General features: G+C 44.8%; 1 protein-coding gene across 1 annotated transcript; it reads left to right on the top strand.

Annotated features, from left to right (window-relative positions):
• The first annotated feature begins 14,913 nt into the window (after positions 1–14,913).
• LOC138672030 (gastricsin-like) lies at positions 14,914–32,121 on the top strand. Its single transcript, XM_069760113.1, has 9 exons — positions 14,914–14,995; positions 16,833–16,989; positions 17,082–17,199; positions 18,838–18,956; positions 20,391–20,590; positions 23,089–23,196; positions 29,556–29,703; positions 31,561–31,659; positions 31,790–32,121. The coding sequence occupies exons 1-9, from the start codon at positions 14,916–14,918 to the stop codon at positions 31,940–31,942; spliced, it is 1,182 nt and encodes a 393-aa protein (XP_069616214.1). The 5' UTR covers positions 14,914–14,915; the 3' UTR covers positions 31,943–32,121.
• Positions 32,122–72,089: the final 39,968 nt, after the last annotated feature.

Below are 72,089 nucleotides of genomic sequence, written 5' to 3' on the forward strand. Positions count from 1 at the left end.
TAATGAAGCCCCATCCTCCAAGGATCCGGAACTCTATGACTGTGCCCTGCCTGCGCGGGGCCTGGTGGGTGGTACGGTCCTTGCGGGCCCGATCCTTCACTTCAACGTCCTGCCGGTAATGGGCCTCCCGCTGGGCCTGACGTTGTTCCTCCGACTCCTTCCACTGCTGATCCAGCCGGGCCTGGTATTGCTCCCAGCTAAGGGCCTCGACCAACTCACCCTCCTGTGTCTGCACTCCGGGAAACTCCATAATGTTCGTCCCCGGGCTCACCCAGCGGCACACGGTACGCTCAGCGTAGACCTCGCCTGGCATGGTAAGCGGCGAGATCGGGGCCTTCAGGAAGTGCTCCATGCCCGTGGGTTGGTGCCAATGGGGGGAGACGTTGGAGTCTATGGGTCCCAGGGAGAGGGGGCGCTGCGACGGGCCCGACTAACAGGTCCTTCGCCGGCGGGACGGGGTCAGCAGACTCACCGATCGAGGCGACTTCTTCCCCTTCAGTCGGCTCCGGTGACAGCAGAGGATCCAGGATCAGGGGCTCCTCCGCCGACGTCTCCTGGCACGGGGTCTTAGGCTCCAGTCGCCACTGGAGCAGCTGCTCCATGAGATCCTCCATCTCATTCTGCAGGAGACCGGTCCCACTGGTGGAGATTTGGCTGTTGGGCTCGTCCGGGTAGCTGGGGGAGCCCTCCGCTTCAACCCCGCAGTCTGGGTCTGAGCTGCTGGCCATGGCATCCTCCACGTGGGTCGCCTCCTGGTCTCTTTCCCGCTCTCTTCTTCGTGGGCGGTTGCGTTTCTTGTTCCTCCGCCCCCCATTGAGGATCAGGAGGCGGATCTCTGCTCCTGACGGACACGTCCTCACGGTGCAGAAATATTTAGACTGGGCGGCCATTACTTTTCGCGCTCTCCAGTTTACTCACGCCCACTTCCACGCCCTTCTTCTTCTCCTGCGCCCCTCGTGGTGCTATAATGGCGGCAGTTTTGGCGGGAATCTTGCGGCAGATAGCAATACACAGTCCTTGCAATAAATCAGTTCAACACGTTTCAATCACAGTTCCAAGGCACACATAACCTGCTTCTCAGGCTTAAGTCCTGTTCGTGACGCCAAGTTGGAGCGCCCCCAGACACAGGGCCACGACGTTTCGGTACCGGGCCTCTCTGGTTCGGTTCTGAGGCTGTCACGGTGGCTAGGCCCGGTCCGCGACCCTGCTAAGGGGCGTCCAATGAAGGTGGTAGTACAGTCTGTCAGGAGTTCGTGACGCCACCTGTGGTGTTCGGTCAGGGTGACCGACGCTGCTGTAGGGTCCGCTGGGGTGATGGAATGGCAGCTGGATGGTATACCTTCCCACAGGTGAAGTATGTCCCCAGGGCTTCCCAGTAGGGTGGATGGTGATGGTGTGAGGTGCAGGCAATAATGAGGACACAGGGTTGCAGTCTCTTTACCTTTTACTGAAGGCTTCGGTACCCTCAGTCCAGAGCACGTTCAACCGGGCTATCAGAGACCGGCCGGTCCGATGGGCACATCCAGAGTTTCCCTCGCAGATGGAAATCGTTGCCTACCATTAGCGCCAGTGTGTTGTAGTCCTACCCTGCTGAGCATTCGGAATAGTCCTCACAACTGCTGTTCTCTTTCGTTCGTTCTCTACAGCTTTCTCTCTCTTTCTTTGGTTCCAGATGTTGCTAGTTTCTAACGTCCCCCAGATATGTTATGGCTAGGACGCCACCCATTTGACGGGAAGGCTTGGAGGTCTTCCGGGACCCTAGAGACGCCCCTCTCCCAATGTTGCCCCCTTTGTCTTCATAGGCGTAGAAGGTAGACAGCCAACCTATAATTGACTGTCCAGCGGAATTTGAAGTAATGCGTGAAGTCAGTTACTCCTACGGTGATCCAGCCACCGACTACGCGCCTCAGTAAGATGTTGCCTTCCTCTCTCGGCACGACTCTTACTGGCTCTCCTTTGTGCTGATCTCGTTTACACTGTTCCACAATATTCTTCCCCTCTTGTCTCTTCCTTAGGATACCGCCGCAAGGTGTGCAGGCGCGGTTCCGTAAAGTTCTGTTCTGTCGCTAGGCACCTGCCAGGTTCCCACGCCTGACAGGGACCCCCCTGTGTCTTCTCCCCGCAACACCCCCTGCCACGGGATGTTGCCTGGTTCCAATCCAGTCAGCTTCTGACTAACTTCCTCCCCAGCCCCTAGTTTTACCAGTGTGAGGAGTGGCCCAATAAATGAAGCCTTTTTCTCCCCCTAGTGGCCGGAGTGTGAAGTGTAATGTGTTCTGGTGATACCTGGTCAGGAGAACTCTTTAGTGCCATCGGACGTACCGCTACTCGCCTTGGGGCCATACTGCAACGACCAGGTCTCTGGGGCGCTGCACTATAACTACTCCCACTCAGGCAGGAACAATAATTATCAACGCTGCCGTTGCTACGACTCCCAAATACCCAGAACAAGGTATGCCGCCACCAGCTTCGATTAACCCCTTTACCTTCAAGGGTGGTTTGCACATTAATGACCGGGCCAATTTTTTCAATTCTGACCACTGTCCATTTATGAGGTTATAACTCTGGAACGCTTCAACTGATCCCTGTGATTGTGACATTGTTTTCTTGTGACATATTGTACTTCATGATAGTGGTAAAATTTCTTTGATATTACCTGCATTTACTTGTGAAAAAAAACGGAAATTTGGCGAAAATTTTGAAAATTTTGCAATATTCCAACTTTGAATTTTTATGCAATTAAATCACAGAGATATGTCACACAAAATACTTAATAAGTAACATTTCCCACATGTCTACTTTACATCAGCACAATTTTGGAACCAAATTTTTTTTTTGTTAGGGAGTTATAAGGGTTAAAAGTTGACCAGCAATTTCTCATTTTTACAACACCATTTTTTTTAGGGACCACATCTCATTTGAAGTCATTTTGAGGTGTCTATATGATAGAAAATAACCAAGTGTGACACCATTCTAAAAACTGAACCCCTCAAGGTGCTCAAAACCACATTCAAGAAGTTTATTAACCCTTCAGGTGTTTCACAGGAATTTTTGGAATGTTTAAATAAAAATGAACATTTTTTTTCACAAAAAATTTACTTCAGCTCCAATTTGTTTTATTTTACCAAGGGTAACAGGAGAAAATGGACCCCAAAAGTTGTTGCACAATTTGTCCTGAGTACGCCGATACCCCATATGTGGGGGTAAACCACTGTTTGGGTGCATGGCAGAGCTCGGAAGCGAAGGAGCGCCATTTGACTTTTCAATGCAAAATTGACAGGAATTGAGATGGGACGCCATGTTGCGTTTGGAGAGCCCCTGATGTGCCTAAACATTGAACCCCCCACAAGTGACACCATTTTGGAAAGTAGACCCCCTCAGGAACTTATCTAGATGTGTTGTGAGAGCTTTGAACCCCAAGTGTTTCACTACAGTTTATAACGCAGAGCCGGGTGAAGAATAGAAACTTATAAACTGCAGCCTTGTGACATCACTAAAGGGGTTGAGTTAACATCACCCTCCCTTCTCCTCAGCTGTACAGTCTTCTCCAATAATTCTTATAATTCTTGTATTTTCGTTCCCGAACATGTCAGAATCATAACACACCCAGCATTCATCTTATTTTAAAATTGGTTTTCTAATGCGACCAAATTTGGGCTCGTTGGGATGCCCGGTTCCAGAGAAATCCGTACTCTGTACCCGTTGGAATTAGAAGCTCGCGCTTACAGTGGCTGACAGATCCGCCGATGGAGATTCGCAACATGGACTTATGAGATTCGCAACATGGACTTATTATTTTCCTAGCCCAAATCGGTGGCCCAATATCTTACTATAACAGAACTAAGGACCTCATGTCTTGAGAGAGATATCAGACCAGTTTTAGCTGGTACAATTGTCTATTGCAGCTACAGCGGTTGCAAAAATTCCTTTTGTGGGAGGAAATGATTAAGTTGCCCAGATCCTGGAATTTGCAGCTAGAAGCAATAAAACCTCTTCTACACACACATTCCGGGAAGCAGAAACATACAGAGAAGGTTTTTTTTTTTTTAGCCCACAGCTTGTGGGGGTGTTTGCAGGGTTTTAGATTTTGTGTGTCTGATGTAATGATGTGTTAGGCTGGCACCGCAGACATCTGGTGGAGGGCTCCGCGCTGCCAGCTCATTACAGTGCCATTTTATACCCAGCATGGGGGAGATCTGGGTCACATCTAGTTGGCGGGGTGACGTGCTCGAAAAAAGGCGGTGACAAGAATAGAAGAGCGTGAGACCCAATCCCAGGATGGTGAGTGTCTGGGCATGGTGTTGCTATGAGGGTGTTGATGTGACCATTGGGGACCCTGTTATATTTCATAATCCAATCTGCACCTCTGTCTCTTCCCCAATATTCATTGGCGGCATCTGTATTTGGGAGCAAGGATTTTCGGGGCAAGGTTTTTTAAAAAATTGACTTTCCCTCTAAGACAGGTCCTGAGGGTGCTTAACCCTTAAGCTGGATTCACAGTACGTTTTAAAAGTCCGTTAGATGGACTGTGTAACACCGCAGCATAACGCGGTGTAACGCAGTCCATAACGCTGCCATAAAGCTCTATTTCGGGCGCATCACAAGCGCACGCCCAAAATGGGCGTGCGCTAGCGATGTGCCGTCATTGAGTGACAGACCCTGGGATGCGGGCTGCAGCGTTTCCGGGTCCGACACCGCTAGCGCAGAGAGAGCATCTGCTAGCTCTACCTGCGTTAGCGATATGACATGTCGGCACTTGCGTTAACGAAGCCCGTTTAACGCATGTGTTAAACAGGCTGCTTTAACCCAATGTGAACCTGAAGATGAAGCCCAAAAGCCCGCTTACTGTTCCCTCATCTGGGACCCAGCAGAGATGAAACCCACACACAGGGACATGTGATCGCTGCAGCCAATCACTGACTACAGCGGTCACAAATAATGTGCGCGCATTACAGCCGAAGCCTGTAATTAGCGCAATAGTGATGTCAATGTACAGTGCGAATAGTAGGAGATGAAATAGTTATTTTTTTTATTATTTAAAGGGGTTTTTCCCTTCCAAAAAACTTTTACCTATATGAAAAAATCTCAAAAAACAAATTGAGCTTTACTTCTCTCCCTGCGTCGAGTCTGCGCCTCTGTCTTGTTTGTGATCACTTGCAGTGCTAATGTCACATCAACAGCGCTACAGCCAGTAACTGAGGTCAGCTGGTGTAGACCGCACAAACTGCTGAGCTCAGTGATTGGCTGCAGCACTATCAAAGTGACATTACCGCTACATTACACCATTCAATGTGGAACCAGCTGCTGTGCCTGATGACCTACAACACGAAATCATTCAGCTGCAAAACAATGATGAGATGAAAGCTAGGTACAATAACCTCCCATTGCTTGAGTTTTATAAACTTTATGTGAACAATGATGATTTTACCACTGTGGGGAGACATGCATTGAAATATGCATCTGTGTTCGGAACAACGTATTGGGCATTGCATCTGTGTTCGGAACAACGTATTGCTGTGAACAGTTATTTTTCAAAACTTTCCATCGCAAAGTTTTGCAAACTAAGAAAACCAGTTGCGAGTAGCAACATCATCAGTACCTCTCAACATCGCACACACCTCACCAAAGAGAAGTCATTCCAGCCATCACCTTACGTGGGAGTTATTTAAAGGGAACCTGTCACCTGAATTTGGCGGGACAGGTTTGCGGTCATATGGGCGGGGTTTTCGGGTGTTTGATTCACCCTTTCCTTACCCACTGGCTGCATGCTGGCCGCAATATTGGGTTGAAGTTCATGCTGTGTCCTCTGTAGTACACGCCTGCGCAAGGCAATCTTGCCTTGCACAGGCGTGTACTACGGAGGACAGAGAATGAACTTCAATCGAATATTGCGGCCAGCATGCAGCCAGCGGGTAAGGAAAGGGTGAATCAAACACCCGAAAACCCCGCCCATATGACCGCAAACCTGTCCCGCCAAATTCAGGTGACAGGTTCCCTTTAAATGTTTGAATAAATATAGGTGGCTAATGTTTAAGTTAATAATTTTATATGGCCCCTGAACGCTATTAAAAAAAAACAAATGGCCCTTAGCAGAAAAAAGGTTTCCCACCCCTGGGCTACAATTATATGGGAAGTTGGGATCGAGCTGTGCTTAAAACTGCCATACAATGATGAGTGCTATGCTCAGTCAGAAAGACTGTGTGTACAAATATCAAAGACTGACCATCACTTAGAAACCGAAAAGCAAGTGTCAACACCTGGCCAATTCATGTGTGCCCAACAGCCAACAAAAGAAGGTCGCCTTATCATTGTTTGGTGGGCACACATGAATTGGCCAATTTATCTGCGAAGTATCGTCATTTTATCTATTTTCATATATCAATTTCATATAGTCCATATTTGCATACTATAATGTTAGAGTGTAGCTTTAATTTGTTAGTTACATATCGATGTGTCTCTCTTAGCTTGCATCTGTTCACACCTGTTTTTTCTGTTTTGGAAGTGATGGTCAGTCTTTGATATTTGTATACATTGGCTTCGTGACTGAGTACTCCACTCATCAGCCTATGGTGTTCTTAATCATCGCACGATCCTGCCTACCCATATAATTGTGGGCTATTAACCCAGGAGAGATATCATATTCGGTTATGTTCCCTACAAAGGAGGTTGCCTTATCATTGGCTGCCGGGCACACATGAATTGGTCAATTTATGTGGTATTTTAACTATTTTTCTAGAGCAGAACTGCAATTCCAATTTCAAATATTCTATGTTTGCATACTATAACGTAACAAAGTGCAGCTTAATTTGTCCAACTCAAGAAACTTCCAAGAAAAGACGGGGCGGCAAAGCAACTGAGAAAACAGACTATTAATGATTCTCCTATGCATTAAAAATTACTGCAGCTGAAAAATAAAAGATAACAGAATATCACAGTAACAAATACCAAAAGCCCCCTGGTTCAGGGCCACACTACCAGGTGTAGCCATAATCAGGGGTTCCAAAGGCCTCCCCCCTCACCTCCCTAAGTCACATTCCCCATCCTCTCCCCACCCCCCAAACAAGTGTAAGATGCATAAGTGATGTAGTCATGGGCGAGTTGCTGTTCCCACTTGCTTTGGTATGCTACAGACAACCTGTGTTCCAGTCCGGGTCTGCTGCTGTGTGCGAGATGCATCACACTTGTTTCAGGGCTGCAGGCTTCTTCTGACTCCAGGAATCCATCTTCTGTAACCAGGGCAGCAATGAATCCAGGAGACACGAGGTTCATAAAAACAACCAAACTTTTGTTTGGAGAATGGCAGTATTTACAGGCAGGTATAGAGGATAATGCGCAACGGATTGTCATCTTTCCCACATATATAAAATATTCCCTTTATTATCTCTTCTAGTTATAGGGGATCTTCTCCCTTTTTAGCAGTATATCTGGATTTCATGTCATTTTGCCTCTAAAAGTTTGAGTCCAGTTTTTCCTGTAGCATCGCGGAAGGACTGTGCCTCTGGGCCCCCAACGTCTATCTCAAGGTTCCCAAGCCAGCAAAGAGAACTCGTGCAGAGGGGTTCTCTGGCAATCCACTGCCCCGATGTTCTGGGCTCGCACTGTCCCTGGCAGCCCCGTCCTGAGCCTGTCACATCTCACTGCTCAGCACCCACTGGCCCTGTCACTTCCTGTCTTGACACTGACTTTCAATTTCCCCTCCAAAACTGGGCCAGCCATTACAGTTAGCCCTGTCTAAGCTAACTGCTGCCCCAGTGAGTGTCGCACTTTCATAAATAAACATCAAATACATTGAACCCTTTAGAGAGTGTCAGGGAGCAGAACATCAGCCCCACCACTCCTACACAAGGACCAAACTAGAGATAACGTCCACCCAGATTGTAGAGCATAAATTTCAACACCCAAACATACCAGTCCACCGGGTACTAATAGCATTGGAAATCACTTGATCCATCCAATCCCGAGGGTACCATATACAAAAGTTTGGCGGAGTGGGTTATTCCGAAGGCCAGACAGTTATAGAAGAAGGGATCAAATCAGCGAGCCCACAGATACTCGCACCATCTCAGTCATTTTAGCAGAGGTTAAAGGAGAGTAACGTCACTTGGATTGCTGCGGCAGGGGAGGCTACCCATCTACCAAGAGTCAGTTAGGAATAGGTGTGGGATCCACGCCGAGGAATTTAAAAAGAGCAGACACGTCTTTGTGATTTTTGAGATAGAAGATGGAGCTTCAGGCACAGTGAAGAATATCCTCGTAGGAGTTGTAATGGAGCCTGCATAAAACATCTCTTGGAATATTGGGGTCAAGAGGGCTCTTTCTGGCTACTTGGTGCCCTCTGTTGATGACATAAAATGTATCTGAAGATCTGTGTGAAATTTCTCAAACCCTTATTTTCTTGATCGTGAAGCAGTTTAAGTTTTGTACCTGAGAGTTTTATAGTCTCGTGTTTTTGGAGTCTGTCAGAAAGGGCCTTAGAGACGTTTTCTGTTGTTGTCCTGGAGGAGGGCAGATTAATGTCTCCCCGTAAAGCATCCATGGACTGTAATTGATGATGTAGTTCTAGTAAAAGGCCACTAGATAGCGGCAGAGAACTTTCAGATTAAGATCAGGTAGCTAAAATGAACACTCAGTCAAAATTATTTAGGGTATGTGCCCATGAACAGGAATGGCTCAGTGTTTGTTCAGAATTTGACGCAGGTGAAATCTGCACAAAATCTGCATCTGAGGTCACTGGCAGGTCACCTGCATTTTTTATGTGTTTTTCCACATGCGTTTTTGATGCGTTTTTTCATTGCATGCGGTTTTTTTTTGTCACTTGAAATAAACCTAATTGAAAGTTGGCTTCTGGGAAGGAAAAAAAAGGTGATTTCCTGTTTGGAGATATATTGGGGCATGTTTCCACAGTCAGTAAACGCTGCGGGTTGGATGCTGCATACAGCCGCAGCGTCCAATCTGCAGCGTCCAGCTGTTACAGCATAGTGGATGTGATTTCAAGAAATCCCATGCCCACTATGTGTGCACCGATGCCCGTCAGGCAGGGGCGGACTGGGCCGGGTGGCAGGAATGCATATGCCCCCCGGGCCGGTGCCTGAGCAGCTGGACAGGGCCGCTGGAGGACCGGCAGCGATTTTAATACATAGTGCATTCCGCCAGCCGGCCCTTTAAATCTTGTAAAGACAGGTCCTGTGTGCGCGCGCGCATTGCCGGCGCTGAGAAGCGCCGCAGCGGCCGTGCTAGTGCACGAGCACGGCCGCGTTCCTAGGTCCTGCGCGCGCTCGTCTGCTGCCTGTGCCAGCGCGGGCACGCAGGAGATCAGACCACGCGCGCGCATTGAAAGATTTGAAATGTCCGGCGCGCATAGGGCGCCTCCACCTAACTGTGTGTGTGTCTGACGCTGGCCGGCCTGCACCAGCGTCAGAGAAAACTGCTCACCAACCTGGCTGGGATCCTCTTCACCGCCGACGCTGGACAGGACCAGACCAGACCCACCTCAGCCCTTCATCCTCCCGAGTCCCGCCCGACCTCACCAGGGACCTGGGTGAGTCCCAAGATGAATTTTTTTAATGTATATACAGCAGTTGCACCTATATAATGTGTATAGACTGCTATATATACATTATATAGGTGATACTGCTGTGTATAATCACTATACTACCTATATAATGTATGTATAGCAATCTATATCTTATATAGGTGACAGCTACTGATGCATATATACCTTATATAGGTAACACTGGGGTGTGTTTATGTGTATATATATATATATATATATATATATGTACATGTATACACAACAGCAGTATCATCTATATAACATATATACATCAGTAGCAGTATTGCCTATATAACATATAGACTGCTATACGTAAATTATATAGGTGGTATAGTGATTATATACAGCAGTTGCACCTATATAATGTGTATAGACTGCTATATATACAATATATAGGTGATACTACAACTATACACATCAGTCGCAGCATCAACTATATATTGTATATACAGTAGTTTCAATGTGATATATATTCAGCAGTCGCGGTGTCTCTTATGTGATGTATGCATCATAACATAGTATAATGCTGTCTTAAAAATATATATATATATAATTGTCTAAGGGTCACTTCCGTCTGTCCTTCCTTCTTTCTTTCTGTCACGGTTATTCATTCGCTGATTGGTCTCGCCAGCTGCCTGTCATAGCTGCCGCGACCAATCAGCGACGGCCACAGTCTGGGAAAAAATGGCCGCTCCTTCCTCCCCGCAGTCAGTGCCCGGCGTTCGCATAGTCCCCTCCGGTCAGCGCTCACACAGGGTTAATGGCAGCGTTGACCGCGGTGTAACGCACTCGGTTAACGCTGCTATTAACCCTGTGTGACCACCTTTTTACTATTCATGCTGCCTGTGCAGCATGAATAGTAAAAATATCTAATGTTAAAAATAATAAAAAAATAAAAAATAGTTATACTCACCCTCCGGTGGCCCCCCCGGATCAGGAACCGGCCTTTTCCGCTCCGCGCAACGCCCCGGTGACCGCTCCATGCATTGCGGTCTCGCGAGATGATGACGTACGTTCTCGCGAGACCGCAATGCAATCTTCAGACCGGACCGCGCGCCAAGCATCGGGGAACAGACGCTTCGATCCAGAGGCTCCAGGAGGTGAGTATGTAACTATTTTTTATTTTAATTCTTTTTTTTTTAACAGGGATATGGTGCATACTACGTGACTGGGCAATATACTACGTGGCTGGACAATATACTACGTGACTGGCTAATATACTACGTGATTGTGCTGTATACTACGTGACTGGACAATATACTACGTGACTGGCCAATATACTAAGTGATTGTGCTGTATACTACGTGACTGGACAATATACTACGTGACTGGCCAATATACTACGTGACTGGGCAATATACTACGTGGCTGGGCAATATACTACGTCACTGGGCAATATACTACGTCACGGGGCAATATACTACGTGGCTCTGTGCTGTATACTATGTGGCTGGGCAATATACTACGTGGCTCTGTGCTGTATACTACGTGGCTCTGTGCTGTATACTACGTGGCTCTGTGCTGTATACTACGTGGCTCTGTGCTGTATACTACGTGGCTCTGTGCTGTATACTACGTGGCTCTGTGCTGTATACTACGTGGCTCTGTGCTGTATACTACATGGCTCTGCGTAGCTGGGCAATATACTACGTGAACTACGTGACTGGGCAGTATACTACGTGGCTCTGTGCTGTATACTACGTGGCTCTGTGCTGTATACTCCGTGGCTCTGCGTAGCTGGGCAATATACTACGTGAACTACGTGGCTGGGCAATATACTACGTGGCTAAAGAGCACCATGTAAATGGACCTGTGGTCGATCATGCGCACTTCGGCGCCATTCACATGTGGCTCTTCAAATAACGCCTTTAAGAGGAGTGTTGAAGGGCAGGACAAAGTATAGCAAAATTCACTGATTGGGGGTGGGGAGTGTTTGAGTATGTGGACTGGTGGGGTTTTTTGTGGCAGGACTGCTTTTTTGTCCCTGTCCGGCCCTGTGTGTGTGATTATACAGTGGGATTGTGCGTGTGTGCACTATATATACAGTGGGGCTGTGCGTGTGTCAATTATACATTGGGACTGTGCGTGTGTTATATATATATATATATATATATATATATATCTCACATGTTTGCCGTCACAGGACAACCTGTTCCCGGCGCAGGCATCGGAGAATCCTCACAGCGCATAGTGCGCACGATATGAGGATTCACACATAGTGACTGTAGACACGTAGCTTAAGATCCGACAACCCCTTTAAGGATGGGCCGCTACTCATGGGCCACTGCTGTGTACTTGCCCCCCAGGCTAAAATTTGCCAGTCAGCCCCTGCCGTCAGGTGGCACATCTTTCCAGACAGCGGCATGTCAATTTATGTAGCAGAGACGCTTTGTCTCCACTGCATAAATTACCTTTTTAGATGCAGTAAAAACGCGTTATCTTCCTAATCACATGTGTATTAAGTGCAGGAACGCAGCTTACTACGCATATGTACTAATTTAAATAATGGTGAATCTTGTGACACAGCCAGAAGTACATGACACAGGAAGTGGAGGAAAGCACAGAGAGAGGTCCCCTCCTTTTTTAACAAATGATAAAAAAAATCCCCCTATATTTGTTAACCAGCCAGAGTAAAGCAGACTTCTGAGACTGGTATTTCAGGCTGGTAAGGATCCATGAACCTTACCAGCCTGGTAATACGAGGCTGCAGCAGTCTGCTTACCTTGGCTGGTTAGCAAAAATAGTGGGATGCCCAACAAAAAAAATTGCATGTGGCCCCCTATATTTGTTAACATGCCAGAGTAAAGCAGACTACTGGGACTGGTATTTCAGGCTGGTAAGGATCCAATATCCATGAACCATACCAGCCTGGTAATACCAGGCTGCAGCAGTCTGCTTACCTTGGATGGTTAGCAAAATAATGGGATCCCCTCCAAAAAAATTAGTGTGGGGTCCACCTATTTTTGTTAACCAGCCAAATAAAAAGCAGACAGCTGCGGCCTGGTATTCTTAGGCTGGTGGGGCCCATGGATTTTGGCCCTCACCAGCCTAAAAATAGCAGACTGCAGCCCCCCACAATAATAATAATAATAATAATCTTTATTTTTATATAGCGCTAACATATTCCGCAGCGCTTTACAGTTTTGCACAAAGATGTGCCAATTGTGGCACTTAACCCGGCTCTTCCGACTTGCCCTGTAGTGGTGGCAAGTGGGGTTTATATTTGTGGGGTTGATGTCACCTTTGTATTGTCAGGTGACATCAAGCCCACGGCTTAGCAATGGAGAAGTGTCTATAAGACATCTATCCATTACTAATCCTATAGTTACATGGTAAATAAACATACAGACAACCAGAATAAAGTATTTTAATTTAAATAATGACACAGACTCCTTTAATAGATCTTAATTAAACCATACTTACTGTATTGCCTATTCAACCAATGCCCTTGTCTCCTGGAAGAGAATTAAAATAAAAAAGCAACAATATTCTTATCTATCCGCTGAGAAGATATAAATACATTCCCACGATAAGTCCAGCTCTGCTACATCTTGGATGCCTTTGGCTGAAAGGTGGCATTATGCCACTATGCAGCCTGACATCTAGAACACAGCTGAGTTTGAAGATGATGACTGGAGATAACTCGGTCCACGGCGGTCACGTGCACTGCAGTTCTCGCGATCAGCTGATCGTGAGAACTTGGCTAGTGACCAGAGATACCCCGTCCCTGGCGGTCACGTCCACTGCAGTTCTCGCAATCTGCTCAGCTGATCGTGAAACTGCAGTGTACGTGTACTTTCAGAATAGAACAAGGTACACATATTTAAATTAGTAAATGTGCGTAGTAAGCTGCGTTCCCGCACTTAATATGCATGTGACTAGGAAGATAATGCGGCTTTACCGCATCTAATGAAAGTGAATGGGTAATTTACACAGCAGAGACTGAGCATCTCCGCTGCATAAATTGACATTTTGCTGTCTGGAAAGACGTGCCGCATGTCCATCTCCGCAGGGAAGCCGCAGGTGTCTCAGCACGCATAGTGGGTATGGGATTTCTTGAAATCCCATCCACTACGCTGTAACATCTGGCCGCTGCGGGTTGGACGCTGTAGATGTAAACAGCATCCAGCCCGCAGCGTTTACTGACTGTGGGAACATACCCTAAGGTATTTTCAGCATTCAAGCTGACCAATCAGGCCTATTTAAAGGGACTTCACCAGCTTTTGCCTTTCAAGTCTTGAAGAAAACCCTCACAGAAGAGTTGCAAGGGTAACCCCAAAGACTGATAAACAGGATGATGGGAAACTGCAGGATCCCCGGAGTTAGGATATGTGTACGGCCTCTCTAACAATGTGCTGGGAAGAGGTGAGCACCGAGCTACACAACCCCCTGCTGGAATACAGTGCAGAGACTGGAACTCCCGCTGTCCAACAGAGCGAGGTCAGCTCCAACTGTGCAGGCTCTGGCATGGACGTCCACACAGGCCTGCGCCCTGTCAGACTTCAGAAGGACAGGGAGCCTCCCCAATGAGAACGCCAAGGAGACCCACCTTGTCTGAGTTCTCCGCCACCGGCCAGCCTCTCACCGCCAGCAGTGGATCACAAGGCAAGAGTCATCTCCTTATCCTGGGGCAGCAGTGGTCCACAGGAGAGGCCGCGGCTTTAGTACATCATGTAAGCCTCAACACGATGCAGCGTTAAAGTTCCTCAAAAGTGGGCTATAGTGTTGAGGATGGAGCACCTGCCCATCCAGATTGCGGAGATTTAAGTTTTTGGCCTTGGATCTCTCCTGGTCACTCTAACCTCCTATCCCTACACTGTAAAATCCTAAAATGACACTGGTTGAATGGCCCTCATCTTTTATAGTCCAAGTGATAATCTAGCTCAGCTAATCGCAGTGTACTATGTGATGTGAAAGCTGTAAGGCACTTTGGGGAAGGCCATACCTGACGCAATTATTCTGCTCTCTGTCTTCAGCAGTGTGTGAAATAGCCTTTTTTGCAATCCTTACAAATCTAATCACAAAGTGTTCAAATTCATGGGTATCTGTGAATTTGAGACCCTTCAATTTGAAGTCAACCCTCAGCAGATCGAGCCGCTCACCTCTGCTAAGCACCCATTACAATTGTGCTTCAACTTTTCGAAGTAAGTTATGAAGGTATGGACTGAAGTTGTGTTATGAACCTGTGTTTGGTTTTCTTTGTTTTTACATGGTTCTTATCTGTATGACTTTATAATACAAATTTTGATCTGGTACAAAACTTGGAAATAACTGATAAGAAAGAAGGAGGCAGGGGAAAATTATTATCACTGAATTGTCTTTGTCGATATAAAAGGCAGAATGTGAATTCTCTTACTCACACATGGTTGAGCTGAAAGGCATCAACATGAAGTTGGTAATTCTTTTATGCTTTTTCCTCCATCTCTCTGAGGCACAAGTAAGGTGAGTATGTTGATAAAAAGATGTCAAATAATGATGAATACTATACGCAAAGATTAGGACATTTAGTAAAATATGTAAAAATATTGTATCTCAAAATGGAAACAAATAATTGAATTTCATTGAACTTCAGCATATTTCGTAATTTTACAACATGGACAAAAGTATTCGTACAGCAGACTTATTCATTACATTCATATTTTTAACCAGTTTTTTTTTATCCAGTCCCCTTTAAAATCAAGTATGTAGCTGCAATCTGCCCTTACAAGCTTTTATAAAAGAATGGGTCATTCTAAAGAGCTCACTGAATTTGAGTATGGTTCTGTAATAAGATGTCACTGTTGTAACAAGTTAGTTCATGAAATCTCTTACCTCCTAAATATTTCACTATCAACTACGAGTGGTAGAACTGGAAAGAAAAAGCATATAGGCACAAGAGCAACTCCGCCATGGAGTGGAAATCATGTAAAGTTATCAAGGGGGTTGCCAAGTGCTGTGGCACATAATGTATAAAAGTTGCCAACGTTCTGCCTACTCAATTACTGCAGAATTGCAAACCTATGGAATTAACATCAGCACAAGAACTGTGTGTCAAGAACTACGTCACATGGGGTGCCATTGTTGAGCAGATGAGTGCCTTACATAACCAAGCATAATGCCAAGGTTTGGACTGAGAGGTGCAAACACGCCGCCAATGGATTCTAGAGCAATGGAAATGTGTTCTGTGGAGTGACAAATCACAATTCTCTACCTACCATTTGTGCCCACTGCAAAGTTTTGTGAAGGAGGAATAATGCTATGGGGGAGTTGAGTTTCAGTGGTTGGTAGGCTCCTTAATTCCAGGGAAGGCATACTTAATTCCAGCATACAAGGGAATTTTATATAATAATAGTATACTTCAATCTGTGAGAACAGATTAAGGAAGGCTCTTTTCTATTCTAGCATGGCTGTGCCATAATATACAAATCCTGGTTTATAAAGGCGTGGTTGTGTGAGGTTGTTGACTGGTTCACACAAAGCCCTCAACTCAACTCCATCGAACACATTTGGAATGAACTAGAATTGAGATTGAAAACTAGGTCCTCTCATCCAACATCACAAATTGTCTTCTGGATGAATGGGCAGAAATTCCCATAAACACACTCCAAAATGTTGTAGAAAGCCTTCCCAGAAGAGTGCAAGTTGGGTGGCCATGGATTTTCAATTGGATTTCAGAAGCTTTTATAGGTGTAATGTGTAGTTGTCCCAATACCTTTGCTCATAAAGTGTAGCTTGTACTGATCCTATTAAAAATCAAAATAACAGCAGCAATCACTTGTAGTTCATTGGCTGCACAGAGCTAGTCCTTACAACAGGGACTGTAATCTAATGTAGGAATAGCTAATAGTGATGAACGAATATACTCGTTACTCGAGATTTCCCGAGCACGCTTGGGTGACTTCCCCAGTATTTTTTAGTGCTCAGAGATTTAGTTTTCTTTCCCTCAGCTGAATGATTTATATCTGTTAGCCAGCTTGATTACATGTGGGGATTTCCTAGCAACCAGGCAACCCCCACATGTACTTTTGCTGGCTAACAGATGTAAATCATTCAGCTGAGGGAAGGAAAACTAAATCTCCGAGCACTTAGAAATACTCGGAGGACACCCAAGCATGCTTGGGAAATCTCGAGTAACGAGTATATTCGCTCATCACTAATAGCTAACACTGCCTTTACAATGTAGTAGATCGCATCAGGGTCATGTCTATCAATACGTTTGCCATCTCTTTTCAAGAATTCCCTTTAATAACAAAAAAGCAATTTGGATAAGATGACACCAATATATCTTTTTCTCTTTAAGGGTCCCATTGAAGAGACTGAAATCCATAAGGGAAACAATGAGGGACAAAGGAATCCTGGAGGATTTCATGAAAACTCATATTAAAGAACCAGCTCTAAAATACAATCTAAATAGTCTAAACAACTATGGTGTGGCCTATGAACCTATGTATTTGAATGTATGTACTTCTTAGTGCAAGTGCTTAGAATAGCTTCTCGATTACTATGTTAACATTGATTGAATATGTGTAATTCATATTTTTTTTCATAGAACTATTATTTTGGCGAGATCAGCATTGGAACACCACCTCAGAACTTCCTAGTTGCCTTTGATACTGGTTCTTCAAATCTATGGGTCGCGTCTACATACTGTCAAAGTCCAGCATGCAGTAGGTTGCATTTCATAAAGTAATGTAACGGTAGAGTGTGTACAAGTATTGTATACAGTGTTAATCGAACATGTTTGGAATCAACACTGTGTTGTCAAATTGCGAAGGACTTTCCATGGGTAGGATGACCAGCAGATGAAGACGTCTATCAGCCAGGAGAGGTGCATGTCCAAGTTCTTTTGACACAGCAATGCATAACATCCTCCTTACTCAACAGTGCCCCCCTCCTCAGACTGATAGAAGCACTATCTGATACAGGAGGAGCAGGAAATTGTGACTACGGCTGACGGTGTTTCTCATCCTTGCTCCTTAGTCCTCTTCTCTTCCAGACATTGTGCAATGTCAGAATGTCTTGTACGCCGCAGTATAAATCTTGACGCTGGCTACCACCCTATACAGAACGGGATTGCTCAGTAAAGGACATGACAATACACAAGAGTCTGGGTAATATATAGTGATGGAGAGCTCTGCTGCTGTCACAGTTGTCAGCCAGTAGGAGCACAATGAGGACTAAATTCCACTGGTTCAACTGACAACTAATGTACAACATTTGGGTACCTTAAAGTGAAGCTGTCAGCAAATATTTACATATGGAAGTAGTGGTATGACTGTACAATTTTTTGTGGAGATCTAATACATCAGTCATGAGAAATCTGTACCGTCAAGCAGGGCCAGACTGGCCATTTGGCAATTCTGGCAAATGCCAGAAGGGCCGGTCTGGTTGTGGGCTGCCTTGTGTGCTACGTTGTTAACAGAATCAATGTTCTCAAGACACCCATACTGTTAACAGTTGTGACGGAGCACAAAGCCGGTCACTCCGTCACTTACCTCAGCATGCCATGGTATAATTAGAAATATTGGACTTGTAGTAAATCTTCCTTTCCTCCATCCAGAGTAATATTAGTAATATAACCCATCTGGTTCTTGGGGACAGGGACACCATGGGCCTGTGTGATTACAAATGCCAGGGCTGAATTTCATCCCCAGTCCGTACCTGCCTTCAAGGCACTTTTCACTCGGATGTGCATATTTTGGTGGATACAATAGATTTCTAGGGCAGTTTCCCTAGAGCACCAAAATATCTTGTACTGGCCTCAGGTTTTTTTGATTTATTAAATTATTTTTTGTTTCTAAAAGAAACAAGTCTTTCGGCTTATAGCTAATAGGTTACACTAGATGGACTATGTATTAGGCTGTGTGCGCATGTTGAGTTTTTGCTGTGTTTTTTCAGTCTAGATTTGTCTCAAAACCCTGAAGAGTTTCCATATACCAACAAAGTGAATGAGAATCTTGAAGTCTCAAGCACCAGTTGCTTATTTGTGACTTGCAGATTTAGTGCAGATTTCTCCAATACTAATGAGTGGGAATAAATCTGCACCAAAATGCAAGTAAAAACTCCGCAAAAATGTGCCTTTTTTCCTCTACGTCTTTCTTGTGAACAGATGCAGAAATGGTGCACAAATTTGTGCGTCAAATACTTAACATGTGCACGAGCCCTTACAGTCAGTCTGACTGTTTTACCAAAATCAATACAAATGTCAGGGTAATATAAAATGAGTATGCAATATTGTTATTATTTCTGATTTATATTTATATCAGATTTCTATTTCTTACACTAAACGTATTTTTAATATGTAGCCAATCACCCACTCTTCAATCCGGGACAGTCATCTACATATAGTACCAATAACCAACAGTTTGCAATGTCCTATGGCAGCGGCAGCATGACTGGAGTGTTAGGGTATGACACCGTCACTGTGAGTATTAATAAATTAAATCAAAGTGTTAGGACTTTTGTTAGATGCATATTGTTATTAAGACATTCTGGGGATTCAAATCATATTTGCCTGCTTCCCACAGATATGAAAATGGGGCCCCTGTAAATGTCTAAAAGATGTGGGTCCCACTGCTGGAACTCGCATCTGTCTTAAGAACAGGGACAGATTGTGCACAATGGGGAACAGTGAGGTGGCCACACAAGCATGGCTCTCTCCATTCATTCATATGGAAACAAGCATCTAATGGACACTTATGGCATACCTTATAGATATTCAGTACTTATTAACCTATGGTTGACACTCCAAGCAAAAAATAGTCATGTGCAGGTGGAAGGGGCTCAAATTTCCAACTCACAACCTTTCAGCACTTACGATGTTCATCATATAGCACGTTTTATTGTCTGCTCTCATCAGGGGGTCCCTGATGAAGGCAGACGCCGAAACGCGCGTCGGGGTGGGTGCATCCAAGGGACAAAGTCCACGTGCACCAGGTAATTACGAGAAGTTTTATTCACTATTTACAGCGTTCTATCTAATACCTATATCATGTCACTTGACAATTGTTATAGATAGCTGTGGTTACTTAGCCTCTTGCAATTTTGGCACATGCACTTTTACTCCTCTATTTCAATCCTCCTCTATATACCAGCACATATTTACTATTTCTTATTGCCTTACCCTTGCAACATCTATACACTACATATAGCAGTATACTGATATCATCAGACCATCTATTGTAATTTAGCACATAGACACTTTATCTTTTATTTTTGTACAACATTAATCTTACTGCTTTTAGTGACATAACTTGCAATCCTCTTTGTCACTTGTGGTGTGTACTCTTTCTTCCTGGTATTTTTTTCCCCACCCCTACCTCACTTGTTGATCTATACACTATAAATAAAAAAATCTCTTCATAATCATTGCACCCTGTATATTCAGTGATTCTCTTTGTTCTTCTGTTTATTTACCGATATGTCCTACGTATTGTCCATTGGTACACATGTGGCGGCATTAGTACACTATTTTGAGTAACATTGTTTTATGGCCATATCTTTCATGTCTACCCTGTCTACACATATCTACCCTGCCTCTGAGGTTTTCCATTTACTATTCCTATAACAGAGTATATTGACACGGATTTTAATACATGTGCTTAAAATGGATAACATAGGTCAACAATACAATCGGTGGGGATCTGACAGCCTAAAACCCCACCGATCTGCTGTTTTCAGCTCCAGCACTCGCCAATTTTAAACAGTGAATGGAGCCATTACTGAGGCCTGCACCTCAGCTCCTATTCAATATCATAAGAGGAAAACCCCTTTAATACTAACATTTATTTGATTTTAGAACTTACTTATGGTAGGACACTTCAAGGGTGAATCAATTTTTATTTATTGTATCTTCTAGGTACAAGGTCTGTCTATTCAAAATCAAGAATTTGGTTTGAGTGTCACAGAGCCAAGCAGCTTCTTTTATTATGCCAAATTTGATGGGATTTTTGGAATGGCGTACCAATCAATGTCTGCCGGAGATGCTACAACTGGTGTACAGGGGCTCATACAACAAAATCTTATTCCACAACCTGTGTTCAGTTTCTATCTCACTGGGTAAGCACCAAAAACAGGTTGACAACAATCTTGACAAAAATATAAGTTTTGTCTTCCTTGTCAAGTTAAATTATCCTCCAACTCCTTATTGCTGTCAGCAGATCTTCCAAAATTGGCACCCTTCTCCACACCTATTTAGCAGATATTGTGCCCTTGTACCTATCCTTTCACTTGTAACCTGTATAGAGTATTTCCTTGGAAATGGCAAAAGCCGCATTATGGAGCACAGCATATATGAATGCTGCTTACTATAATGAGAAGTGCAGGCAGTTCAAACTGGAAGAAACCTCAACTGGCCTTGTTATAATAGGGCACTGTCACTAACGGTGACAAGCTGGAAGGTTCCCCCACTAAAGGACTACTGAACTGTAGCCTAAGCCATCCAGAACTGAACTCTCTCTTGGACAAGCAGGAGTCTTACATGGGTGAAACATGAAGTGCATGTGCGACAAATTTACTTGAGCCTTTTTCCAGTTTCTGAATGACTCAAATGGGTTGTCCAAGATTTCTATATTGATGACCTGTCTTTAGGATAGGTCATCCGCATCATATTGGTGACGTCTGACACCTGGCACCCTCAATAACCACCCACTGCTGCCGGATGTAAACAGTGTGCAGCGTTGGTGTACTGCACCTCAGCTGATAGCTGATCAGCTTTACTGATCTTACAAAAAAAGGGCTAAATATACATATAGTATCTGACACAATGAAGTCATTGTCTGTCACTTCTACTAAATGAGAAATCTTGTGAATATCATACCCTGAAACCTGGAGGCTCCATTTAGTGGGGCTCACAAAATATCTACGAATTAAAGGCAACTGTAATTTACCAGAAATGAAAAATAGATGATGGAAAGTTTAATCTATTAATATTTAATGAAAATTTATAAATTCATGTTTTCACTGTAGGCAAATATTTGGTTACATAGAATATAAAGCAAGAACATGCAAAACATAGGACTGGGTACTGGGTTCCTGGATCAGATCTCACCATGGACAATATTTACAAAGGAATTTGTGTGTTCTCCCCGCGTTTGAGGGGGTTTACTCTGGCAGACTGGCCCATCATGAAATCGGTGGATCCTCCGGTGGGCCCCTAATTGGCAGACTCTGTCTTCTCAGCATACAACACATACACTGCATGCCTGATTTAAGCTCCGCTCCTCCCCATCCATCAGAAGAAGTAAAAAAAAGTTGAGCACACCCATATATTCCTCACGGGATGTTGGCTCCTGCATTGCCTGTTATATAGTTAGCTTGGAGCGGTAGGGATCAGAGGATGAGTAGGTCCAGATTGCAGCGTCAGAGAACCATGCATCGGGTAGGTCTCCTGTCTCTCATTTCCACGGAAGCTTAGAGAAGGATGGAAGAGTGGGTAGGAGGGGTGGTTAGGCTTAACACAGCCATTCTCTTACATTGCAGTCACTTCCCTGTGCCCAAAGCCTTACAGCACTAGGCACCGTCCACCACCTACAAAGGTGAGACAATAGTTTACAGAGAAATATGAATAAGAAAGAAAGGTTCAAGGGCGAAAATAGGAAGCGGTGATGTAGATCTGCCTTATAAGCCTACAGAAGGATTACTACTGGAGAAATCAGATAGGGAGGAGAGCATTCACTTTAGCTAAATAGCTTGAAAAGAACCCTATGAATTTGCATAACTCTAGAAGCTGAGTCTTGTTTTGTTATTTATTTTGTGTCCCTGAGCCTATGGAGTAATTAGCTTTGATACACGACAATCCCTTTAAATGATATTATGCTTCCTCAGTGGATGGCAGTGAAAAAAACCAAGCCTTTATGCAAACTCAAAAATAAAAAAAAAGATAAGGATCTAGATAGCTATAAACAATATACTGCATCCTGAAGGTCTAAAAATTATCAAGTATAGCTATAGATCACATTGGCGCTCAGAGTTTTTTTTTGTGTGTTGTTACAGGAACAAAAAAATTGAACTCTTAAAAGAAATGGATCTGTCACATGACACAAATGGTCATGAGCTCATGGTCATGTCAAAGAATCTGTGAAAAAAAATTGGACCGCACTCGCATGATATCTGAGTTCTCTCTGATTTTCATGGAGTGACATAATGGAGGTGTTGGAGAAACTTTTTTTTCTCTCTCCACCTCCAAGAAAATAGGATCCCACTAAGATCAAACTCTGATCAGTGTCTAATTAACATAATCAGACTGGTTTTCTCAAATAAAGAAAAAATGGTCTGGACCTGCCCTAACAAGTACTAACACATGAATGTGAATCTAGTCTGAGCATTGAACTTTAGAGTGCGCCCCTAGAGTTATTTCTGCTGGTGGGCTCTAGGTACCATAATCTGACATCTCCTCAGGCTACTATGGTATCCTCGAACACACCAAAGCCATACTGACAGGGGATTTAGATTGTAAGCCCTGATGAGGACAGTGATGGTAACGTCTGAGAACCTCTGTGAAATTAATAGTGCAAAACAAGTGAGTAGATATATAACTGTGTGCTCTATCTTACTAGGCAATCTGGAGAAGTGATCTTTGGGGGAGTGGACAGCAGCCTGTATTCTGGGCAGATCACTTGGGCTCCAGTGACTGAGCAGATTTACTGGCAGATCGCTATTGATGCGTGAGTATTACAAGAAATGTGTCCTAGCTTAGATTTACATAACCCAAATAGATTGTGATTAGTCTCACGTCAACCGTAAATGGAAATATTGCATTGGATTTTAGTGTTCCCAATATTTTTTGAGCAGTGTAGTTTATATATATATATATATATATATATATATATATGTATATATATAATCTACACTGCTCGAAAAAAATAAAGGGATCACTAAAATCCCATATCCTAGATATCACTGAATGAAATATTCCAGCTGTAAATCTTTATTCATTACATAGTGGAATGTGTTGAGAACAATAGAACCTAAAAATTATCAACGTAAATCACAACTAACATCCCACGGAGGTCTGGAGTTGGAATGATGCTCAAAATCAAAGTGGAAAATGAAGTTACAGGCTGATCCAACTTCAGTGGAAATGCCTCAAGACAAGGAAATGATGCCCAGTAATGTGTGTGGCCTTCAAGTGCCTGTATGACCTCCCCACAATGCCTGGGCATGCTCCTGATGAGGCGGCGGATGGTCTCCTGAGGGATCTCCTCCCAGACCTGAACTAAAGCATCCGCCAACTCCTGGACAGTCTGTGGTGCAACGTGACGTTGGTGGATGGTGCGAGACATGATGTCCCAGATATATTCAATCGGATTCAGGTCTCGGGAACAGGCAGGCCAGCCCATAGCTTCAATGCCGTCATCTTGCAGGAACTGCTGTCACACTCCAGCCAAATGAGGTCTGGCATTGTCCTGCATTAGGAGGAACCCAGGGCCAACTGCCCCAACATATGGTCTCACAAGGGGTCTGAGGATCTAATTTGGGTACCTAATGGCAGTCAGGCTACCCCTGGCGAGCACATGGAGGGCTGTGCAGCCCTCCAAAGAAATGTCACCCCACACCATTACTGACCCACTGCCAAACCGGTCATGCTGAAGGATGTTGCAGGCAGCAGATTGCTCTCCACGGCATCTCCATCTGTCACATGTGCTCATTGTGAACTTGCTTTCATCTGTAAAGAGCACAGGGTGCCAGTGGCTAATTTGCCAATCCTGGTATTCTATGGCAAATGCCAAGCATCCTGCATGGTGTTGGGCTGTGAGGACAACCCCCATCTGTGGACGTTGGGCATTCAGACCATCCTCATGGAGTCGGGTTCTAACCATTTGTGCAGACACATGCACATTTGTGGCCTGCTGGAAGTCATTTTGCAGGGCTCTGGCAGTGCTCCTCCTGTTCCTCCTTGCACAAAGGTGGAGGTAGCGGTCCTGCTGCTGGGTTGTTGCCCTCCTACGGCCCCCTCCACGTCTCCTGGTGTACAGGCCTGTCTCCTGGTAGCGCCTCCAGCCTCTGAACACTACGCTGACAGACACAGCAAACTTTCTTGCCACAGCTAGCATTGATGTGCCATGCTGGATGAGCTGCACTATCTGAGCCACTTGTGTGGGTTGTAGAGTCCGTCTCATGCTACCACAAGTGTGAAAGCACAACCAACATTCAAAAGTGACCAAAACATCAGCCAGAAAGCATTGGTACTGAGATGTGGTCTGTGGTCCCCACCTGCAGAACCACTCCTTTATTGAGTGTGTCTTGATAATTGCCAATAATTTCCATCTCTTGTCTATTCCATTTGCACAACAGCATGTGAAATTGATTGTCAAACAGTGTTGCTTCCTAAGTGAACAATTTCATTTCACAGAAGTTTGATTTACTTGTCGTTATATTCTGTTGTTTAAGTGTTCCCTTCGTTTTTTTGAGCAGTGTATATACAGTATATGTATATATATATATATATAACAGTACAGACCAAAACTTTGGACACACCTTCTCATTTAAAGATTTTTCTGTATTTTCATGACTATGAAAATTGTAAATTCACACTGAAGGCATCAAAACTATGAATTAACACATAAAGAATTATATACTTAACAAAAAAGTGTGAAACAGCTAAAAATATGTCTTATATTCTAGGTTCTTCAAAGTAGTCACCTTTTGCTATATACAGCCAATCAAAACCCAAAAGTCATTATCTCGGTAAATTAGAATACTTTTATAACACCAGCATGAAAAAATTAGTTTAAAATCCGAAATGTTGGCCTACTGAAATGTATGTTCAGTAAATGCACTCAATTCTTGGTTGGGGCTTCTTTGACATCAATTACTGCATCAATGCAGCGTGGCATGGAAGTCATCAGTCTGTGGCATGCTGAGGTGTTATGGAAGCCCAGGTTGCTTTGATAGCATCATTCAGCTTGTGTGCATTGTTGTGTCTGGTGTCTCTCATCTTCCTCTTCACAATACCCCATAGAGTCTCTATGGGGTTAAGGTCAGGCGAATTTGCTGGCCAATCAAGCACAGTGACACTGTTGGCAATGTGGACAGGCACCAAGTCCTGCTGGAGAATTAAACTTCCATCTCCTAAAAGCTTGTCAGCAGAGGGAGTCATGAAGTGCTCTAAAATTTCCTGGTAGATGGCTGTGCTGACTTTGGACAATGGACCTACACCAGCAGTTGATATGGCTCCCGAAACCATCATTGATTGTGGATACTTCACACTAGACCTTGGAAATCAAGGTCCCAGAGTCTGGAGGAAGAGTGGAGAGACAGACAATCCAAACTGCTTGAGGTGTAGTGTGAAGTATCCACAATCAGTGATGGATTGGGAAGCCATGTCATCTGCTGGCATAAGTACACTGTGTTTTATCAAGACCAAAGTCAGCACAGCCGTCTACCAGGAAATTTTAAAGCACTTCATGCTTCCCTCTGCCCACAAGCTTTTTGGAGATGGAAATTTCATTCTCCAGCAGGACTTGGCGCCTGTCCACACTGCCAAAAGAACCAATTCCTGGCTTAAAAACAACAGTGTCACTGTGCTTGATTGGCCAGCAAACTCGCCTGACCTTAACCCCATAGAGAATCTATGGGGTATTGTTAAGAGGAAGATGAGAGACACCAGATACAACAGAGCAGATGAGCTGAATGCTGCTATCAAATCAACCTGGGCTTCTATAACACCTCAGCAGTGTCACAGGCCGATCGCCTCCATGCCACGCTGCATTGGTGCAGTAACTGATGCAAAAGGAGCCTTAACCAAGTATTGAGTGCATTTACTAAACATACATTTCAGTAAGCCAACATTTCAGATTTTAAAATAATTTTTTTCAAGCTGGTGTTATAAAGTATTCTAATTTGCTGAGATAATGACTTTTGGCTTTTCTTTGGCTGTAAGCCATAATCATCAACATTAAAAGAAATAAACACTTAAAATAGATCACTCTGTTTGCAATGATTCTATGTAATATATGAGTTTCACTTTTTTTTTTTATAAAATTCAAAATAGTTCATGTTTTCACAATAATGTACACTCTGCACACCATCTTGACTGAAAAAAACAGAAATGTAGTAATTTTTGCAAATTTAATAGAAAAGAAAAACTGAAATATCACATGGTCATAAGAATTCTGACCGTTTGCTCAGAAACTCATATTTAAGTCACATGCTGTCCATTTCCTTGTGATCCTCATTAAGATGGTTCTACTCCTTCATTGGAGTCCAGTTGTGTTTATTTAAACTGATAGGACTTGATTTGGAAAGGTACACACCTGTCTTTGTAAGACCTCATAGCTCACAGTGCATGTCAGACCAAATGAGAATCATGATGTCAAAGGAACTGGCCAAGGAGCTCAGAGACAGAATTGTGGAAAGGCACAGATCTAGCCAAGATTACGACAGAATTTCTGCAGTACTCAAGGTTCCTAAGAGCACAGTGGCCTCCATAATGCTTAAGTGGAAGAAGTTTGGAACCACCAGAAGTCTTCCTCGACCTAGCTGTCCAGCCAAACTGAGCAATAGTGGGAGAAGAGCCTTGGTGAGAGAGGTAAAGAAGAACCTCAAGATCACTGTGGCTGAGCTCCAGAGATGCAGTAGAGAGACGGGAGGAAGTTCCACAAAGTCAACTATCAATGCAGCCCTCCAGCAGTTGCGCCTATATGGCAGAGTGGCCCGACGGAAGCCTCTCCCCAGTGCAAGACATATGAAATCCCGCACAGAGTTTGCTAAAAAAAAAACACATGAAGGACTCCCAGACTATGAGAAATAAGATTCTCAGGTCTGATGAGACGAAGAAAGACCTTTTTGGTAATAATTCTGAGCGGTATGTGTGAAGAAAACCAGGCACTGCTCATCACCTGCCCAATACAATCCCAACAGTGAAACATGGTGGTGGCCGCATCATGCTATGGGGGTGTTTTTCAACTGCAGGGAAAGGATAACTGGTTGTCATTGAAGGAAACATGAATGAGGCCAAGTACTGAGATATTCTGGATGAAAACCTTTTCCAGAGTGCTCTGGACCTCAGACTTGGCCGAAGGTTCACCTTCCAACAAGACAATGACCCTAAGCACACAGCTAAAATAACAAAGGAGTGGCTTTAGAACAACTCTGTGACCATTCTTGACTGGCCCAGCCAGATCCCTGACCTAAACCCAATTGAGCATCTCTGGAGAGACCTGAAAATGGCTGTCCACCAACGTTCACCATCCAACCTGACGGAACTGGCGAGGATCTGCAAGGAAGAATGGCAGAGGATTCCAAATCCAGGTGTGAAAGACTTGTTGCATCATTCCCAAGAAGACTCATGGCTGTACTAGCTCAAAAGGGTGCTTCTACTCAATACTGAGCAACGGGTCTGAATACTTATGACCATGTGATATTTCAGTTTTTCTTTTTTAATACATTTGCAAAAATTTCTATATTTCTGTTTTCTTTTCAGTCAAGATGGGGTGCAGAGTGTACATTAATGAGAAAAAAAAATAACTTTTTTGAATTTACCAAATGGCTGCAATGAAACAAAGAGAGAAAAATTTAAAGGGGGTCTGAATACTTTCCGTACCCACTGTATATAAAGCATCATAAATACAACACATCGTTAAATTATGACCTATTGATTACATATTATATATTATGGTGAAGAGTTTTCTAATTTTCCACGTCCAATTTAAAAATAGTCTTTAAATGTTGTAGTTGTTGTTTTTGCACTGGCCACTGAGTATCACGTCTTTAAATGTTGTAGTTGTTGTTTTTGCACTGGCCACTGAGTATCACACATGTTCAGTATTTGGTCAGTATTTTACATCAGTATTTGTAAGCCAAAACCAGGAGAGGAACAATCAGAGGGAAACTCTAATAGAAACATGTGCACCACTTCTGTATTTATCACCCACTAATGGTTTTGGGTTACAAATACTGGGGTAAAAAACTGAACATGGGAACATGTGAACGTGGTCTAAGTCAGCTCCCTGGTCCATAGAGCTTACTTCTCAGTAGCCATCTCATTAACATGATGGACAGGAATACAATGAATTCAGATGTTGATGATGGATCCTATATTAATAGGTGATGGTCACAGCACACCTCCTTCATCCCTGCATAGTTACTTTTTCATAGGTTATAGAACAGGCCCAGTAATCTCTTCCACAGATGTTATTCACTCATTTAGAGACCATGGCTTCCCAGAGTCCATGTAAACATATGGATGCTGTCAAAAATGCTGTTAAATAAACATAGTTTAAACCTTTATTTAGGGAAAATATGAAAGTGATGCATTCTCTTTAAAATATGGCATTATATTTGCATATTCTCTGCAATTGTCCATCTATTTCCTTCCTTATATCGTCTGCTTTGTTTGACAGAGGTATAATCTATAACATTCCACTTCAATTTCTACATCCTGTTTTCAGATATTATGTTGTCATTCAGACTTACATTGATTGAGTCAAGAAACTGACAGGGTTCTACCCCTCAGGGTGTCTGGGATGCAGTTAATGACAGCTCGGGCGTCAGTACTTTGATTGACAGTATGACCATTCAGTCTGGTTCAGGGGTGTGCTGAGCTGTTGGTGTGTTAATTGACAGCTCAACTAGCCAATCTGTGACTGGTAGGCGTCGGCAGTCTCAGGTGTTCACTATCCCGGGTAATGGCCATGCCCACTTTACTGAACAGCTTTTCCCAGACCACTGCCAGACGTACATTCATCTTGTGAGGTTTGTGCTGTGCTCTCTGTGCCTTGAGTTCTATATGCTTGATCTGTTGCCTGACCTTGGACTTCGTACTGACCATCCGCCTGTTTAACCCCTTCAGCTCTGATCCGCTGTCCTCCCGGTACTCTGACCTCGGAATGTTATCTGACTACACTTTTGTCTCTTCCCTCTGTTTATGATGTACCCTCCTGGCTACTGACCTTGGATTCCCTGAGGACTCTGACTCACAGCTTAGCCATGAGAAGTGACTAGCGTCACAGAAACATGATTTTTGTTTTATAACTGCAATCTATATTTGCTTTTAATGTGACCTTTCATCCATTGTCTCCAGGTTCTCTGTTAATGGCCAGGCCAGTGGTTGGTGCAGCCAGGGTTGCCAGGGTATTGTGGATACAGGGACTCCTCTTCTTACCATTCCTCAACAATACCTTGGGGATCTATTACAATATATTGGTGCCCAGGAAGGGCAAAATGGAGAGGTAATAATGTTTCTATATTTCCTGAAGGGAATCTGTCATGTTTTAACTTATGAGCATAGTGTTATGGCTGTATAGGTGCTTTTCTCCCAATAAAAATTCCACCTCTTTTGTAAAGATCTTATGCACTGCTCATGAAAAATCTAGTGTAGAAGCCATACAGTGAAGGGAATACTTATTTGATCCCTTGCTGGTTTTGTAAGTTTGCCCACTGAGATTTTAAGGGTAGGTAAATTTTAACATTGAGAGATAAAATATCAAAAATAAAATCCAGAAAATCACATTGTATAAATTATTATATAAATGTATTTGCATTTTGCAGTGAGAAATAAGTATTTGATCCCCTACCAACTATTAATAGCTCCTAATAAACTCGTTAACTGCATTAAAGGCAGCTGTATTACATAGTCACCTTTATAAAAGACTCCTGTTCACAGACTCAATTAATAATTCAGACTCTAATCTCTACAACATGGGCAAGACCAAAGAGCTTTATAAGGATGTCAGGGACAAGATCATAGACCTGCACAAAACTAGAATGGGCTACAAAACCATAAGTAAGACGCTGGGTGAGATGGAGACAACTGTTGGTGCAATAGTAAGAAAATATAAAATGACTGTCAATCGACATCGATCTGGAGCACCATGCAAAATCTCAAGTTGTTGGGTTTCCTTGATCATGAGGAAGGTGAAAGATCAGCCTAAAACTACAGAGGGGGAACTTGTTAATGATCTCAATGTACCTGGGACCACAGTCACCAAGAAAGCCATTGATAACACATTACACCATCAAGGTTTAAAATCCTGCAGTGCCCGCCAGGTCCCCCTGCCCAAGAAGGCACATGTGCAGGCCATCTGAAGTTTGCCAATAAACACCTGGATGATTCTGAGAGTGATTGGGAGAAGGTGCTGTGGTTAGAGGAGACAAAAATTTAGGTCTTTGGCATTAACTCAACTCACCGTGTTTGGAGGAAGAGAAATGCTAAGGGCAGAGTACTACTTCACCACATCAATGGGAGAATGGATGGAGCCATGTACCGTAAAATCCTGAGTGACAACCTCCTTCCCTCCACCAGGACATTAATAATAGGTCATAGCTGGGTCTTCCAGCAAGACAATGACCCAAAACATACAGTCAAGGCAACGAAGGAGTGCCTCAAAAAGAAGCACATTAAGGCTATGGAATGGCCTAGCCAGTCTCCAGACCTTAATCCCATAGAAAACTTATGGAGAGAGTTGAAGCTCCGAATTGCCAAGTGATAGCCTCAAAATCTTAATGATTTAGAGAGTATCTGCAAAGAGGAGTGGACCAAAATTCCTCCTGACGTGCGCAAACCACCAAGTATTGAGTCTTGTTTGCCAGAGGGATCAAATCCTTATTTCTCACTGCAAAATTAAAATACATTCATATAATTTATACAATGTGATTTTCTGGATTTTATTTTTAATATGCTATCTCTCAATATTAAAATTAACCTACTCTTAAAATTATAGACTGTTCATGTCATTGTCAGTGGACAAACTTACAAAATCAGCAAAGGATCAAATAATTATTTCCTTCACTGTATGTAAAACAGGCTGGAGGTGCATTGTGAGGGTGTCAGTGCCTTTGGACTGTTACTTCCAAGTGCATTACCACACCCCCAGTGCACCTACAGTTTTATTAGCATATAAGTTCTATGCTAGATTTCTCGTGCCTGGAAAATTGGATCTCTACCAAAAGGTATCATTTTTATAAGGAAAATGCATCTACTGTATATAGTAATACCACTACTTTCATATTAAACATGCTGACAGGTTCCCTTTTAGCTATCCAAGAAGTAAAATGATTGTCCTCATACTTTCCATTTCTCTGCACAGTACTATGTAAACTGCAACAATGTACAGAGTCTGCCACCAATCAGTTTTACGATCAGTGGAGTCCAATTTTCCATTCCTCCTTCCGGATACATCCTACAGGTATCACAAGTTCTCCTTCAATATGCCAGTAATTAACCTGTTTGTCCTCATCATATAATTTAGATATAAATTTGTGAAAATAACATGTAACTGTCCCTGTGGAAGCATCACGTCTCCTTGTATGTTTCAGATCAATGGATACTGTGTTGTTGGATTTGAGTCCACATACCTGCCTTCTAGAAACGGGCAACCTCTTTGGATTCTGGGAGATGTGTTTCTTCGGCAGTACTATTCTATTTATGACTTTGGAAATAACCAGGTTGGCTTTGCTGCCATGGCTTAGATAACCTCTTGCTCTAAGTTTCTAAACCTTGAGGTAATGTAAAATACAAGTAATTTGTAACCAAATTGTGAAAAAAGGATCGTAATTGGTTGTTAAATAGTAGCTATCCCCTGAAAGAAGCAGCGAAAACATGAAATGTTCAGATGGAATATGGGAGAATAAACACTACTATTGACATTACTATATTGGTTCTGAATTTCATTTCAACATGGACTCCAGATGAGTGTCACATGACTATATAATATATTGTTCATAAAGTCACAAATGATTGTAATGAGAACCTCATAACAGACATCAGCATGAATTATCCCTGGTGCACATACTATAGAGGCAGTCATGTTATGGTTTATCATAAGCTGGGAAGCCACACTGAATTGTTGCCTCAGCTCATTTGTTCATTACGACTGGGTTGACATCTTTGTTGGAAGCACATGCTGCACTAATTTTTTCAAGTAAAATGATGGACATCATGATGAAATTTGACAGACCCCATTATGGGTCCATTCAGTCCATTTGGAGCCAATGGTGTCTGTCATGTGACAGAATTCATTCCTGGAATGAATTCCGTTTTTTTTCTAGAATAACAGAATTCATAATACAAGTGTGAACACAGCCTAACATTGACAAACAAAGGGGAAGGAAACACAGGTCTACAAAAAAATATTTTTTCATTGCAGGTGACTTTGTACTTTTCTGAATCATCTTTTTTGTCCTGATTTCAAAAATATAGTATATATATACATAGTTTTTCAGTAGCACGTATAGTTTAGTTTCCATGGAGCAGCATCATTATTATAAAGGTATAGGAAATATACTGGCAACATTAAGAAAACAGTAATTTCACATGCAATATAGAAATCAATATATGAGCAGAAATTAAAAGTGCTTGACATTAGGCTACTTTCACACTAGCGTTAACTGCAATCCGTCACAATGCGTCGTTTTGCAGAAAAAACGCATCCTGCAAAAGTGCTTGCAGGATGCGTTTTTTCCCCATAGACTTGTATTGACGACGCATTGCAACGAATTGCCACACGTCGCATCCGTCGTGCGACGGATGTGTCGTGCTTTGGCGGACCGTCGGGAGCAAAAAACGCAACATGTAACGTTTTTTGCTCCTGACGGACCGCTTTTTCCGACCGCGCATGCGCGCGCATGCGCGGCCGGAACTCCGCCCCCACCTCCCCGCACCTCACAATGGGGCAGCGGATGCGCCCGGAGAAATGCATCCGCTGCCTCTGTTGTGCAGTGCGTTAAATGCTAGCGTCGGAATCTCTGCCCGACGCATTGCGACGGGGTGATTCCGACGCTAGTGTGAAAGTAGCCTTAGACTGTCGTTGATACGATGTTTCAGGGTTGTCCCTATATAACATCCTACAGTAATCTGCCATCATTGAGTCATTCCAAAAACTCTGGTATGGTGTTCCATAACTTTAATGTCCTGGTGAAACCGCTCGCCTTGCTCTTCGCTTACATCCCCAAGATATTGAGGGAAGAAATCTAAACGTGAATGCAAAAAGTGCATTTTCAGAGACACGTGACATCCAAGACACTGGTATGCATTTAGCAGTTCCTCAATACCTTCAACATATTCTGGAGATTTTTTTTCCTAATTAATTTTCACAGATCCACTTGAAGCTTTTTCATGATCTCAATTCCTTATTCCTCATCATTTAGAGTTCATTCAAACACATCATCTCTCATAAGCTCTCTGATCTGAGGACTAACAAATACCCCTTCCTTCAGTTTTGCTGGTGAAATGCTGGAGAATTCCTGTGAAATGTACTGGAACCCTTGTGAATTTGTGTTTGCCATGGCTTTCACTAAATTTTTAATCAATCCCAACTTTATATGTAGTGGAAGAAGAAAGATTTTTGTTGGAGCAACTAAAGGATTATGCTTAACATTGTCTCTACCTGGAGCATAGATGTTTCTCTGTCCCCAATCACGATGAACATAATGCTCTGCTGTATTTCTACTGTCCCATAAACATAAGAAGCAACAATATTTCGTGAAACCTCCTTGCATTCCCATTAGTAGACCAATCACTTTCAAATCTCCACAGATATTCCATTGATGATGATTATAATGTATAGCATCCTAAACAACTGACAGATTTTCATAACTTTCCTTTAAATGGCATGAGTGAGCAATAGGGATTGCTGGTTTCATATTTCCATTGTGAAGCAACACTGCTTTCAAACTTCTCTGGGATGAGTCAATAAACAATCGCCAATCTGCAACAAAATACTCTTGATTCAGTTGTTCAAAGAGGCCGTTCACGGTCAGTACACCATCGGTCCATCAACTGGGAAAAATTGTGTTAAAATATTTCTTCTGTATCAGTAGTAACACACTTTGACATCATCATGAAGAAGATTCTTCTATTTCAACCTAGATGCAAGAAGTTCAGCTTTATCTTTTGACAATGAAAGGTGTCTGATGAGATCATTTAATTCATGTTGAGTAAAGCGTTCTGGCTGCTCGGCTGCTCCATCAGGTGCATGCTTATCTTGACTTGAGGTCTCCATGGCTTCGCCAATAGCTTCAGCTCCATAGTCTTCATATTCTACTTCATTTTCATCCAATCCAGACAACTGTGGTACAGGAACTGACAAGGTACCATCATGTGGAATTGGCCTAATTGCAGATTCAAGTTTGGGGTAATTAATCTTATGTTTGTTCTTTGTAGAAAAGTACTTCAGTTTGACAAAACAAAAGTAGCAGTCATCACTATGATTTTGGGGAACTCCCCAAATCATGGGAACAGCAAATGGCATAGCCACTTTCCCCATATTCAACCAGTCACGAAGACCATTTGAACAACTTGAGCATATCATATGAGGGGCACAGCTTTTGTCTTGATCACCAAGTGGACACTTAAAGTACATCTGGTACATCTTTTTAATATCATCAGTGATTGAACGTACTTGGCCTTTTGGTGTAAAAGAACCACACACATAGCAGAATCTGTTCGGATGATTGATACACTGTCGGGGCATTTTTCTCCTTTAAATCAAATCAAACAGTAGAGTAAGTTCAGTTCAATGGTGGTGACAAACTAAAAAAAATGTGATGAGCCGGCCGACTACATGTAGATATTTTCCCAGAGAAGACAGAGGCAGCTTGTATTTAGAACTGATTTTACTGGAGGTAATCTGGTAGATAATTATGTACAGGTGTGAGGTAAATGGGTCAGCCTATTCCCTACAGATAAACATTTGCAGACAGGCAGTTTCTCAGTGTGATATTGGCTGCTTTCAGATTCTCTCTCTGTGGAGACCCTCACTCAGTTACACCTCAGTGGCTGAGCTGTTTTCTTCTCTCTGAGGTAACTTGCCCTCCCAGAAATGCAGTGAAAATCCTCTGACAATGGCGGCTGTCCGCTTCCTTCCCTTCTATCTCCCTGTGGCAGGGCTCATCCCTGTAGAGACCTGTCTCCTGTCAGAGTCTCACATACCACTCTTTGCTGCCATCACCATCCGTTTATGACTGACTCAAATTTTATTGCCTCATAAGTTAGCTCCTCCCCATAACATGTGACTTTCTGAGAAGCAGTCATTGGTTGACTGCACTGTCAATACTCCCTCCCATTGATCTCACTAAAACCTTTACTGATGTTGTCCCTGTAAAATTCACAATTAAGTAAGACAAGCAAAGAAATAGGAATAACATAGGAAAAACTAAATACATTGAAAATGCAGAAATAATGTAATAACAAAAATACTTCTATCTCAGAAACTTAATGTGATAGAGCAAAATTAAGCATATTTTTAGAATCAACACATCAAACTCCATAAAACAGAGATTTTACCTTTGCTGATGATTTTTTTTGTGTTGACCAGTGAAATCAGACAGCTGATGTTTTCACAAATCCTCTATTCAACAAGTACAGTAGAGTAGTTTTGTGATTTAACAAGCATTGGGTAATCTTGACCTGATATTGATGAATCAACTCCAACAAAAAAGAGATTTGGTTGTTCACAAAGCTATAAAAAAAAATACAATTTGTTATTGTAGATACATTAAAACCATGATTGTAGTTCAATAGATGATCACAAGCATTAGAGATAACAATCAACATATACAGTATATGCAAGGTCGGACTGGAGTACTGGGACATCAGGCGATTCTCCAGTGGGCCCGGGTCCTGAGCAGGACATAGAGGGAGCTTGCTGTTTTCAACTGAATGTTAAGTTGTTTGCATTGCGGTGCAGAAAGTGTACACCACAATAGATAAAATGGCCACCGACCTACCAGAGGCCAGCGGCTGATGTCAGTGCACCAGTTGCAGGCGCATGAAAGTGACCTCGACGGACACACTGATGTCAGCTGCATGGCTCTGATAGGTCGGTATCCATTTTAACACGGCTGCACTGGATCTGAAGGAAGAGGACGCCGGGAGCACAGGCAGGTAAGAAGAACCTTTTTTGCACCCTTCTTCCGTGGATGCAGCATGATGCAGGGCAAGGACCACGGACATGGGGGGCCAGGGACACGAGGGCCCCACAGGCCAGGGGCATGGGGCCAGAGACATGGGACCAGTGGCATGGGGCCAGGACATGAGGCATGGGACCAGGACATGGGACATGGAGGCCAGGGACATGGGGTACAAGGACCATGACATTGGACCAGGACATAGGTCTAGGGGCATGAGACTAAGACATGGGACATGGGGCAGGACATGGGAAATGGTACCAGGGGCATGGTGCCAAGGGTACTGTGCCAGGGTCATGGGACCATGAGCATGGGGCCATGGGCATTGTACCCAGGGCATGGGACCAGGGACCTAGGGGCCAGCATCATTGACCTATTACCATGGACATGGGACCAGGACCAGTCTCATAGGACCAGGACCAGGGACATAAGGGTCCAAGATGGTGGAACATAGGTGCCTAAGATTATTATTATTATTCATTATTATAGCGCCATTTATTCCATGGCGCTTTACATGTGAGGGGGGTATGCATAATAAAAACAAGTACAATAATCTTAAACAATACAGGTCACAACTGGTACAGGAGGAGAGAGGACACTGCCCGCGAGGGCTCACAATCTACAAGGGATGGGTGAGGATAGAGTAGGCGAGGGTAGAGCTGGTTGTGCAGCGGTTCGGTCGATCGGTGTATACTGCAGGTTGTAGGCTTGTCGGAAGAGGTGGGTCTTCAGGTTCTTTTTGAAGGTTTCGATGGTAGGCGAGAGTCTGATATGTTGTGGTAGAGAGTTCCAGAGTAGGGGTGATACGCGAGAGAAATCTTGTATGCGATTGTGGGAAGAGGAGATAAGAGGGTAGTAGAGAAGGAGATCTTGTGAGGATCAGAGGTTGCATGCAGGAAAGGTACCAGGAGACGAGGTCACAGATGTATGGAGGAGACAGGTTGTGGATGGCTTTGTATGTCATGGTTAAGGTTTTGTACTGGAGTCTCTGGGTAATGGGGAGACAGGGAAGGGATTGACAGAGGGGAGAGGCCGGGGAATAACAGGGGGCAGGTGGATTAGTCGGGCAGCAGAGTTTAGAATAGATTGGAGGGGTGTGAGAGTGTTAGAGGGGAGGCCACAGAGCAGGAGGTTACAGTAGTCGAGGCGGGACATGGACTAGGATTTTTGCAGATTCTTGCTTTAGGAATGTATGGATCTGTGAAATATTTTTGAGTTGAAGGCGGCAGGAAGTGGAAAGGGCTTGGATATGTGGTTTGAAGGAGAGATCAGTGTCCAGGATTACCCCGAGACAGCGAGCTTGTTGGACTGGGGAGAGGGGCAGCCATTTACTGTAATGGATGGGTTTGTTGGTGGGGTCACGTTAGATGGGGGAAAGACGATGAATTCTGTTTTGTCCATGTTAAGTTTTAGAAATCTAGCGGAGAAGCAGGATGAAATAGCGGACAGACATTGAGGGATTCTGGTTAGTAGGGTGGAAGAAGTGAAGGCAGTCTGTAACAGATGAAGAAGAAGAAAATCAAAGATGAAGGATTTTGGAGATGTCACTGGTAGGTTAGTGTGATACCTGTACACTTACACTATACACTATATGGTGTATACAGGGTTTCTGTGTATAATGTAACTGGTGGTCACTGTATTACCTGTACACTTACATTATACACTATATACTATATACAGGGCCCCTGTGTATCATTTAAATGGTGATCGGTGTATTACCTGTACACCATATACAAAACCCCTGTGAAAAATGGCACTGGTAATCACTGTATTACCTGTACACTATACACAGAGCTCCTATGTATATTGTCATTGGTGAGTCACTGTATTACCTGTACACTTACACTGTAAACTATATAAAGGGCTCCTGTGTATAATGTAATTGTTGGTATTAACAGTGTTATTAGTATTGTGGTTTTCTATTAATGATCAGTATTGTAGTATTTGGTAACTATGTGGTGGTAATATGTGGTCTGGTCATGGTGTGGTGGTATTTATCCCTTTATGTGATATTATTCGATCACTATGTGGTCTGGTCACCCTTGTATGTGGAATTTTTGTGGTTGCCATATGCTGATAATATGTTGTCTGGTCATGGTGTGGTGGTATTTCTCCTTGTATGTGGTATTTTTGTCTTGCTATAGTGGATTGTGTTGTGTATGGCAGTCAATTGTTCTCTCTGATATTGATTAGGAGAAGATTCTTTATTTCCATTAGTGATTAAATACTTGGAACAAGATGCACTTACAGAGGTTCTCCGTTGAAAACAAGTAATCACCAGTCCACTGGACAAGTGATAACTTAATGATTGGGGGTCTGATTGCTGGAGCGGCATTCATGACTTGACCACTGATCCATTAATTCCCTTAGTGGCTGCAAGTGCTGCACTTGTTTTTTTCTGGAAACCCCAAAGAGAATGAATGGAGCTGTGTCAGACATCCCACCTGCCACTCCATTTTAAAATGGTATAAAAGTGTTCTTTTTGGCGATAAAACGTTCCAATTCTTCCAGTCGGTGCAGTTTCCAATAGTGGGACACAAAAAATCAATAAATTATCACCTATCCTGTGGAGCCCATGGATCGGTGTGTTTTAACAAAAGAAGCCCTTTAATACACACTACTGTAACTGTATATCCCAGTTATAGTATGTGCACAGTAGATATGCAGGAGCCACCTGTGGCGTACAGTCGAAGCTCCACTATAACTGCTAACAGGTATTTGCATATACAGTAGGTGTCACGCACAGTGTAGGAAGACTAAGTGCAACACGAAGGGATGAGGGGAAGGAAGCCCAGATAATAGGGAAAGAATGAGTGGAGACCCATAGGCAGATCTAATAATACCCTACCTGCCCTACCGTCCCTAAACTGGTTCCTCATCAATCACCAAGCAGGAAAACAAAGCCTTGTATCTTGCTAGAGCAAGGCCCTGGATAGGGAGGAGGATGGGCTGTGCACTGGTCAATCCCCACTGTATGCTAAAGACAAAAAGGTAGACAGACCTAAGGGGAATGAACTTAACTTGATTAGACGCTGAGAGGTAGCACCAAATGCCCTCAAACTGCTCCAGAGAGAAAGTTGGCCGACTGCTATAGCTCCAAGCCTTCACAAGGGAAAAATGTGAATATCACCGGCGACTCTCTGCAGCAGACTGGGGATTTATAAATACCCAGGTCCAGGTGTGTCAAACTAGAGCTGGAGGGAAGTTGCTGCTGGGTCCAGGAGTCAGAGGGAATAAAAAGGCATCTGTAATGCCAAATGCAGAGACCTTCTGCAGCCAGATGAAGAGACAGTCTGTTAAAGCTGACACATCTTTGAGAATAGCGGCGAGTAGACGCTTCTGGGACTAAGTCCAGCTTTTCTCGTTCTGAGCATGCCCAGAGTAAGATCTCTCAGTGGAGATCGAGGGTCACATGTTCAGATACTGCAGCTAAAGCCATTGGTCCTTCAGGAAGGTCCTGTAGGTGCTCAGGCTCTGTGGCAGCCTCTCATTGGTCCTTCTAGGAAGGTCCTGTACGTGCTGCAACTATTTAAGGCTCGCATGGCCGCACGGCCATGCGCTAGTATCTTTCTATGTTATCTGCTTTGCGCCAGTGTGGTCATGTAAGTTTGTGTTCAGGGACCTGGCTGAAATAAGCCCCTAGAATGCTGGCACCTCCGGCGAGGAGTTTTGTGTGCATGCATGACCACTGACTGCTCTGACAAGATTGTCAGTGACCGGGGTCCCCAGTTTGCGTCTCGATTCTGGAGAGAGCTTTTTCGTCTACTCAGTATTGAGTTGAATCTCTCCTCGGCTTATCATCCCGAGACGAATGGGTTGGTTGAGAGGGCCAATCAGACTCTGGTCACATATTTATGACATTTTGTTTCAACCAGGCAGGATGACTGGGCATCCTTGTTACCATGGGCAGAGTTTGCCCTTAACAACGCTGTAGCCGACTCCACCGGTCACACTCCTTTCCTCCTTAATTACAGCCAGCATCCGCGGGTTCCTGTGCCTATGCCCGTGTCCTCTGCTGACTCCAGGGTGGCAAACTGGGCAGTGGAGGCACGAGACATTTGGGACCGCACTCAGGATGCCATCCGGGCCTCCAAGAAGAGAATGAGGTCCTCCACCGATGCACATCGGCGCCCTGCCCCGACCTTTGCTCCTGGTGACTTAGTGTGGCTCTCCGCCCGTAACATCAGGCTGCGTGTTGAGTCCACTAAGTTTGCACCTCGCTACTTGGGTCCCTTTAAGGTCCTGGAACAGGTTAATCCTGTGGTCTACTGTCTAGCCCTTCCTCCACGCCTAGGTATCACCGACACCTTTCATGTGTCCCTCCTTAAGCCCGTATACATGTCCCGGTTTTCTGAGTCATCTGCCGGGACAGCGGGTTCATCTATGGACGATTACGAGGTGAACCCCATTTTGGGGTGCAAGGTGGTACGTGGCAAAAAAAATTATTTGGTGGACTGGAAGGGTTACGGTCCTGAGGATAGGTCCTGGGAGCCTGCTGAGCACATTCGGGCTCCACAGCTCATTGCTGCCTTCGAACGTCGTGAGGCCCAAGGAGGGGGGCCCTAGGAGGGGGGTGATGTTAGGGGTCGAATTCCCGCCTCTGCACAGGGGGAATCTCGGGCCATCTCCGAGGTCCTGTAGGTGCTGCAATTATTTAAGGCTCACATGGCTGCACGGCCATTCGCTAGTATCTTTCTATGTTATGTGCTTTGCGCCAGTGTGGTCATATAAGTTTGTGTTCAGGGACCCGGCTGAAATAAGCCCCTAGAATGCTGGCACCTCCGGCGAGGAGTTTTGTGTGCATGCATGACCACTGACTGCTCTCAGTTGGGTAGTTAGCCTGTGCCTCTGTGAAGTCTAACAGGATGCAGTGCTTTGATTTCACGGCTACTCTGTGAATTATCAGAGTTAGTTCATACCGCCATATAGTTCCGCCGTTTGCTAGCAGCAGGTTCTCCTGCACGGTGGACCCCGGGCTGCGAACGCATCTATTACAATAAATCATCTATATTTACTTGGTGCGTTCCACTAGCCCTAACACTATCAAACGCTACAAAGAAACTGGCTCACATGAGGACCGCCCCAGGAAAGAAAGACCAAGAGTCACTTCTGCTTCTGAGGATAAGTTTATCCGAGTCACCAGCCTCAGAAATCGCAGGTTAACAGCATCTCAGATTAGAGACCAGGTCAATGCCACACAGAGTTCTAGCAGCAGACACATCTCTACAACAACTATTAAGAAGAGACTTTGTGCAGCAGGCCTTCATGGCAAGCTAGCTGCTAATAAACCACTGCTAAGGACAGGCAACAAGCAGAAGAGACTTGTTTGGGCTAAAGAACACAAGGAATGGACATTAGAACAGTGGAAATCTGTGCTTTGGTCTGATGAGTCCAAATTTGATATCTTTGGTTCCAGCCACCATGTCTTTGTGCAATGCAGAAAAGGTGAACGGATGGACTCTACATGCCTGGTTCCCACCGCGAAGCATGGAGGAGGAGGTGTGATGGTGCTTTGCTGGTGACACTGTTGGGGATTTATTCAAAATTGAAGGCATACTGAACCAATATGGCTACCACAGCATCTTGCAGCGCCATGCTATTCCATCCGGTTTGTGTTTAGTTGGACCATCATTTATTTTTCAACAGGACAATGACCCCAAACACATCTCCAGGCTGTGTAAGGACTATTTGACCAAGAAGGAGCGTGATGGGGTGCTATGCCAGATGACCTGGCCTCCACAGTCACATAGTCACCAGACCTGAACCCAATCGAGATGGTTTGGGGTGAGCTGGACTGCAGAGTGAAAGCAAAAGGGCCAACAAGTGCTAAGCATCTCTGGGAACTCCTTCAAGATTGTTGGAAGACCCTTACCGGTGACTACCTCTTGAAGCTCATCAAGAGAATGCCAAGAGTGTGCAAAGCAGTCATCAAAGCAAAAGGTGGCTACTTTGAAGAACCTAGAATATAAGTTGTTTCAAACTTTTTTGTTAAGTATATAATTCCACATTCATAGTTTTGATGCCTTCAGTGTGAATGTACAATTTTCATAGTCATGAAAATACAGAAAAATCTATAAATGAAAAGGTGTGTCCAAACTTTTGGTCTGTACTGTATATGTCATTGACACACATATACAGTGGGGCAAAAAAGTATTTAGTCAGTCAGCAATAGTGCAAGTTCCACCACTTAAAAAGATGAGAGGCGTCTGTAATTTACATCATAGGTAGACCTCAACTATGGGAGACAAACTGAGAAAAAAAAATCCAGAAAATCACATTGTCTGTTTTTTTATCATTTTTTTTGCATATTATGGTGGAAAATAATTATTTGGTCAGAAACAAACAATCAAGATTTCTGGCTCTCACAGACCTGTAACTTCTTCTTTAAGAGTCTCCTCTGTCCTCCACTCATTACCTGTAGTAATGGCACCTGTTTAAACTTGTTATCAGTATAAAAAGACATCTGTGCACACCCTCAAACAGTCTGACTCCAAACTCCACTATGGTGAAGACCAAAGAGCTGTCAAAGGACACCAGAAACAAAATTGTAGCCCTGTACCAGGCTGGGAAGACTGAAGCTGCAATAGCCAACCAGCTTGGAGTGAAGAAATCAACAGTGGGAGCAATAATTAGAAAATGGAAGACATACAAGACCACTGATAATCTCCCTCGATCTGGAGCTCCACGCAAAATCCCACCCCGTGGGGTCAGAATGATCACAAGAACGGTGAGCAAAAATCCCAGAACCACGCGGGGGGACCTAGTGAATGAACTGCAGAGAGCTGGGACCAATGTAACAAGGCCTACCATAAGTAACACACTACGCCACCATGGACTCAGATCCTGCAGTGCCAGACGTGTCCCACTGCTTAAGCCAGTACATGCCTGGGCCCGTCTGAAGTTTGCTAGAGAGCATTTGGATGATCCAGAGGAGTTTTGGGAGAATGTCCTATGGTCTGATGAAACCAAACTGGAACTGTTTGGTAGAAACACAACTTGTCGTGTTTGGAGGAAAAAGAATACTAAGTTGCATCCATCAAACACCATACCTACTGTAAAGCATGGTGGTGGAAACATCATGCTTTGGGGCTGTTTCTCTGCAAAGGGGCCAGGACGACTGATCCGGGTACATGAAAGAATGAATGGGGCCATGTATCGTGAGATTTTGAGTGCAAACCTCCTTCCATCAGCAAGGGCATTGAAGATGAAACGTGGTTGGGTCTTTCAACATGACAATGATCCAAAGCACACCACCAGGGTAACGAAGGAGTGGCTTCGTAAGAAGCATTTCAAGGTCCTGGAGTGGCCTAGCCAGTCTCCAGATCTCAACCCTATAGAAAACCTTTGGAGGGAGTTGAAAGTCCGTGTTGCCAAGCGAAAAGCCAAAAACATCACTGCTCTAGAGGAGATCTGCATGGAGGAATGGGCCAACATAACAACAACAGTGTGTGGCAACCTTGTGAAGACTTACAGAAAACGTTTGACCTCTGTCATTGCCAACAAAGGATATATTACAAAGTATTGAGATGAAATTTTGGTTCTGACCAAATACTTATTTTCCACCATAATATGCAAATAAAATGTTAAAAAAACAGATAATGTGATTTTCTGGATTTTTTTTTCTCAGTTTGTCTCCCATAGTTGAGGTCTACCTATGATGTAAATTACAGACGCCTCTCATCTTTTTAAGTGGTGGAACTTGCACTATTGCTGACTGACTAAATACTTTTTTGCCCCACTGTATATATCTATATCTTTATATTTCATAGAGAGTTAGATAGCAGAATAGCCGATAATTCAATTGTCGGGTTCTGTAAAATCATTGCAGAACCCGACAGAATATGAGACATGGTTTACATACAGTAAACCATTGCATATCCGTTAGATTTATATATGTCCCTGACTAATAATGTTAGTAGTCTGTGTGTGTAAAATTTTGGAGCTGTAGGTATTAAATTAAAAGATTAATTCATGGAAAAAACTGGTGTGGGCTCCTGTGCAATTTTCTCTGCCAGAGAGGGAAAGCCAGTGACTGACAGCAGATATTAATAGCCTAGAGAGGGACCATAGTTATTGGGCCCCCTGGCTAAAACAATCTGCCCCCAGCCACCCCAGAAAAGGCCTCTCTCTTACCATTGCTCTGTGGTGGTGGCATATGGGGTAATAAGGGGTTAATGTCACCTTGCTATTGTAAGGTGACATTAAGCCTGCTTAATAATGGAGAGGTGTCAAGAGGACACCTAACCATTATTATCCTATAGTATTAATCCTAATATATGAAAATACAGACACACATTAAGAATAAAGTCTTTTAATGAAATAATGAAACACACAAGTTTAACATTTTATTACACTCTCAATCCAAGCGAAGACCTCGTTCTTGTGTAAAAAAAATCCAAAATAAAAAAACAACAATATCCCATACCTGTCCGCTGAATAGTCAAGCCCCACGCTGCAATCCACCTCAAGGGGTTAAATAGTTTATAACCTGGAGGGGTGCTAATGCTTCCGGACGGGCTGTAAACCACGGAGGAATGAATAAAAAGCTGCCTGCGCAGCCTCACCGCCTGACCGGACATGAACTCATTAGTGTGGGAAAGTTTCTGAACATTTTTCAACGCTGTCAGTTCACCGCGGGTCAGGCGGGGAGTCTGCGCAGCCTCATTGATGTCGCTAAAATCTTATCTTAGACATCTAATCAAATCGTAGACATATAAAAATCTAACGGATATGCAATGGTTTACTGTATGTAAACCATGTCTCATATCCTGTTGGGTTCTGTAATGATTTAGCCAGAGCCGACAAAGGAATTACCGGCTGTTCTGCTATCTAGCTCTGTATGAAGTATAAAGATATAAAGTGCCTTGGAAAGTATTCGGACCCCTGGAACTTTTCAACCTTTACCCACATATCATGCTTCAAACATAAAGATACTAAATGTAAATTTTTGGTGAAGAATCAACAACAAGTGGAACACAATTGTGAAGTTGAACGAAATGTATTGGTTATTTTACATTTTTCTGGAAAATCAAAAACTGAACAGTGGGGCGTGCAATATTATTTGGCCCTTTTAACTTAATACTTTGTTGCGCCACCTTTTGCTGTGATTACAGCTGCAAGTCGCTTGGGGTACGTCTCTATCAGATTTGTACATCGAGAGACTGAAATTCTTGCCCATTCTTCCTTGGCAGCTCAAGCTCAGTGAGGTTTGATGGAGATCGTTTGCGAACAGCAGTTTTCAGCTCTTTTCACAGATTCTTGATTGGATTGAGGTCTGGACTTTGACTTGGCCTTTCTAACACCTGGATACGTTTATTTGTGAACCATTCCATTGTAGATTTTGCTTTATGTTTGGGATCATTGTCTTGTTGGAAGACAAATCTCCGTCCCAGTCTCATGTCTTTTGCAGACTCCGACAGGTTTTCTTCAAGAATGGTCCTGTGTTTGGCTCCATCCATCTTCCCATCAATTTTAACCATCTTCCCTGTCCCTGATGAAAAAAAGCAGGCCCAAACCATGATGCTGCCACCACCATGTTTGACCGTGGGGATGGTGGGGATGGTGTGTTCAGGGTGATGAGCTGTGTTGCCTTTACGCCAAACATATCGTTTGGCATTGTTGCCAAAAAGTTCGATTTTGGTTTCATCTGACCAGAGCACCTTCTTCCACATGTTTGGTGTGTCACCCAGGTGGCTTGTTGCAAACTTTAAATGACACTTTTTATAGATATCTTTAAGAAATGGCTTTCTTCTTGCCACTCTTCCATAAAGGCCAGATTTGTGCAATGTTCAACTGATTGTTGTCCTATGGACAGACTGTCCCACCTCAGCTGTAGATCTCTGCAGTTCATCCAGAGTGATCATGGGCCTTTTGGCTGCATCTATGATCAGTTTTCTCCTTGTTTGAGATGAAACTTTAGAGGGACAGCTGGGTCTTGGTAGATTTGAAGTGCTATGATACTCCTTCCATTTCAATATGATCACTTGCACAGTGCTCTTTGGGATGTTTAAAGTTTTGTAAATCATTTTGTATCCAAATCCAGCTTTAAACTTGTCCACAACAGTATCACGGTCCAGCCTGTTGCGTTCCTTGGTCTTAATAATACTCTCCGTGCTTCAAACAGAACCCTGAGACTATCACAGAGCAGGTGCATTTATACGGAGACTCGATTACGCACAGGTGGATTATATTTATCATTATTAGGCATTTAGGAGAAGGTTGGATGATTCAGAGATCCACAATGAACTTCTGGACTTGCTGCACTGAAAGTAAAGGGGCCGAATAATATTGCACGCCCCACTTTTCAGTTTTTGAATTTCCACAAAAATTTAAAAAAACAATAAATTTAATTCAACTTCACAATTGTGTTCCACTTGTTGTTGATTCTTCACCAAAAGTTTACATTTGGTATCTTTATGTTTGAAGCATGATATGTGGGAAAAGGTTGAAAAGTTCCAGGGGGCCGAACACTTTCGCAAGGCACTGTATATACACTGCTCAAAAAAATAAAGGGAACACTAAAATTCCACATCCTAGATATCACTGAATGAAATATTCCAGTTGTAAATCTTTATTCATTACATAGTGGAATGTGTTGAGAAAAATAAAACCTAAAAATGATCAACGTAAATCACAACTAATATCCCACGGACGTCTGGAGTTGGAACAATGCTCAAAATCAAAGTAGAAAATGAAGTTACAGGCTGATCCAACTTCAATGGAAATGCTTCAAGACAAGGAAATGATGCTCAGTAGTGTGTGTGGCCTCCATGTGCCTGTATGACTTCCTACAATGCTTGGTCATGCTCCTGATGAGGCGGCAGATGGTCTCCTGAGGGATCTCCTCCTGTTCCTGGACTAAAGCATCCACTAACTCCTGGACAGTCTGTGGTGCAACGTGATGTTGGTGGATGGTGCGAGACATGATGTCCCTGGTGTGTTCAATCCGATTCAGGTCAAGGGAATGGGCGGGCCAGTCCATAGCTTCAATGCCTTCATCTTGCAGGAACTGCTGACAAACTTCAGCCACATGAGGTCTGGCATTGTCCTGCATTAGGAGGAACCCAGGGTCAACCGCACCAACATATGGTCTCACAAGGGGTCTGAGGATCTCATCTCGGTACCTAATGGCAGTCAGGCTACCTCTGGCCACCCCATACCATTACTGACCCACTGCCAAAGAGGTCATGCTGAAGGATGTTGCAGGCAGCAGATCGCTCTCCACGGCATCTCCAGACTCTGTCACGTCTGTCACATGTGCTCAGTGTGAATCTGCTTTCATCTGTGAAGAGCACAGGGCACCAGTGGTGAATTTGCTAATCCTGGTGTTCTGTGGCAAATGCCAAGCATCCTGCACGGTGTTGGGCTGTGAGCACAACCCCCATCTGTGGACGTTGGGCACTCAGACCATCCTCATGCAGTCGGTTTCTAACCATTTGTGCAGACACATGCACATTTTTGGCATGCTGGAGGTCATTTTGCAGGGCTCTGGCAGTGCTCCTTCTGTTTCTCCTTGCACAAAGGCTGAGGTAGCGGTCCCGCTCCTGGGTTGTTGCCCTCCTACGGCCCCCTCCACGCCTCCTGGTGTACTGGCCTGTCTCCTGGTAGCGCCTCCAGCCTCTGGACACTATGCTGACAGACACAGCAAACCTTCTTGCCACCGCTCGCATTGATGTGCCATCCAGGATGAGCTGCACTACCTGAGCCACTTGTGTGGGTTGTATAGTCCGTCTCATGCTACCACGAGTGTGAAAGCACAACCAACATTCAAAAGTGACCAAAACATCAGCCAGAAAGCATTGTTACTGAGATGTGGTCTGTGGTCCCCAGCTGCAGAACCACTCCTTTCTTGAGCATGTTGATAATTGCCAATAATTTCCATCTGTTGTCTATTCCATTTGCACCACAGCATGTGAAATTGATTGTCAAACAGTGTTGCTTCCTAAGTGGACAGTTTTATTTCACAGAAGTTTGATTTACTTGGAGTTCTTCTGTTGTTTGTGTTCCCTTTACTTTTTGAGCAGTGTATACGTGTGTCTCACTGATATATAGACTGTATATATGTTTTCATGAATATTTGAGCCCATAGATCCATTATATGTTCATTTTGCAAGCCGGCGAGAAATTCTCTCCATGCGGATGTCATTCGGATGTCACATGTATGCTTACATGCGAGAAAATCGCATCCTCGCACTGCACACGGATGACATACGGATCATTGTTCAGGGAACATTTCTGCGATTCTCGTCCATGTAAATCGGGCCGATTTTTTATACGTTGTGTGTGACTCCAGCCTAAAAGCACATTTGGGATTGGGATGAATCAGTATAGGAGCTATGGTGAACTTTGACTTCAGGCAAGAAAAAGCATTTTGTGCTTGAGGAGACTAAATAATTCTGCAGAATTAGAAAAGATTAGTATATCATCCAGTATATCATCCAAATAAATGACTGGGGGTTTTGGCACCTTCACTGGCTAAGCAGGGTACTCTGGACTGGGCATCTACAGTATGTTTCCATGCAACCTCCACTGTTTCACAATGGAAAGGTAGGATCCTGGTGTTAATAAAACCATCACAGGCTGAGGGGTGGAGTGCTTAGTCAGAGAAACTATGTAAGTGCAGTGCCCCAGGGTCCTGGTCGTTGCAGTAATATCTTTCTCCTCTAGGGGGGAGTGATGTTACGTTTGGAGGCAATAAAGGAGATCTCTTTACCAGGTAACACCAACACACAACACATTTCACACTCCAGTCCACCAGGGGGAGCTATGCTCCTATTTATTAGGGCACTCTTCACAATTAGGTAAAACTGGTGGTCTGGATAGGAAGAGAGAGACAGAAGCTGGCTGAGCTCCACTCAGGCAGTTGCTATCTGAGCTCCGCTCAGGTAGTTGGTCCCTGACAGGGGTGGGATCCTGTCAGAGGCCTAGACAGAAGGACATGTGTCATGATCCATTCCAGAGTTTATTAGTGTCTGCTCTTTTTTTCTGGACGGATCATGTCAAGGGTTAACTTTGCTCTGCCTCTTTCTGGGTTCAGGTTTGCTATTTAGCTCCCATGAATCTTGCTGGCTGTGTCAGCTATAGCTCTGTCTTTGGCGTGTGAACCTGACTCTGGAAGCCCTTGGTTTGTCCTACTGTGAACCCTGACTTGTCTTGTGTCTGTTATCTCCCCCTGCCTGCCCTTTCCCAGTGTCTCTTTGTTTGCCTGTATATCTGCTTGACTCCCTGGTTATGATCTCTTGGCTTGGCTCTTTGACTCTGTTTCAGTTTGTCGCTATTGTACTGTATTTTGCCCGTCCTGGTTTACTTATCCCTTGCTATGTCCTGACTATTCATTCTGTTTAAATCCGTTTGTACTATTGTGCTGTCTTGTGATCTGACTCGGCTTTCCTGACCTCGCTCTCGCCACTAGGTGGCATCTGTTCAGTTGCTCTGTGTGTGCAGTCTGGCTTCCCTACCAAGCTCCCCCTGGTGGAGGTTGCGCTGTACTGCACTGCAGCTGCATGACAACATGGAGCTGTGCCTGCCCCACGTGCGGCAGCTTACAGAAAGAGACACGAACAGAGAACTGTATTGTAGAGAGTGAGAAGAAGTCATAGCAAAAGGAGAGGAAACCAGAAGGAGTTCTTCCCTACACAGGCTGCCTCCTTCTGAGGCACAGGATTCCGGTAGCCGGAACACGGAGGGAGCAACAGTTCTTTATGCCTTGCTCCAGAGACCGGCAGGACAGCTAATTCCACGTTACCTGCCCGCCCTATACCCAGGAGGCAAGGTGGCACCGACGAGAGGCTGGGGCATGATAGAGTCCCTGTAAAAAGCCTCACGCCACCGGTCATACGGGTTTGTCCTATCCATCTGGGGGACAGAGAAAGACACAACATCTAGAACATCTACAATCATTGTGAGGACCTTATGACAGGCTCAGCAATAAGGTACTACAAGATGCTAGAGGAAGGCTACTGATTTCTACCTGGATAAGGGGACTCTGGATTTGCCTCCAAACCGGCCGGACTCTGCCTGCCCTGTGATCTGGTGCTCTGGACTGTGGATGCTGAAGCCTTCAGTAAAAGGTAAAGAGACTGCAACCTTGTGCCATAACATCACCCCAGCGGACCCCTAAGCAGCGTTGGTCACCCTGACCAAATACCACAGGTGGCGTCACGAACATTTCCCCTTTAAAGACATTTCCCTTTTACACGGACGTCCGAGGGCCACGGACCGGGTCAGCCACCGTGACATCTCCTGAGAACCGAAGGACCCGGTACCGAGTACCCCTAGCCCTTGGGAGCAATCCATCTTGGCATCACTAACATGATCTACTGAAGCCTGAAAATCGGGTCATGTGCGCCTAAGAACTGTGCCAGAATTGTGCTTGAACTGTGATTTACTAAAGGACTGTGTATTGCAAAAGACCGCCAAAATTCCAGCCAAAATTGCTGCCATTACAGCGCCACAAGGAGCGCAGGAGAAGAAGAAGGGCGTGCTATCATGGGGGTGAAGGAACTGAGAAGCGTGAAAAATAATGGCCGCCAATCTAAATATCTCTGTACCCTGAGGACGTGTCTGTCAGCAGCCAAGATCCACCTCCTGATCCTCAATGGCGGGCGACAACAAAGAAATAGAAACTGCCCCTGGAGAAGAGAGCGGGAAAAGGACGAGGGAGGAGCCAGCCACGTGGAGGACGCCATGGCCAGCCGTCCGGAACCAGACCGTGGGGTAGAGGCCGAGGACTCCCCCAGCCACTTGGAGGGACACCGCAGCCAGGCATCACCCGTTGGCCCTGACCTCTTGCAGGCCGGCATGGAGGAGTTAATCGACCAGCTCCTACAGATGCGGCTGAGCGCAAAGGCCCCATGCCGGGTTACGCCTGCGGAGGATCCACCAGCGCCGCCTCCGACACCGCTTCAGATGCCGCTGCCAGTGGAACCGGCCGGCACCGAAGACACCGATGCGGCAGGTAAGGATGCCGACCCTACCCCGGTGACCTGCTGATAGTCCCTGTAGCTTCGCCACCTCTCCGTGGTACCCACCGGTTCCAGCGTCTTGGGACCAGGCCACGGGAATGGAGCAATTCATGAAGGCCCCAATTGCACCCACCACCCTGCCGGGTGAGCTATATGCAGAGCGGACTGTGTACCGCTCGGTGAATCCCGGACCAGACTTTATGGGGTTCGCCGGGACCACTAAACAGAAAGGAGAGACCATAGAAGTTCTAAGTTGGGAGGACTACCAGTCCCAGCTCGCCCGCAAGTGGGAAGAGAAGGAGGAAAGACATCAGGCCCGGTGCAGAGCCTTTGACAAGCGGGATCTACAGGTCAAAGCCCAGGCCCGCAAGGACCGCACCGCTAACCAGGCCCTGCGTAAGCAGGGCACAGTGGTCATCTTCAAACTCCAAGGAGGATGGGGCTTTATAAAGGAAAGAGAAGGAGATCCAGCTCAACGAAATAGTGAAAAATCCATAATTTATTTCACTTAAAATATAGTGAAAGGACAAAACATCAGCATACAGAAAAAATTATAAAAACAAGGTCAACGCGTTTCCGGTGGCTAAGCACCCTTAATCATGATTAAGGGTGCTTAGTCACCGGAAACGCGTTGACCTTGTTTTTATAATTTTTTCTGTATGCTGATGTTTTGTCCTTTCACTATACATCAGCATACAGAAAAAATTATAAAAACAAGGTCAACGCGTTTCCGGTGACTAAGCACCCTTAATCATGATTAAGGGTGCTTAGTCACCGGAAACGCGTTGACCTTGTTTTTATAATTTTTTCTGTATGCTGATGTTTTGTCCTTTCACTATATTTTAAGTGAAATAAATTATGGATTTTTCACTATTTCGTTGAGCTGGATCTCCTTCTCTTTCCTGTTTGTCCACGCCCTGACACAGCGGTTCCGTGCTCCGAGCTCCTGGGAATGTCGGTATGGTGAGCTGGATTTTGTTTTTGCTTTATAAAGGAACAGGGACTGTATGCAGAGATTTTCGTAAACAGGAGAGACGTAGAATCTCATCTCTGGGAAGGACATCCAGATAGAGACCTGTATCCAGGAGATAGTGTCACCTACACCAGGCACTTTGGTGAAAAGGGATGGTTTGCCCTGAATGTGCACAAGCAAAGAGACCCTATGACATACCACGCTAAAATCCCTGATATGCCGTCTCCTGTCACAACAGCACTACCTTGTATTAAGACAACTGCCACTACAACCACCACTACTGTAACTCCTACCTGCACCTTTACAAGAACCACCATGTGTACTGTTACCACCACAGAAACTGCGGTAACTACGGAACCAACTCCAACGGTAACCTGTGCCAAGGTTACTCCAGAACAGACACTCAGTGGGCACTCAGACCCCCATCTGGAGTGAGGGAGGCCCATATGTAGCACCTGGTAGCCGCCAGTACCCAAAAGGACTATCTCCACCAGTGCTACCTCCAGAGTTGCAGTAGAAGAAATCCAAAAACTGACTGAAAATAGTTACTAAACATTCATTTTGCTGCTGTTTTACAAGTTCTGAACCCGTCCAGGGTTATTTTTTAACCTCTTTCTGACATTGGACGTACTATCCCGTCGAGGTGGGATGGGCCCGTATGACCACCGACGGGATAGTACATCATAGCGATGGGCCGCGCTCACAGGGGGAGCGCGGCCGATCGCGGCCAGGTGTCAGCTGACTATCGCAGCTGACATCCGGCACAATGTGCCAGGTGCAGTCATGGACCGCCCCGGCACATTAACCCCCGGCACACTGCAATCAAACATGATCGCAGTGTTCCGGCGGTATAGGGAAGCATCGCGCAGGGAGGGGGCTCCCTGCATGCTTCCCTGAGACCCCCAAAGCAATGCGATGTGATCACGTTGCTCGGAGGGTCTCTTAACTCCTCCTCCCTGCAGCAGCCCCGGATCCAAGATGGCCGCGGGGCTGCATCCGGGTCCTGCAGGGAGGTGGCTTACCAGCACCTGCTCAGAGCAAGCGCTGGTAAGCCTGCAGAGTGCACGTCAGATCACTGATCTGACACAGTGCACAGCAAAGTGTCAGATCAGCGATCTTACACTATAACATGATGTCCTCCCCAGGGGCAATGTTATAGTGTAAAAAAAGAATATTCACATGTGTAAAAAAAAATTAAAAAAAATTCCTAAAAAAAATAAAAAAAATATATTGTTCCTATAAATACATTTCTTTATCTAAGTAAAAAAAACAAACAATAAAAGTACACATATTTAGTATCGCCGCGTCTGTAGCGACCCGACTTATAAAACTGTCCCACTAGTTAACACCTTCAGTGAACACTGTAAAAAAAAAAAAAAAAACGAGGCAAAAAACAACGCTTCATTATCATACCATCAAACAAACAGTGGAATAACACGCGATCAAAAAGACAGATATAAATAACCATGGTACCGCTGAAAACGTCATCTTGTCCCACAAAAAAACGAGCTGCCATACAGTGTCATCAAAGAAAAAATAAAAAAGTTATAGTCCTCAGAATAAAGCGATGCAAAAATAATAATTTTTTCTATAAAATAGTTTTTATCGCATAAAAGCGCCAAAACATAAAAAAATGATATAAATGAGGTATCGCTGTAATCGTACTGACCCGAAGAATAAAACTGCTTTATCCATTTTACCAAACACGGAACGGTATAAACACCTCCCCCAAAAGAAATTCATGAATAGCTGGTTTTTGGTCATTCTGCCTCACAAAAATCGGAATGAAAAGCGATCAAAAATTGTCACGTGCCCAAAAATTATACCAATAAAAACGTCGAAATGTGGTAACACAAAAAAATATTTTTGGGAATAAAAAGCGTCTTTCAGTGTGTGACGGCTGCCAATCATGAAAAATCCGCTAAAAAAAGGCTATAATAGTAAATCAAACCCCTCTTCATCACCCCCTTAGTTAGGGAAAAATTAAAAAAATTATTTACTTCCATTTTCCCATTAGGGTTAGGGCTAGGGTTAGGGCTATGGTTAGGGTTAGGACTAGGGTTAAGGCTACAGATAGGGTTGGGACTAAAGTTAGGGTTAGGGTTGGGGCTAAAGTTATGGTTAGGGTTTGGATTACATTTACGGTTCCGAATAGGGTTGGGATTAGGGTTAGGGGTGTGTCAGGGTTAGGGGTGTGGTTAGGGTTACCGTTGGGATTAGGGTTAGGGGTGTGCTTGGATTAGGGTTTCAGTTATAAATGGGGGGTTTCCACTGTTTAGGCACATCAGGGGCTCTCCAAACGCGATATGGCGTCCGATCTCAATTCCAGCCAATTCTGCGTTGAAAAAGTAAAACAGTGCTCCTTCCCTTCCGAGCTCTCCCATGTGCCCAAACAGGGGTTTACCCCAACATATGGGGTATCAGCGTACTCAGAACAAATTGTACAATAACTTTTGGGGTCCAATTTCTCCTGTTACCCTTGGGAAAATACAAAACTGAGGGCTAAAAAATAATTTTTGTGGAAAAAAAAGATGTTTTATTTTCACGGCTCTGCATTATAAACTGTAGTGAAACACTTGGGGGTTCAAAGTTCTCACAACACATCTAGATAAGTTCCTTTGGGGGGTCTAGTTTCCAATATGGGGTTACTTGTGGGGGGTTTCTACTGTTTAGGTACATTAGGGGCTCTCCAAACGCAATGTGACGCCTGCAGACCATTCCATCTAAGTCTTCATTCCAAATGGCGCTCCTTCCCTTCCAAGCTCTGCCATGCGCTCAAATGGTGGTTCCCCCCACATATGGATAATCAGCGTACTCAGGACAAATTGGACAACTTTAGGGGTCCAATTTCAACTTTTACCCTTGGAAAAATACAAAACTGGGGGCTAAAAAGTAATTTTTGTGGAAAAAAAAAAGATTTTTTTATTTTAACGGCTCTGCGTTATAAACTGTAGTGAAACACTTGGGGGTTCAAAGTTCTCACAACACATCTAGATAAGTTCCTTGGGGGGCCTAGTTTCCAATATGGTGTCACTTGTGGGGGGTTTCTACTGTTTAGGTACATTAGGGGCTCTGCAAACGCAATGTGACGCCTGCAGACCATTCCATCTAAGTCTGCATTCCAAATGGCGCTCCTTCCCTTCCGAGCTCTCCCATGCGCCCAAACGGTGCTTCCCTCCCACATATGGGGTATCAGCGTACTCAGGACAAATTGTAAAACAACTTTTGTGGTCCAATTTCTTCTTTTATTCTTGGGAAAATAAAAAATTGGGGGTGAAAAGATGATTTTTGTGAAAAAATATGATTTTTTATTTTTATGGCTCTTCATCATAAACTTCTGTGAAGCACTTGGTGGGTCAAAGTGCTCACGACAAATCTAGATAAGTTCATTAGGGGGTCTACTTTCCAAAATGGTGTCACTCGTGGGGGGTTTCAATGTTTAGGCACATCAGTGGCTCTCCAAACACAACATGGTGTCCCATCTCAGTTCCTGTCAATTTTGCATTTTGAAAAGTCAAATGGCGCTCCTTTGCTTCCGAGCTCTGCCATGCGCCTAAACAGTGGTTTACCCAAACATATGGGGTATCAGCGTACTCACGACAAATTGTACAACAACTATTGGGGTCCATTTTCTCCTGTTACTCTTGGTAAAATAAAACAAATTATAGCTGAAGTACATTTTTTGTGAAAAAAAGTTAAATGTTCATTTTTGTTTAAACATTCCAAAAATTCCTGTGAAACACCTGAAGGGTTAATAAACTTCTTGAATGTGGTTTTGAGAACCTTGAGGGGTGCAGTTTTTAGAATGGTGTCACACTTGGTTATTTTCTATCATATAGACCCTTCAAAATGACTTCAAATGAGATGTGGTCCCTAAAAAAAATGGTGTTGTAAAAATGAGAAATTGCTGGTCAACTTTTAACCCTTATAACTCCCTAACCCAAAAAAATGTTGGTTCCAAAATTGTGCTGATGTAAAGTAGACATGTGGGAAACGTTATTTATTTAGTATTTTGTGTGACATATCTCTGTGATTTAATTGCATAAAAATTCAAAGTTGGAAAATTGCGAAATTTTCCAAATTTTTGCCAAATTTATGTTTTTTTCACAAATAAACACAGGTAATATCAAAGACATTTTACCACTATCATGAAGTATAAAATGTCACGACAAAACAATGTCAGAATCACCGGGATCCGTTGAAGCTTTCCAGAGTTATAACCTCATAAAGGGACAGTGGTCAGAATTGTAAAAATTGGCCCGGTCATTAACGTGCAAACCACCCTTGGGGGTAAAGGGGTTAAAGGGGTCCCATGTTTAAAACGATCCTCAGTTTATACAAGTTCATCGTTGCTTCAAAGAACATTTGAATCCTGGAGAGTAGGGTTGAGCGACCTTGACCTTTTTAGAGTCGAGCCGTGTTTCGCGAAACCCGACTATCTTAGAAGTCGAGTCGAGTGGAATCGGCCGATTATCGCGAAAAGTCGGGTATCGACCGAAACACGAAACCCAATGCAAGTCAATGGGGGAGCATAGTCGGCAGTGAGTGGAGGCCAGGAAAACACCTACACTGCCCATTTTAATGGCAAAAACATCCATTCTTGTTACAGAAGCTTGTCAATCGTAATTTACCTTATAATAATTGGAAGGCATTTGAAATTGGGGGTCATTTGGCTAAAGTTGTGGGGGGTAGGGCTGGTTCAAGTAATTAGTGGGCCCAGGAAATCTGGACCACGTCACGGCAGTGGAGCAGGGAGAGGTAAGTATTTCAACTTTGCAAGTGCTGTGATCCTGAGCAAGCAGGGGGGGCCCACTCGTTGGCATTGGCACTGGCACAGGGCCCCTCAAAGTACAGCGGTGTGTTTGCACGGCGGGGGCATCTCCCACCGGCAGCAACACTTTTGCGTACTATGAGAGGCCCTGTGCCAGTGACGTCGCCAACTAGTATTCCTCCCCCCACCTGATGAAGGAACCTGCACTTTCATCTGCACCTTCCTCTTTGTCCCCGTGTAAGGGGTATGGTATGCGGGAAGAGGAACCTGACTTTCAGCAGGGTCACAATCTTGCTGTGTAGCGTGCACGGGGAATGTTGCGTTATGGGTCAATGTACCAGCAGACTCATCTATCACTGGCTGGGCAATGGGCAGGATGAGGAGGAAACACAGATATAGGCCCAAAGAATAAAGTGGGCTAAATGCAGTTCAAAATTGGTAACACAGGACTAACCAGGGGGCATTGCAGTGGAGGACAACTGGAATGAGAGGCTGACACAGAGAGTAGGCCCAAATCAGTAAGTAGTCGAAATGCAGTTCAAAATTGGCAACAGTAGTAAACAGGCGGCACAGCTTTGTTCAGTGGAGGAGAACAGCAAGGAGTGGCAGACACCGATAATAGGCCCCAACCCAACTAGTAGGCCAAATGCAGTCTAACATTAACAACTACTTAACGAGAGCCTGAAAATGGAATTTCAGGACAGGAAACCAGGAGAACAGCAAGGAGCGGCAGACACTGTTAGTAGGCCCCAAACCAACTAGTACGCCAAATGCAGTTGTTCCATTTAACCACTATTTAACAAGAGCCTGAAGATAGAAGCTCAGGAAAGGCAACCTGGAGAACACCTTGGAGTGGAAGACACCGTCTCTACACCCCATACCCAATTTGTAGGCCTAATGCAGTGTAGTTTCCAACAACTACTAAACGAGAGTAGGAAGATCGAAGCAATGTGGACGAAACCTGGGGAACACCTTGGAGTGTAACACACCGTCTCTCTACACCCCATACCAAATTTGTAGGCCTAATGCAGTGTAGTTTGCAACAACTACTAAACGAGAGTAGGACGATCGAAGCAATGTGGACGAAACCTGGGGCACACCTTGGGGCGGCAGACATCGTTAGTAGGCCCTACCAAAGTTGTAGCCCCAATGCAGTTTTAAAATTCCTAGAGGCTGAAAACAAGACGATTGACGCTCAGCTTTTTTCAAAGGAACACAGCTGTATTGAGTGGCGCAGACAGACACAGGTAGTAGGCCTTAAACCAAAAATGTGGCTCACTGCAGCTTAAAAAAGGTTACAGGGGTACACGGGCAGCAGTGGTCTGGTCAGTGTAGGAGTAGTAGAAAGAACGGGCCACAGACAGGCTTCGAAGGCCTAACATAAAAAAATATTGGGCTGTAGGCACTTTTAAATAGGTTCCAGGGGTACACGGGCAGCAGTGGTCTGGTCAGTGTAGGAGTAGTAGAAAGAACGGGCCGCAGACAGGCTTCGAAGGCCTAACATAAAAAAATATTGGGCTGTAGGCACTTTTAAATAGGATCCAGGGGTACACGGACAGCAGTGGTCTGGTCAGTGTAGTAGTAGTAGAAAGAACGGGCCGCAGACAGGCTTCGAAGGCCTAACATAATAAAATATTGGGCTATAGGCACTTTTAAATAGGTTCCAGGGGTGCACGGGCAGCAGTGGTCTGGTCAGTGTAGGAGTAGTAGAAAGAACGGGCCGCAGACAGGCTTCGAAGGCCTAACATAAAAAAATATCGGGCTGTAGGCACTTTTAAATAGGTTCCAGGGGTACACGGGCAGCAGTAGACTGGTCAGTGTAGTAGTAGTAGAAAGAACGGGCCGCAGACAGGCTTCGAAGGCCTAACATAATAAATTGGGCTGGCTGTAGGCAATTTAAAATTGGTTCCAGGGGTACATGGGCAGCAGTAGACAGGTCAGTGGAGGCCTAGTGGAAGGAGGGACCGCAGACAGGCTTCGAAGGCCTAACATAATAAATTGGGCTGGCTGTAGGCAATTTAAAATTGGTTCCAGGGGTACACGGGCAGCAGTGGTCTGGTCAGTGGAGGCCTAGTGGAAGGAGGGACCGCAGACAGGCTTCGAAGGCCTAACATAATAAATTGGGCTGGCTGTAGGCAATTTAAAATTGGTTCCAGGGGTACACGGGCAGCAGTAGACAGGTCAGTGGAGGCCTAGTGGAAGGAGGGACCGCAGACAGGCTTCGAAGGCCTAACATAATAAAATTGGACTGGCTGTAGGCACTTTATAATTGGTTCCAGGGGTACACGGGCAGCAGTGGTCTGGTCAGCGGAGGCCGATTGTAATGAGTGTCTGCCAGTTAGTAGTCCAAAACAATAAATAAATGTGAATGTCTCGCATTAAAACAAAACGAAAACACTAAAGGGTGCAATCATTAGGTACAGGGGTGGGATCCTCTGCGTAGTTTCAGACCTACTAATTTGGCGCAAAGTATTTACTTTGATAAATAGAGGACACTGCCCCTGACTATGTTAAGTACCATCATACATGTCAAAACAATGGTATTGTCAGTGGCAGGAATGGAAGGATGTCAGCGCATAGACTAAACATTGGTGGAAGTGTGAGAGATAAATGTGGAAGTGGTAGATCAATGTTTGACCTGGGGGTGGGTGAACTCTCGTGGCCGGCGGTACAGGCCCAGGGCCCCTCATGTTACAACAGTGTGTCTGACGTTGGGTGCGCACCACCACCGCCAGAGACACTTTATTGTACTATGAGGGACCCAGTGGCAGTGCTGTCGACCAAAAGCGGGCACACCCACCTCTTCAGACAAACAGCACTCTCACGGGTGCTTGCGCCAAGTCGCGATACCACGGCCCCGTGTGGGGAGTTTGGCCATTTAGGGAGGTGTAAACATGTCGTATGATGGACAATCAGCTGCAGCAAATTAAGACATTAGAAAAGTAATTCACAGTAGTCCACAGGCAAGAGCTTTTCATAGGAAAGCTAGGTGTCGGCCGGGCAAGGTGGGGCAAAAGAATTCGAAATCCAGTTGTGGTTCATTTTAATGAATGTTAGATCATCAACATTTTGGGTAGCCAGACGAGTCCTTTTTTCGGTTAATATTGAACCTGCAGCACTGAATACTCTTTCTGATAGGACACTAGCTGCCGGGCAAGCAAGCTCCTGCAATGCATATTCTGCCAATTCTGGCCAGGTGTCTAATTTGGATGCCCAGTAATCAAATGGGAATGACGGTTGAGGGAGAACATCGATAAGGGATGAAAAATAGTTTGTAACCATACTGGACAAATGTTGTCTCCTGTCACTTTCAATTGATGCAGCAGTACCTGTCCTGTCTGCGGTCATAGCAAAATCACTCCACAACCTGGTCAGAAAACCCCTCTGTCCAACGCCACTTCTGATGTGTGCACCCCCAACACTCCTGGTCTGCTGCCCCCTGGAGCTCGTGTGAGAACGATCACGGGCGCTGTGTGCTGGGAATGCCTGAAGCAAACGGTCAACAAGAGTTGATTGTTTGGTTGCTAATATTAGTTCCAAGTTCTCATGTGGCATAATATTTTGCAATTTGCCTTTATAGCGAGGATCAAGGAGGCAGGCCAACCAGTAATCGTCATCGTTCATCATTTTCGTAATGCGTGTGTCCCTTTTGAGGATACGTAAGGCATAATCCGCCATGTGGGCCAAAGTTCCAGTTGTCAAATCTGCGGTTGTGATTGGTTGAGGGGCAGTTTCAGGCAAATCTACGTCACTTGTGTCCCTCAAAAAACCAGAACCCGGCCTTGCCACGCAACCAATTTCCAGTGCCCCCGGGAAAGCTTCCTCATTAAAAATATACTCATCCTCATCATCCTCCTCGTCCTCCACCTCCTCTTCGCCCGCTACCTCGTCCTGTACACTGCCCTGACCAGACAATGGCTGACTGTCATCAAGGCTTTCCTCTTCCTCTGGTGCAGACGCCTGATCCTTTATGTGCGTCAAACTTTGCATCAGCAGACACATTAGGGGGATGCTCATGCTTATTATGGCGTTGTCTGCACTAACCAGCCGTGTGCATTCTTCAAAACACTGAAGGACTTGACACATGTCTTGTATCTTCGACCACTGCACACCTGACAACTCCATGTCTGCCATCCTACTGCCTGCCCGTGTATGTGTATCCTCCCACAAAAACATAACAGCCCGCCTCTGTTCGCACAGTCTCTGAAGCATGTGCAGTGTTGAGTTCCACCTTGTTGCAACGTCTATGATTAGGCGATGCTGGGGAAGGTTCAAAGACCGCTGATAGGTCTGCATACGGCTGGAGTGTACAGGCGAACGGCGGATATGTGAGCAAAGTCCACGCACTTTGAGGAGCAGGTCGGAGAACCCAGGATAAGTTTTCAATAAGCACTGCACCACCAGGTTTAAGGTGTGAGCCAGGCAAGGAATGTGTTTCAGTTGGGAAAGGGAGATGGCAGCCATGAAATTCCTTCTGTTATCACTCACTACCTTGCCTGCCTCAAGATCTACTGTGCCCAGCCACGACTGCGTTTCTTGCTGCAAGAACTCGGACAGAACTTCCGCGGTGTGTCTGTTGTCGCCCAAACACTTCATAGCCAACACAGCCTGCTGACGCTTGCCAGTAGCTGGCCCATAATGGGACAACTGGTGTGCAACAGTGTCAGCTGCCGATGGAGTGGTTGGGCGACTGCGGTCTGTGGAAGAGCTCTCGCTTCTGCAGGAAGACGAGGAGGAGGAGGGGGTGCGAACGCCTACAGCCAACTGTTTCCTAGACCGTGGGCTAGGCACAACTGTCCCGAAATTGATGTCCCCTGTGGACCCTGCATCCACCACATTCACCCAGTGTGCCGTGATGGACACGTAACGTCCCTGGCCATGCCTACTGGTCCATGCATCTGTAGTCAGGTGCACCTTTGTACTCACAGATTGCCTGAGTGCATGGACGATGCGCTGTTTAACATGCTGGTGCAGGGCTGGGATGGCTTTTCTGGAAAAAAAGTGTCCACTGGGTAGCTCGTAGCGTGGTTCAGCGTACTCCATCAGGGCTTTGAAAGCTTCGCTTTCAACTAAACGGTAGGGCATCATCTCTAACGAGATTATTCTAGCTATGTGGGTGTTAAAACCCTGTGTACGCAGATGCGAGGATAAGTACTTCCTTTTTCTAACCAGAGTCTCATGTAGGGTGAGCTGGACTGGAGAGCTGGAGATCGTGGAACTAGCGGGTGTGCCGGTGGACATGGCAGACTGAGAGATGGTTGGAGACGGTATTGTTTCCTGTTATGATAGGTAATTCAGTACCACAATGGACATAGAGGTCAGTGCACATTGTTGTGAATTCTGTGGCAGAGTTCACTCCTGTGGTCACAAGTGGTACTTCGGCTGATTCTCTCTGGGAGCTTCCGTTTGTGGAGGAAAGTGGTACTGCAGCTTCTGAGTTTCCTCCCTCAGGTGATCTGGTGAGCTCGTTAGCTGCTTCTCTACTTAACTCCACCTAATGCTTTGATCCATGCTTCCTGTCAATGTTCCAGTGTTGGACTTTTGTATCTCTGGATCATTCCTGTGGCCTGCTGCTCTGCATAGCTAAGTGCTTCTTTGCTATTTGTTGCTATTTTTTCTGTCCAGCTTGTCTATTTGTTTTGCTGGAAGCTCTGGGACGCAAGGGGTGTACCTCCGTGCCGTTAGTTCGGTACGGAGGGTCTTTTTGCCCCCTTTGCGTGGTTTTCTTTAGGGTTTTGTGTAGACCGCAAAGTTATCTTTCCTATCCTCGTTCTGTCTAGAATATCGGGCCTCACTTTGCTGAATCTATTTCATCCCTACGTTTGTCTTTTCATCTTACTCACAGTCATTATATGTGGGGGGCTGCCTTTTCCTTTGGGGTATTTCTCTGAGGCAAGGTAGGCTTATTTTTCTATCTTCAGGCTAGTTAGTTTCTCAGGCTGTGCCGAGTTGCATAGGCAGAGTTAGGCGCAATCCACAGCTGCCTCTAGTTGTGTTTGGTGAGGATCAGGAATTGCGGTCTGCAGAGTTCCCACGTCTCAGAGCTCGTTCTATTATTTTGGGTTATTGTCAGATCACTGTATGTGCTCTGATCGCTATGTACATTGTGTTACTGAATTGCCTATCACAACAGTACAGGAAGCCAAAAGTACTAATGATTCTCAATAGAGGGAAAAAAGAAGTTCTGAGACCATTTTTTTTCCTTTGCACTGTGATTTGTCTTTTTTTTCCCCTTGACATTTGGGTGCTTCAGGACACAGGTGTTACAATGGACATTAAAGGTCTGTCTTCATGTGTAGATCAGCTCACGGCAAGAGTTCAAGATATTCAAAATTTTGTGGTTCAGAATTCTTTGTTAGAACCGAGAATTCCTATTCCAGATTTGTTTTTTGGAGATAGAACTAAATTTCTGAGTTTCAAGAATAATTGTAAACTGTTTCTGGCTTTGAAACCTCGCTCTTCTGGTGACCCAGCGCAACAGATTAGGATCGTCATTTCTTTTTTGCGTGGCGACCCTCAGGACTGGGCATTTTCTCTTGCGTCAGGAGATCCTGCATTAAGTAATATCGATGCATTTTTCCTGGCGCTTGGATTGCTGTACGATGAGCCTAATTCAGTAGATCAGGCAGAAAAGAATTTGCTGGCTCTTTGTCAGCCTCAGGATGAGATAGAGCTATATTGCCAGAAATTTAGAAAATGGTCCGTACTCACTCAATGGAATGAATCTGCGCTTGCAGCCATTTTCAGAAAGGGTCTCTCTGAAGCCATTAAGGATGTCATGGTGGGATTTCCTATGCCCGCTGGTTTGAATGAGTCTATGTCTTTGGCCATTCAGATCGGTCGACGCTTGCGTGAGCGTAAATCTGTGCACCATTTGGCGGTATTACCTGAGATTAAACCTGAGCCTATGCAGTGCGATAGGACTATGACCAGAGTTGAACGGCAAGAACACAGACGTCTGAATGGGCTGTGTTTCTACTGTGGTGATTCCACTCATGCTATCTCTGATTGTCCTAAGCGCACTAAGCGGTTCGCTAGGTCTGCCGCCATTGGTACTGTACAGTCAAAATTTCTTCTGTCCGTTACCTTGATATGCTCCTTGTCATCGTATTCTGTCATGGCGTTTGTGGATTCAGGCGCTGCCCTGAATTTGATGGACTTGGATTATGCTAAACGTTGTGGGTTTTTCTTGGAGCCCTTGCACTGTCCTATTCCATTGAGAGGAATTGATGCTACACCTTTGGCCAAGGATAAGCCTCAATACTGGACCCAGCTGACCATGTGCATGGCTCCTGCACATCAGGAGGTTATTCGCTTTCTGGTGTTGCATAATCTGCATGATGTGGTCGTGTTGGGGTTGCCATGGCTACAAGCCCATAATCCAGTATTGGATTGGAATTCCATGTTGGTGTCCAGCTGGGGTTGTCAGGGGGTACATGGTGATGTTCCATTTCTGTCAATTTCGTCATCCACCCCTTCTGAGGTTCCAGAGTTCTTGTCTGATTACCGGGATGTATTTGATGAGCCCAAGTCCGATGCCCTACCTCCGCATAGGGATTGTGATTGTGCTATCAATTTGATTCCTGGTAGTAAATTCCCAAAAGGTCGACTGTTTAATTTATCTGTGCCTGAGCACACCGCTATGCGCAGTTATGTGAAGGAATCCCTGGAGAAGGGGCATATTCGCCCGTCATCGTCGCCATTAGGAGCAGGGTTCTTTTTTGTAGCCAAGAAGGATGGTTCGCTGAGACCGTGTATAGATTATCGCCTTCTTAATAAGATCACGGTTAAATTTCAGTACCCCTTGCCATTGTTATCTGATTTGTTTGCTCGGATTAAGGGGGCTAGTTGGTTCACTAAGATAGATCTTCGTGGTGCGTATAATCTGGTGAGAATCAGGCAAGGCGATGAATGGAAAACTGCATTTAATACGCCCGAGGGTCATTTTGAGTATCTAGTGATGCCGTTCGGACTTGCCAATGCTCCATCAGTGTTTCAATCCTTTATGCATGACATCTTCCGTGAGTACCTGGATAAATTCCTGATTGTGTATTTGGATGACATTTTGATCTTCTCGGATGATTGGGAGTCTCATGTGAAGCAGGTCAGAACGTTTTTTCCGGTCCTGCGTGCTAATTCTTTGTTTGTGAAGGGATCAAAGTGTCTCTTTGGTGTGCAGAAGGTTTCATTTTTGGGGTTCATCTTTTCCCCTTCTACTATCGAGATGGATCCGGTTAAGGTCCAAGCCATCCATGATTGGACTCAGCCGACATCTCTGAAAAGTCTGCAAAAGTTCCTGGGCTTTGCTAATTTTTATCGTCGCTTCATCTGCAATTTTTCTAGTGTTGCCAAACCATTGACCGATTTGACCAAGAAGGGTGCTGATTTGGTCAATTGGTCTTCTGCTGCTGTGGAGGCTTTTCAGGAGTTGAAGCGTCGTTTTTCTTCTGCCCCTGTGTTGTGTCAACCAGATGTTTCTCTTCCGTTCCAGGTTGAGGTTGATGCTTCTGAGATTGGAGCAGGGGCTGTTTTGTCACAGAGAGGTCCTGGTTGCTCAGTGATGAAACCATGCGCTTTCTTTTCCAGGAAGTTTTCGCCTGCTGAGCGAAATTATGATGTGGGCAACCGAGAGTTGCTGGCCATGAAGTGGGCATTCGAGGAGTGGCGTCATTGGCTTGAAGGAGCTAAGCATCGCGTGGTGGTATTGACTGATCATAAGAACTTGACTTATCTCGAGTCTGCCAAGCGCTTGAATCCTAGACAAGCTCGTTGGTCGTTGTTTTTTGCCCGTTTTGACTTTGTGATTTCGTACCTTCCGGGCTCTAAAAATGTGAAGGCGGATGCTCTGTCTTGGAGTTTTGTGCCCGACTCTCCGGGTTTATCTGAGCCGGCGGGTATCCTCAAGGAAGGAGTAATTGTGTCTGCCATCTCCCCTGATTTGCGGCGGGTGCTGCAAAAATTTCAGGCTAATAAACCTGATCGTTGTCCAGCGGAGAAACTGTTTGTCCCTGATAGGTGGACGGATAGAGTTATCTCTGAACTTCATTGTTCGGTGTTGGCTGGTCATCCTGGAATCTTTGGTACCAGAGAGTTAGTGGCTAGATCCTTTTGGTGGCCGTCTCTGTCGCGGGATGTGCCTACTTTTGTGCAGTCCTGTGGGATTTGTGCTCGGGCTAAGCCCTGCTGTTCTCGTGCCAGTGGGTTGCTTTTGCCCTTGCCGGTCCCGAAGAGGCCTTGGACACATATCTCTATGGATTTTATTTCTGACCTTCCCGTTTCTCAAAAGATGTCAGTCATTTGGGTGGTCTGTGATCGCTTTTCTAAGATGGTCCATCTGGTACCCTTGTCTAAATTGCCTTCCTCCTCTGATTTGGTGCCATTGTTCTTCCAGCATGTGGTTCGTTTGCATGGCATTCCAGAGAATATTGTTTTTGACAGAGGTTCCCAGTTTGTTTCGAGGTTTTGGCGAGCCTTTTGTGGTAGGATGGGCATTGACTTGTCTTTTTCCTCGGCTTTCCATCCTCAGACTAATGGCCAGACCGAACGAACCAATCAGACCTTGGAAACATATCTGAGATGCTTTGTTTCTGCTGATCAGGATGACTGGGTGTCCTTTTTGCCTTTGGCTGAGTTCGCCCTTAATAATCGGGCCAGCTCGGCTACCTTGGTTTCGCCGCTTTTCTGCAATTCTGGGTTCCATCCTCGTTTCTCTTCGGGACAGGTTGAGTCTTCGGACTGTCCTGGTGTGGATACTGTGGTGGACAGGTTGCAGCAGATTTGGACTCAGGTAGTGGACAATTTGACCTTGTCCCAGGAGAAGGCTCAACTTTTCGCTAATCGCAGACGCCGTGTGGGTCCCCGACTTCGTGTTGGGGATCTGGTTTGGTTATCTTCTCGTCATATTCCTATGAAGGTTTCCTCTCCTAAGTTTAAACCTCGTTTTATTGGTCCGTATAGGATTTCTGAGGTTCTTAATCCTGTGTCTTTTCGTCTGACCCTCCCAGATTCTTTTTCCATACATAACGTATTCCATAGGTCATTGTTGCGGAGATACGTGGCACCTATGCTTCCATCTGTTGATCCTCCTGCCCCGGTTTTGGTGGAGGGGGAGTTGGAGTATATTGTGGAGAAGATTTTGGATTCTCGTGTTTCAAGGCGGAAACTCCAGTATCTGGTTAAATGGAAGGGTTATACTCAGGAAGATAATTCCTGGGTTTTTGCTTCTGATGTCCATGCTCCCGATCTTGTTCGTGCCTTTCATGTGGCTCATCCTGGTCGGCCTGGGGGCTCTGGTGAGGGTTCGGTGACCCCTCCTCAAGGGGGGGGTACTGTTGTGAATTCTGTGGCAGAGTTCACTCCTGTGGTCACAAGTGGTACTTCGGCTGATTCTCTCTGGGAGCTTCCGTTTGTGGAGGAAAGTGGTACTGCAGCTTCTGAGTTTCCTCCCTCAGGTGATCTGGTGAGCTCGTTAGCTGCTTCTCTACTTAACTCCACCTAATGCTTTGATCCATGCTTCCTGTCAATGTTCCAGTGTTGGACTTTTGTATCTCTGGATCATTCCTGTGGCCTGCTGCTCTGCATAGCTAAGTGCTTCTTTGCTATTTGTTGCTATTTTTTCTGTCCAGCTTGTCTATTTGTTTTGTTGGAAGCTCTGGGACGCAAGGGGTGTACCTCCATGCCGTTAGTTCGGTACGGAGGGTCTTTTTGCCCCCTTTGTGTGGTTTTCTTTAGGGTTTTGTGTAGACCGCAAAGTTATCTTTCCTATCCTCGTTCTGTCTAGAATATCGGGCCTCACTTTGCTGAATCTATTTCATCCCTACGTTTGTCTTTTCATCTTACTCACAGTCATTATATGTGGGGGGCTGCCTTTTCCTTTGGGGTATTTCTCTGAGGCAAGGTAGGCTTATTTTTCTATCTTCAGGCTAGTTAGTTTCTCAGGCTGTGCCGAGTTGCATAGGCAGAGTTAGGCGCAATCCACAGCTGCCTCTAGTTGTGTTTGGTGAGGATCAGGAAATGCGGTCTGCAGAGTTCCCACGTCTCAGAGCTTGTTCTATTATTTTGGGTTATTGTCAGATCACTGTATGTGCTCTGATCGCTATGTACATTGTGTTACTGAATTGCCTATCACAACAGCACATACAGTGACCTGGCAAAAACCCAAAAAACAAGAACGAGCTCTGAGACGTGGGAACTCTGTTGACCGTAATCCCTGATCCTCTCCAACCACACTAAAGGCAGCTGTGGATTGCGCCTAACGCTGCCTATGCAACTCGGCACGGCCTGAGAAACTAGCTAGCCTGAAGATGGAAAATAAGCCTACCTTGCCTCAGAGAAATACCCCAAAGGAAAAGGCAGCCCCCACATATAATGACTGTGAGTTAAGATGAAAAGACAAACGTAGAGATGAAATAGATTTAGCAAAGTGAGGCCCAACTTTCTGAACAGAGCGAGGATAGGAAAGGTAACTTTGCGGTCAACACAAAACCCTACAAAAACCACGCAAAGGGGGCAAAAAGACCCTCCATACCGAACTAACGGCACGGAGGTACACCCTCTGCGTCCCAGAGCTTCCAGCAAGCAGCAAAAAAACAAATTGACAAGCTGGACAGAAAAAAACAGCAAACAAATAGCAAAGAGGAACTTAGCTATGCAGAGCAGCAGGCCACAGGAACGATCCAGGAGGAAAGAGGTCCAATACTAGAACATTGACTGGAAGCCAGGATCAAAGCACTAGGTGGAGTTAAATAGAGAAGCACCTAATGACTTCACCACATCACCTGAGGAAGGAAACTCAGAAGCCGCAGTACCACTTTCCTCCACCAACGGAAGCTCACAGAGAGAATCAGCCGAAGTACCACTTGTGACCACAGGAGGGAGCTCTGCCACAGAATTCACAACAGTACCCCCCCCTTGAGGAAGGGTCACCAACCCTCACCAGAGCTCCCAGGACGACCAGGATGAGCCATATGAAAGGCACGAACAAGATCGGGAGCATGGACATCAGAGGCAAAGACCCAGGAATTATCTTCCTGAGCATAACCCTTCCACTTAACCAGACACTGGAGTTTCCGCCTTGAAACACGAGAATCCAAAATCTTCTCCACAATATACTCCAACTCCCCCTCCACCAAAACCGGGGCAGGAGGATCAACAGATGAAAGCATAGGTGCCACGTATCTCCGCAACAATGACCTATGGAATACGTTATGTATGGAAAATGAATCTGGAAGGGTCAGACGAAAAGACACAGGATTAAGAACCTCAGAAATCCTATACGGACCAATAAAACGAGGTTTAAACTTAGGAGAGGAAACCTTCATAGGAATATAACGAGAAGATAACCAAACCAAGTCCCAAACCCGAAGTCGGGGACCCACACAGCGTCTGCGATTAGCGAAACGTTGAGCCTTCTCCTGGGACAAAGTCAAATTGTCCACTACATGAGTCCAAATCTGCTGCAACCTGTCCACCACAGTATCCACACCAGGACAGTCCAAAGACTCAACCTGCCCTGAAGAGAAACGAGGATGGAACCCAGAGTTGCAGAAAAACGGTGAAACCAAGGTAGCCGAGCTGGCCCGATTATTAAGGGCGAACTCAGCCAAAGGCAAAAAGGACACCCAGTCATCCTGATCAGCAGAAACAAAGCATCTCAGATATATTTCCAAGGTCTGATTGGTTCGTTCGGTCTGGCCATTAGTCTGAGGATGGAAAGCCGAGGAAAAAGACAAGTCAATGCCCATCCTACCACAAAAGGCTCGCCAAAACCTCGAAACAAACTGGGAACCTCTGTCAGAAACGATATTCTCTGGAATGCCATGTAAATAAACCACATGCTGGAAAAACAATGGCACCAAATCAGAGGAGGAAGGCAATTTAGACAAGGGTACCAAATGGACCATCTTAGAGAAGCGATCACAGACCACCCAAATGACTGACATCTTTTAAGAGACGGGAAGATCTGAAATAAAATCCATAGAGATATGTGTCCAAGGCCTCTTCGGGACCGGCAAGGGCAAAAGCAACCCACTGGCACGAGAACAGCAGGGCTTAGCCCGAGCACAAATCCCACAGGACTGCACAAAGGTACGCACATCCCGCGACAGAGATGGCCACCAAAAGGATCTAGCCACTAACTCTCTGGTACCAAAGATTCCAGGATGACCAGCCAACACCGAACAATGAACCTCAGAGATAACTTTATTCGTCCACCTATCAGGGACAAACAGTCTCTCCGCTGCACAACGATCAGGTTTATTAGCCTGAAATTTTTGCAGCACCCGCCGCAAATCAGGGGAGATGGCAGACACAATTACTCCCTCTTTGAGGATACCCGCCGGCTCAGATACAGTGGGGCAAAAAAGTATTTAGTCAGTCAGCAATAGTGCAAGTTCCACCACTTAAAAAGATGAGAGGCGTCTGTAATTTACATCATAGGTAGAACTCAACTATGGGAGACAAACTGAGAAAAAAAAATCCAGAAAATCACATTGTCTGTTTTTCTATCATTTTATTTGCATATTATGGTGGAAAATAAGTATTTGGTCAGAAACAAACAATCAAGATTTCTGGCTCTCACAGACCTGTAACTTCTTCTTTAAGAGTCTCCTCTTTCCTCCACTCATTACCTGTAGTAATGGCACCTGTTTAAACTTGTTATCAGTATAAAAAGACACCTGTGCACACCCTCAAACAGTCTGACTCCAAACTCCACTATGGTGAAGACCAAAGAGCTGTCAAAGGACACCAGAAACAAAATTGTAGCCCTGCACCAGGCTGGGAAGACTGAATCTGCAATAGCCAACCAGCTTGGAGTGAAGAAATCAACAGTGGGAGCAATAATTAGAAAATGGAAGACATACAAGACCACTGATAATCTCCCTCGATCTGGGGCTCCACGCAAAATCCCACCCCGTGGGGTCAGAATGATCACAAGAACGGTGAGCAAAAATCCCAGAACCACGTGGGGGGACCTAGTGAATGAACTGCAGAGAGCTGGGACCAATGTAACAAGGCCTACCATAAGTAACACACTACGCCACCATGGACTCAGATCCTGCAGTGCCAGACGTGTCCCACTGCTTAAGCCAGTACATGTCCGGGCCCGTCTGAAGTTTGCTAGAGAGCATTTGGATGATCCAGAGGAGTTTTGGGAGAATGTCCTATGGTCTCATGAAACCAAACGAGCTGTTTGGTAGAAACACAACTTGTCGTGTTTGGAGGAAAAAGAATACTGAGTTGCATCCATCAAACACCATACCTACTGTAAAGCATGGTGGTGGAAACATCATGCTTTGGGGCTGTTTCTCTGCAAAGGGGCCAGGACGACTGATCCGGGTACATGAAAGAATGAATGGGGCCATGTATCGTGAGATTTTGAGTGCAAACCTCCTTCCATCAGCAAAGGCATTGAAGATGAAACGTGGCTGGGTCTTTCAACATGACAATGATCCAAAGCACACCGCCAGGGCAACAAAGGAGTGGCTTCGTAAGAAGCATTTCAAGGTCCTGGAGTGGCCTAGCCAGTCTCCAGATCTCAACCCTATAGAAAACCTTTGGAGGGAGTTGAAAGTCCGTGTTGCCAAGCGAAAAGCCAAAAACATCACTGCTCTAGAGGAGATCTGCATGGAGGAATGGGCCAACATGCCAACAACAGTGTGTGGCAACCTTGTGAAGACTTACAGAAAATGTTTGACCTCTGTCATTGCCAACAAACGATATATTACAAAGTATTGAGATGAAATTTTGTTTCTGACCAAATACTTATTTTCCACCATAATATGCAAATAAAATGTTAAAAAAACAGACAATGTGATTTTCTGGATTTTTTTTTCTCAGTTTGTCTCCCATAGTTGAGGTCTACCTATGATGTAAATTACAGACGCCTCTCATCTTTTTAAGTGGTGGAACTTGCACTATTGCTGACTGACTAAATACTTTTTTGCCCCACTGTATACCCGGAGAGTCGGGCACAAAACTCCTAGACAGAGCATCCGCCTTCAC

The sequence above is a fragment of the Ranitomeya imitator genome, chromosome 3, assembly GCF_032444005.1.
Source record: "Ranitomeya imitator isolate aRanImi1 chromosome 3, aRanImi1.pri, whole genome shotgun sequence".
NCBI classification, from domain to species: domain Eukaryota; kingdom Metazoa; phylum Chordata; class Amphibia; order Anura; family Dendrobatidae; genus Ranitomeya; species Ranitomeya imitator.

What these genes read in the sequence shown, in the direction of transcription:
- LOC138672030 (XM_069760113.1), top strand. Translation starts at nt 14,916, where the DNA reads ATGGTTGAGCTGAAAGGCATCAACATGAAGTTGGTAATTCTTTTATGC. An exon ending in TAGGGTATGACACCGTCACT is followed by an intron (nt 18,957 to 20,390) that starts GTGAGTATTAAT and finishes TGTATCTTCTAG; the next exon opens with GTACAAGGTCTGTCTATTCA. An exon ending in AGGAAGGGCAAAATGGAGAG is followed by an intron (nt 29,704 to 31,560) that starts GTAATAATGTTT and finishes TTCTCTGCACAG; the next exon opens with TACTATGTAAACTGCAACAA.